This window comes from Spinacia oleracea, chromosome 6 (assembly GCF_020520425.1).
Source record: "Spinacia oleracea cultivar Varoflay chromosome 6, BTI_SOV_V1, whole genome shotgun sequence".
Lineage (NCBI taxonomy): Eukaryota > Viridiplantae > Streptophyta > Magnoliopsida > Caryophyllales > Amaranthaceae > Spinacia > Spinacia oleracea.
Window position 1 is genome coordinate 7,284,396 of NC_079492.1, and position 72,089 is coordinate 7,356,484.

At 38.6% G+C, this 72,089-nt stretch overlaps 1 protein-coding gene, 2 long non-coding RNA genes, 1 other non-coding gene and 1 pseudogene across 6 annotated transcripts; 1 reads left to right on the forward strand and 4 right to left on the reverse strand.

Moving 5' to 3' along the window:
- Positions 1-18,369: 18,369 nt before the first annotated feature.
- Positions 18,370-24,046, reverse strand: LOC110777162 (probable disease resistance protein At1g51480; annotated as a pseudogene).
- A 7-nt stretch (positions 24,047-24,053) lies between these two features.
- LOC130462667 (uncharacterized) lies at positions 24,054-40,380 on the reverse strand. Its single transcript, XR_008923301.1, has 4 exons — positions 39,139-40,380; positions 38,003-38,077; positions 36,748-36,822; positions 24,054-24,762 (listed from the first exon to the last, which is right to left on the reverse strand). It is a non-coding gene; the product is annotated as an uncharacterized lncRNA (long non-coding RNA).
- Positions 25,496-35,984, forward strand: LOC110777164 (uncharacterized). Of its 2 annotated transcripts, XR_008923299.1 has the most exons (4): positions 25,496-25,741; positions 26,085-26,204; positions 26,381-26,462; positions 35,718-35,984. It is a non-coding gene; the product is annotated as an uncharacterized lncRNA (long non-coding RNA). The 2 variants fall into 2 exon arrangements; XR_008923300.1 differs by lacking the exon at positions 25,496-25,741 and having other exon boundaries at positions 25,771-26,204.
- LOC130462666 (uncharacterized) lies at positions 26,470-32,007 on the reverse strand. 2 transcript variants are annotated; one of them, XM_056831408.1, is made up of 2 exons: positions 31,290-32,007; positions 26,470-28,314 (listed from the first exon to the last, which is right to left on the reverse strand). In XM_056831408.1, the coding sequence occupies exon 2, from the start codon at positions 27,870-27,872 to the stop codon at positions 27,033-27,035; it is 840 nt and encodes a 279-aa protein (XP_056687386.1). In that variant the 5' UTR covers positions 27,873-28,314; positions 31,290-32,007; the 3' UTR covers positions 26,470-27,032. The 2 variants fall into 2 exon arrangements, with proteins under 2 accessions (XP_056687386.1, XP_056687387.1); XM_056831409.1 differs by lacking the exon at positions 31,290-32,007 and having other exon boundaries at positions 26,470-27,811; positions 28,064-28,540.
- Positions 40,381-59,576: 19,196 nt separating the features above from the next.
- On the reverse strand, positions 59,577-59,683 carry LOC130464542 (small nucleolar RNA R71). The gene has a single exon (XR_008924942.1). It is a non-coding gene; the product is annotated as a small nucleolar RNA R71 (small nucleolar RNA).
- Positions 59,684-72,089: the final 12,406 nt, after the last annotated feature.

Below are 72,089 nucleotides of genomic sequence, written 5' to 3' on the forward strand. Positions count from 1 at the left end.
TCTCTGCGCGTGGCTGCTCACGTCCTCGGGACGTTTCTCCGATCAGCCGCCGTGGCATTCGGCGTGGTAGGTAAGACATTGCCTGATTGGGCTGACTTGCTGGCGGCTGTCTCCTCAGGTCCTCGCCTGTCAGCCTGGTCCAGACATTTGGGGGGCGCAAAGAAAGTGTTGGCCTATTGCTTGCCGGCCTCTCATGATTTGCAGCCACAGCAGTGGTGTAGATCAGCATACTCTTCTGTACCTCAGCATTAACTGTCTTTCCCACATCAGCTTGGAACTCAGCCAAAATAGCCCAAAGAGCACCCACAGAGACAGGCATATCAGGGTTCTCCTCTATTACCGTATCCACCCGAGGATCCAGGTGTCCTCCAGGAGGGGTGCGATTGGCCTGGTCGTCCTCCTCGCTGAGCACCTCTACCTCGGCAGCGTGACGAGGGGTGTGCCCGGCCGCAAATATACGCGCGGCATCTTCGGTGATTCTTGTGGCCGGCGTATGATGTTCAGTCGGCATTTCTCTTTCGAGGGGTGGCCTCTCTACTCGCGTAGGCCGCCCAGTATCGTTGTCCTGTCGTTGATCTTCCATGTTACCGTACCTCCCCACAGACGGCGCCAAATGTTGTGGGGTTTTTCCGGTGAGATACCTTGGAGGTTTTCCGGTAACTATTAAGGATTTAACAAGATTGTATTTTTATAGAGAGAGAAAGTAGAGAGAAGGCAGAGCAGCAATTGCTCTTGAATGTATTGATTGTGCCCCCTTTTTCTAGGGAAGTGGGAATATTTATAGTACTAGGTTTTTGTGGGAATGACCTAATATTCCCCTTGCATGATTGGTTGGGGAATGGGAGGAGGACACGTGTCCTTTCTCCTTACAATTCTCTGGTCCCTTTTGGCAATAGTGGGCTATTTGGGCCTATTGTGCTTAGTCATTCACTTGGGATACATACTAATTAAGCCCCTTTCCAGGTATAGGTTTTATACATACATTTATACACACTTAAATACATACATTGTAGATACCTAGATTAATACTCATGCTCCGGAGTAGACTTCGTATGATTTCTGCTTAGGGGGCGCAATACGTGCCATGTGTCACATCCTCATTGGTACACGAAGGCACGGTAATTTTGCCCACAACAGTGATTGGCGTGGGTGATCGACAGGAAGGACTATATTTTTTCCGTGGGGCTCCAAGGGTTCGTGTGCTAGCAGTGGAGTGTGTGGTCGACTTGTGGCACCAACGTATGGGGCATCCGTCGGAAAAAGTGTTGCAGTTACTTCCTCCTGTGAGTCATAAGATTAGGAATAATAAAAACATTTGTGATGTATGCCCACGGGCGAAACAATGTAGGGAGAGTTTTCCAAATAGTGATAGTCGTGCAAGTCGCCCATTCGACCTTGTTCATCTTGATTTATGGGGGCCTTACAAAACACCCTCGTCGAGTGGGGCGAAGTATTTTCTTACCATTGTGGATGATTATTCTAGGGGTGTGTGGATTTATTTATTGTGCAATAAAATGGAAGTTGAATCGTCGTTTCTTAATTTTGTTGCCATGATTAAATGTCAGTTTAATCGATCCCTGAGAGTTGTTCGCAGTGACAATGGTACTGAGTTTAATTGTTTGCAAGGTTATTTCTTTAAAAATGGGATTCTGTTTGAGTCGTCATGTGTTGGGACACCTCAACAGAATGGGAGAGTCGAGAGGTGTTAGGTTATGATACATATGATATTACATAAATCATGCGGAAACAACCATTAACCCAGGATTACATATTATTTACACATAATCATATAGCATAATTTAGATGCATACTCTTTGTTGCGTGCCCTCCCTAGCTGCGCCCGAACCGAACAAGAACAAGTCTTTAGGACTCCAAGTGTCGTCCCTCCGTAGATAGTCCACAGCACGTCCGGATCCGCCTTAAGATTGACCAACTAGAATCGCCCTTAAGGTACTAGAATTTTCGGCACTTTTGAGCAAGATGTGTGGCTGAATTTTTCTCTCAAAAACTCACTTTGAATACTTTTAAAACTCGTTATAAATTGTGAACCCAAGCCACATATTTACAGGGTTATGGAAAGGGAATTGGAATCCTATTCAGATACAAATTAATTAAACCTAGAATCCTACAAGAACTCTAATTTAATTAATTTATCAAATAGAATTAGGAATTTAATCATTAACCGAACTCTGCACGTTTTAGGAAACGTGCACGAACACAAACACTTACGCACACACACACGGCAGCCACGATGGGCCGCCCATGCGTGCGTGCGAGCAGCAGCCCACGCAGCGAGGCCTGCGCGAGCCACAAGCCCACGCAAGCACCCGCGCGCGCTGCCACGGCCTGCTGGGCCTGGCCTTGCGTTGGGCCTGGCGTGGATGTTTGTGTGGCGCGCTTGGCTTGCTGGGCGATGGCCTGCCTTCGTGCTGGGCCCTCGTCCGGCAGGCCTCGTCCGATGCTTATTCGTACGATACGCTTCCGATTAAATTTCCGATTCCGGAATTCATTTCCGATACGAACAATATTTAACATTTCCGATTCCGGAATTAATTTCCGTTTCGAACAAATATTTAATATTTCCGTTTCCGGAATTATTTTCCGATTCCGGTAATATTTCCGATTCTGACAATATTTCCGTTTCCGGCAATATTTCCGATTCTGGTAATATTTCCATTTCCGATAATATTTTCCGATACGTACCATGTTTCCGTTTCCGGCAACATCTACGACTTGGATAATATTTATATTTCCGATACGATCCATATTTCCGTTTCCGGCAATATCATCGTTTCCGGAGTATTCATTTCTTGCCTGTGACGATCTCAGCTCCCACTGAAACCAAGATCCGTCGATTCCGAATATCCATAGATAGAGTATTTAATGCCATTAAATACTTGATCCGTTTACGTACTATTTGTGTGACCCTACGGGTTCAGTCAAGAGTAAGCTGTGGATTAATATCATTAATTCCACTTGAACTGAAGCGGCCTCTAGCAAGGCATTCAGCTCACTTGATCTCACTGAATTATTAACTTGTTAATTAATACTGAACCGCATTTATTAGACTTAACATAGAATGCATACTTGGACCAAGGGCATTATTTCCTTCAGTCTCCCACTTGTCCTTAGGGACAAGTGTGCATTTCCTAATTCCTTTGTCGCTCGATGCTTGCTCTTGAACATAAGGTAAGAGTTGTCATCCTTATTATGTCCAGAGGTGTTCCTCGGTTTCAGAGTTCAACTGATCAAATAAACAGATAATCATAGCCTATGATTCATCCGAGCACGGCCATGCATTTCACAGTTTCTAGCTCTCCGAGTGGCCTTGTACAACTTTTAAGCATCTCATCCCGATTTATGGGAGGACAATACCAATCTTGCGATCTTGAGATTAGACTTCGTTTGATAGGTAATTACCTGAGCGTTGCCTTTATAGCCTCCTTTTACGGTGCGACGGTTGGTCAACGTCAAAGCAAACAGTTCTCAAACAAGTAATCTCAAATCACTCAGGTATTGAGGATTTAGCGTCTAATAATTTTATTGAAATTTACTTATGACAGATTTTCATCTCTTACAGTAAAGTTTCATAGGTCTTGTCCGATACTAGTCTTCCCAAAGTAAGTATCTATGCAAATGATTATGACATTGCCATGTCCACATAGTTCAAGAAACAGAACTACTAGTCATCTTGCATTCTAATCGTCTAACGTTTTCTATGCGTCCAATTTTATAGAAAACTCCGACTAGGGACCATTTTCAACCTTTGACATTCAAGTTCACTTGATAGACATTTCTTAGTCACAGGACTGGTCCTGACAGTCTATCTTGAATATATCGTCAAATTGAAGGGACTCATCATTTAATAAACCACAAATTAAATGGAAAAATGAATTCTTTTCATTTATTGTGAATGATTAACCAATAATGTTTTACAAAGATTTAAACTCTAAAACTTTAAAACATTAAACAGAGACATCAAAGCCATTCTCCAATATGCTTGATTCCCATAGCTGCAGTGTGCGAGTTGTGCTTCGCCTGCGGCAGAGGTTTAGTTAATGGATCTGATATGTTGTCATCAGTTCCAATTTTGCTTATCTCGACTTCTTTTCTTTCAACGAACTCTCGTAGAAGGTGAAATCTACGAAGTACATGCTTGACTCTCTGGTGGTGTCTAGGCTCTTTTGCCTGTGCAATAGCTCCGTTATTATCACAATACAGGGCTATTGGTCCTTTAATGGAGGGGACTACACCAAGTTCACCTATGAACTTCCTTAGCCATATAGCTTTCTTTGCTGCTTCATGTGCAGCAATGTACTCCGCTTCAGTTGTAGAATCCGCAATGGTGCTTTGCTTAGCACTTTTCAGCTTACTGCTCCTCCGTTGAGGCAGAAGACAAACCCAGACTGTGATCTGAAATCATCTTTGTCGGTTTGGAAACTTGCGTCCGTATAGCCTTTAACAATTAATTGATCATCTCCACCATAGACCAGGAAGTCATCTTTGTGCCTTTTCAGGTACTTCAGAATGTTCTTGGCAGCAGTCCAATGCGCCTCTCCTGGGTCTGACTGGTATCTGCTCATAGCACTGAGTGCGTACGCAACATCCGGGCGTGTACATATCATAGCATACATTATTGAACCAATCAATGATGCATATGGAATCCCATTCATTCGTCTACGCTCATCAAGTGTTTTTGGGCACTGAGTCTTGCTTAGAGTTATTCCATGAGACATGGGTAGGTAGCCTCGCTTGGAGTCTGCCATCTTGAACCTATCAAGCACCTTATTGATATAAGTGCTTTGACTAAGTCCAATCATCTTTTTAGATCTATCTCTGTAAATCTTGATGCCCAATATGTACTGTGCTTCTCCTAGATCCTTCATCGAAAAACATTTCCCAAGCCAAATCTTGACAGAGTTCAACATAGGAATGTCATTTCCGATAAGCAATATGTCGTCGACATATAATACTAGGAAAGCAATTTTGCTCCCACTGACCTTCTTGTATACACAAGATTCGTCTGCGTTCTTGATGAAACCAAAGTCACTGACTGCTTCATCAAAACGTATATTCCAGCTCCTGGATGCCTGCTTCAATCCGTAGATTGACTTCTTTAGCTTGCATACCTTTTTAGCATTCTTTGGATCCTCAAAACCTTCAGGCTGTGTCATAAACACAGTTTCTGTTAAAACGCCGTTTAAGAAAGCAGTTTTGACATCCATCTGCCATATTTCGTAATCGTAATATGCAGCGATTGCTAACATTATTCGAATAGACTTTAGCATTGCAACTGGTGAAAAGGTTTCATCGTAATCCACACCGTGGACTTGCCTGTAACCTTTTGCAACCAATCTAGCTTTGAAAACTTCAAGTTTCCCATCCTTGTCCTTTTTCACTTTGAAAACCCATTTGCTTCCAATGGCTTGATAGCCATCTGGCAAATCGACCAAATCCCATACTTGGTTTTCAGACATGGAGTCTAATTCAGAATGCATGGCTTCTTGCCATTGCTTGGAGCTAGGGCTCGTCATAGCTTGTTTGTAAGTCGCAGGTTCATCACTTTCAAGTAATAGAACTTCATAGCTCTCGTTCGTCAAAATACCTAAGTACCTTTCCGGTTGAGATCTATATCTTTGCGATCTACGCGGGGTAAAATTTCTAGATTGACCATGATTCTTACCAGATTCTTCTAAAGATCTCTGAGTTTCATCCTGAATGTCATCTTGAGCATTCTCTAGAGTTTGTTGTTCGACTCGAATTTCTTCGAGGTCTATTTTTCTCCCACTTGTCATTTTGGAAATGTGATCTTTCTCCAAAAAGACACCATCTCGAGCAACAAACACTTTGTTCTCAGATGTATTGTAGAAGTAATACCCCTTTGTTTCCTTTGGATAGCCCACAAGGATACATTTGTCAGATTTTAGATGAAGTTTGTCTGAAATTAATCGTTTGACGTATACTTCACATCCCCAAATCTTAAGAAAAGACACATTTGGAGGCTTTCCAAACCATAATTCGTATGGAGTCTTTTCGACAGCTTTAGACGGAGCTCTATTTATAGTGAGTGCAGCTGTATTAAGTGCATGTCCCCAAAATTCTAATGGAAGTTCGGCCTGACCCATCATTGACCTGACCATGTCTAGCAAGGTTCTGTTCCTCCGTTCCGACACACCGTTCCATTGTGGTGTTCCAGGAGGAGTCAACTCTGATAGAATTCCACATTCTTTCAGATGGTCATCAAATTCATAGCTCAGATATTCACCGCCTCTATCAGACCGCAGTGCTTTAATCTTCTTGCCTAATTGATTCTCTACTTCACTCTGAAATTCCTTGAATTTGTCAAAGGATTCAGACTTATGCTTCATTAGGTAGACATAACCATACCTATTGAAGTCATCAGTGAAAGTGATAAAGTAGCTGAAACCACCTCTAGCATTTGTACTCATTGGTCCACATACATCTGTATGGATTAAACCCAATAGTTCATTTGCTCTTTCTCCAACTTTAGAGAAAGGTTGCTTTGTCATTTTGCCAAGTAAACATGATTCGCATTTACCATAATCCTCTAAGTCAAATGGTTCTAGAATTCCTTCCTTTTGAAGTCTTTCTAAGCGTTTCAAGTTTATATGGCCTAATCGACAATGCCACAGATAGGTGAGATCTGAATCATCCTTTTTGGCCTTTTTGGTATTTATTTTATATACTTGTTTGTCGTGATCTAATAAATAAAGTCCATTGACTAATTTAGCAGATCCATAAAACATCTCTTTAAAATAAAACGAACAACTATTGTCTTTTATTAAAAAGGAAAATCCCTTAGCATCTAAGCAGGAAACTGAAATGATGTTTTTAGTAAGACTTGGAACATGGAAACATTCTTCTAGTTCCAAAACTAGCCCGGAGGGCAACGACAAATAGTAAGTTCCTACAGCTAATGCAGCAATCCGTGCTCCATTTCCCACTCGTAGGTCGACTTCACCCTTGCTTAACTTTCTACTTCTTCTTAGTCTCTGTGGATTGGAACATAAGTGTGAGCCACAACCTGTATCTAATACCCAAGAAGTTGAATTAGCAAGTATACAGTCTATAACGAAAATACCTGAAGATGGAACGACTGTTCCGTTCTTCTGATCTTCCTTTAGCTTCAAGCAATCTCTCTTCCAATGCCCCTTCTTCTTGCAGTAGAAGCATTCGGATTCAGAAGTGGGTTGACTGACCTTCCTCTTTGCAGATTTGGCGCCAGTTTGCTTAGTTGGGCTGGCCTTGCTGCCACCTTTCTTAGCATTCCTCTTCTTTCCAGATTTCTTGAACTTGCCCCCACGCACCATAAGCACATCCTGCTTATCACTTTTGAGCGTTTTTTCAGCGGTCTTCAGCATACCGTGAAGCTCAGTGAGCGTTTTGTCCAGACTATTCATACTGTAGTTCAGTTTGAACTGATCATACCCGCTATGAAGAGAATGGAGGATGGTGTCTATAGCCATTTCCTGAGAAAATTGCTGATCCAGCCGACTCATATTCTCAATGAGTCCAATCATTTTGAGAACATGTGGACTTACGGGCTCGCCTTTCTTAAGTTTGGTCTCAAGAATTTGCCTATGAGTCTCGAATCTTTCGACTCGAGCCAGATCTTGGAACATGTTCTTCAACTCACTGATGATTGTGAAAGCATCTGAGTTGATGAACGTTTTTTGCAGATCCGCACTCATGGTGGCGAGCATTAGACATTTCACATCCTTGTTGGCATCAATCCAACGATTGAGGGCTGCCTGAGTGACCCCGTCGCCTGCAGCTTCGGGCATCGCCTCATCTAGGACATACTCCTTTTCTTCCTGCATAAGAACTATTTGCAAGTTCCTTTGCCAGTCAAGGAAGTTTTTCCCGTTCAACTTCTCCTTTTCGAGAATTGATCGAATGTTGAATGAATTGTTGTTTGCCATATTAAAACTACAATTGAAAAGAATAAACAAATAAATAACCATTCACAGTTTCTCTTAATAAACTTAAATTCTAGCATTCATGCATAATTCAATGTTTATTAAGCATTTTATTCAAGTTATGTGTTCCGGCAGGTGTGAATAAAATGATTCCAAGATCCTAAAATCATTGAAGAACTAAGCACAGTTTGTCGACTTAATCCTAGAACATCTTAGGTAAGCAAAAGCCTTTTGCTAATAGTCTAGAAACTATTCTTGGTTGATAGGTACGTCTAAGAACTTATTAGGTAAACCTATCGATTTTGCCACGACATAAAAGGACTCCTTACTTATATCGTTGAGTTTCACCAAAACTAACATGTACTCACAATTATTTGTGTACCTTGCCCCTTTAGGACCAATAAGTAACACCTCGCTGAGCGAAAACTATTACTAGATTGATGTAAAGGATATCCAAGCAAGTGTATATTTTGGCATGGCACCTTTTAACTCAATTTTTAAGTTTGGAACTTAAGGCTCTTACTATGTTGGTTAGATTTTAAGTGAACTAAAATCCTTAATCATGCAACATAATCAAGCTTTTGATCTCATGCATTTTAAGACATATTTAAAAGCAATAAATAACTTAAAACATGCATAAGATATTTGTGATCTAGTATGGCCCGACTTCATCTTGAAGCTTTAACTTCAAAGTCCGTCTTGAAAATCTCCGTGGGAGGCATCATTTTCTTCAAATAGGATAAGCTATAACTAATTACAACTATTTGATGGTTCGCAGACCATATTTGAATTGAAAAATAACTTTGGTACTTTAGACCAATTACATTCAAATTAATGGTACGCAGACCATATTTTCTATCCTATTTGGGCCATACTAGTCACTTCATAACCTGCAAAACAGTACATATACAATATATACCATTCACCCATTCATTATCATGAATGGCCCACATAGCTGGTTAGTAAAACACATTATGCATCACGTAAACATTTGCAGCAATTAATCAAGGGCACCAATAATCTACCAATTATTCAGTCCTTATTAATTCTAATCAAGTTGTTTTAACCTTAAGGATTTGTAGACCTAATCAAGAGTTTATGACTAAAAAGCGCTCCCACTTAAACCAATAAATTCATATGCTTTACTAATTTTAAACATAAAAATGTATTTCTAGTCTAACCGGAAACATACAAATTTAATTAAGATTTAAAGCTCATATAAATTTATAATTGAATCCAAAAAGTTTAATTTAATTTCAGTCAAATTTAAATTAATTCATGATTTTAATTTTAGTAAAATAATTAGAATAAATAAAATTTATTATAATTACAATATTCAAAATTAAAATCCAAGAAAATAATTTAAATTATTTTAAAATTAATTAAAATTACGTGAACTGAAATTTTCAAATTAAACATTCAAAACGATCTAATCGTAACGCAAACACCCTACGCATTGCACGCCCATGGGCCGCACGCACACAGCCATTGCTGGCCATGTGCGCGCAGCCCATGCGCTCGTCGCATAGCTGCTGCATCTCCATCGCAAGCCATCGCACGCTGTGGTGCTTGCTGCGCGCGCGCCAGCGCTCGTCGCACGCGAGCCATCGCTCGCAGTGCGCGCTCGCCAGCGCTCGCTGTGCGCGCGAGCCATCGCTCGCTGGGCGCGCGACATCGCTCGCTGTGCGCGCGACATCGCTCGCTGGGCGCGCGACATCGCTCGCTGGGTGCGCGACATCGCTCGCTGTGCGCGTGAGCCATCGCTCGCTGTGCGCGAGAGCAACCCTGGGCGCAACGCTCGTGGCACGCGAGCTTGCGCTCGCTGCGCGCGAGGCTGCGCGCCCTTGCGCGAGGCAGTGCGCGTCGTGGCGCAGCTCGCTTGCTGCCCACACGCGACTGCCTTGGCTTGCCTTTCGCCCATGCCCATTCGTCCATTGCTCGTGGCCCACGACACAAGGCAGGGCTGCTGCCTTGTGCTCGTGCACTACGCCCTTGCTCATTGCATTCGTGCCGCACGGGCGACGAGCTCCCTTGCTCGTCGTCGCATGCTCGCATTATACAACACCCCTTAAGGGTAACACGAAGCGTCCATTGCTTTGTGCGTGCAAGTTATATGAACGAATCGCATAAAAAATTTAAAATTTATAAAATTAATGACAAATTAATAAATATTATTAATTTCATAATTTTAGGGCGAAAAATCGAAAATTTATTATTCAATTGATTTCCGATTTACATGGATTCAAGTCTAGGTCATAAAAATTTAAATCTTATCATAAATTTACAATTTTTATGGTGGTTTTTAATCATAGGTTTCTAATTAAATTACAATTAATTATGAAAATCAAATTAATTCTAAATTATTCTAATTTTCAACAAATTAATCATAATTACAAATTAGATTGCATAATTAACAAGACTAGGCATTCAAACTTGTTAAACATATGCAGTAGGTCAATCAAAAATTCAAGATTTATCAACAAGAATCGCAAATATTTAATTTAACATCTTAAATTTACGAAATTTTGCATTCGAAAAACTAAAACCTTCGAAAAGTCATAGTTAGGCTTTGAATTTGAGAATTCTGGGTTCGGCAGAAAAACACTATTTTTGTCAAAATTTTAGAATGCCTTTTACATGCGGAATTGACACAAAAATCACTCGATTTGGATGAGTAACGAAGAAACTGCCGAAAAACTGCGTACGTATAATTAAATAAACGCGATTTGCAATTAATTAACAATTACGAAAATTAATCACCCCTTTTAATTCTTGCAAATTTGTAATATTTAACCATGTTCATGCAATTTAGATTATGAAAATAATAAGGGGCTCGTGATACCACTGTTAGGTTATGATACATATGATATTACATAAATCATGCGGAAACAACCATTAACCCAGGATTACATATTATTTACACATAATCATATAGCATAATTTAGATGCATACTCTTTGTTGCGTTCCCTCCCTAGCTGCGCCCGAACCGAACAAGAACAAGTCTTTAGGACTCCAAGTGTCGTCCCTCCGTAGATAGTCCACAGTACGTCCGGATCCGCCTTAAGATTGACCAACTAGAATCGCCCTTAAGGTACTAGAATTTTCGGCACTTTTGAGCAAGATGTGTGGCTGAATTTTTCTCTCAAAAACTCACTTTGAATACTTTTAAAACTCGTTATAAATTGTGAACCCAGGCCACATATTTATAGGGTTATGGAAAGGGAATTGGAATCCTATTCAGATACAAATTAATTAAACCTAGAATCCTACAAGAACTCTAATTTAATTAATTTATCAAATAGAATTAGGAATTTAATCATTAACCGAACTCTGCACGTTTTAGGAAACGTGCACGAACACAAACACTTACGCACACACACACGGCAGCCACGATGGGCCGCCCATGCGTGCGTGCGAGCAGCAGCCCACGCAGCGAGGCCTGCGCGAGCCACAAGCCCACGCAAGCACCCGCGCGCGCTGCCACGGCCTGCTGGGCCTGGCCTTGCGCTGGGCCTGGCGTGGCTGTTTGTGTGGCGCGCTTGGCTTGCTGGGCGATGGCCTGCCTTCGTGCTGGGCCCTCGTCCGGCAGGCCTCGTCCGATGCTTATTCGTACGATACGCTTCCGATTAAATTTCCGATTCCGGAATTCATTTCCGATACGAACAATATTTAACATTTCCGATTCCGGAATTAATTTCCATTTCGAACAAATATTTAATATTTCCGTTTCCGGAATTATTTTCCGATTCCGGTAATATTTCCGATTCTGACAATATTTCCGTTTCCGGCAATATTTCCGATTCTGGTAATATTTCCATTTCCGATAATATTTTCCGATACGTACCATGTTTCCGTTTCCGGCAACATCAACGACTTGGATAATATTTATATTTCCGATACGATCCATATTTCCGTTTCCGGCAATATCATCGTTTCCGGAGTATTCATTTCTTGCCTGTGACGATCTCAGCTCCCACTGAAACCAAGATCCGTCGATTCCGAATATCCATAGATAGAGTATTTAATGCCATTAAATACTTGATCCGTTTACGTACTATTTGTGTGACCCTACGGGTTCAGTCAAGAGTAAGCTGTGGATTAATATCATTAATTCCACTTGAACTGAAGCGGCCTCTAGCTAGGCATTCAGCTCACTTGATCTCACTGAATTATTAACTTGTTAATTAATACTGAACCGCATTTATTAGACTTAACATAGAATGCATACTTGGACCAAGGGCATTATTTCCTTCAAGAGGAAGCACCAACATATTTTGAATGTTGGGAGAGCGTTACGGTTTCAAGGGAATCTTCCTATAAAATTTTGGGGGGAATGTATTCTGGCTGCTTGTCACTTGATCAATCGTACACCTACACCGGTCCTTGACAATAAAACCCCTTATGAGATGTTATTTGGAAAACCACCATCGTATGTGTCTATCCGGGTATTTGGGTGTCTGTGTTATGCGTATAATCTCCGGAGTAAAGGGGATAAGTTTGCGTCTCGTGGTCGCAAATGTGTGTTTCTGGGTTACCCGTTTGGCAGGAAGGGATGGCAACTGTACGACCTGGAGACACACGAGTTCTTTGTCTCAAGGGATGTAAAATTTCATGAACGGACGTTTCCATTCGCAGACACGTCGACTATGTTGCCTGCAATGCATGATGGTGGTGGGGTGCTTGACCAGTGGGGTTTGGATGAGAGTGGGACTGGATGTACTCAGGAGGTGTCGCCTGCAGGTGACAATGAGGAAGTGTCGTCACCTGCAGGTGCCACAGAGGAGGTGTCGTCGCCTGCGGGTGACACGGAGGAGGTCTTGTCGACTGTGAGGGAGGAAAAACATGATACACCTAGTCGAGGTGAATCAGACGTTGTCTCAGGTGTAGATGAGACGACGGGTAGTGATGAGAGTGAGACAAGGCAGTGTGTGGAGGATACGGAGTTAGGAAGGGGGAAGCGTGTGAAGTTTCCGTCGACAAAGCTGAAAGACTGTGTGATACATACAATACGGGAAAAATATAGTACTTCCGACAAAACACCTACGGCGTCACCACCCTCAGGTACTCCTTATCCTATCACATATTTTGTTAATTATGAGCGTTTTTCGTCAAAGCACAGGCATTATATAGCAGCATTGCAAGAAGGGCAAGTTCCTAAGAGTTTTAAACAAGCGATGCAACATGAGGGGTGGCGTCAGGCAATGGCTGCTGAAATCGACGCGTTGGAGGAACAGGGGACATGGACGTTGGAAAATTTGCCGGAAGGGAAGAAAGCACTGGGGAGTAAATGGGTGTATACTGAGAAGCGTGATGAGGATGGGAATTTCTTGAGACTGAAGGCTCGATTGGTATGTTTAGGGAATCATCAGGAGGAAGGGTTGGATTATAATGAGACATTTGCTCCCGTCGCGAAGATGGCGACAGTTCGAACTTTCCTAGCTGTCGCAGCAGTCAAACAGTGGGACGTGCATCAGATGGACGTCCACAATGCGTTCTTGCACGGTGACTTGGAGGAAGAGATCTATATGAAGATTCCTCCTGGATTCCAGAAGAATCACTTTGACAAAGTGTGTCGAATGAGAAAGTCGTTGTATGGGTTGAAACAAGCACCTAGATGTTGGTTCCAGAAGTTGTCGACGGCATTGACGCACTATGGATTTCGACAGTCGTTGTCCGATTATTCGCTCTTTACTCTGTCTAAAGGTACGTTGCAGCTGAGTGTGCTCATTTATGTGGACGACATGATTATCGCAGGCAATAACAAGTTTGCGCTTGAGAGTTTTAAGGCATACTTGAAGGAGTGTTTTAAAACGAAAGACCTCGGGGCTCTGAAGTACTTCCTTGGGTTAGAGGTGGCACGAAGTAGTCAAGGGTTCTATGTATGTCAGAGAAAATATGCCCTCGACATCATCTCAGAGGCCGGATTGTTGGGAGCAAAGCCTGTGGACTTTCCCATGGAACAGAATCATAGGTTGGCATTGGCAGACGGGCCAGACCTGTCGGACGGTGAGCAGTATAGGCGTCTGATCGGACGTCTGGTTTATTTGGCTGTCACGCGACCAGACGTTGCCTACTCTGTACATGTCCTATCTCAATTTATGCAAGCACCAAAGGAGGCACATTGGGAAGCAGCTTTGCGAGTAGTGAGATACTTGAAGAAGTGTCCGGGTCAAGGTATACTACTTCGGTCGGACAGTGCGTTGCAGTTGGAGGGGTGGTGCGACTCGGATTGGGAAGGGTGTCCAATGACGCGTCGGTCGGTGACTGGATGGTTTGTGTCACTTGGTATGTCGCCAGTTTCTTGGAAGACCAAGAAACAACATACTGTTTCTCGGTCGTCTGCTGAGGCAGAATATCGATCGATGGCAGCTCTGACGTGTGAGTTGAAGTGGTTGAAACAACTACTACGCGACTTGGGGGTGACACACGACCAAGGCATGAGGATGTATTGCGACAGTCAGTCTGCGTTGCATATTGCACAGAATCCGGTGTTCCATGAAAGGACAAAACACATCGAGTCCGATTGTCATTTCATTCGAGATGCAATCAAGGAAGGGATCATCAGTCCGTCGTACGTGTCGACGAAGGTTCAGTTAGCAGATATCTTCACCAAAGCGTTGGGGAAGGCGCAATTTGAGTTTTTTTTGAACAAGATGGGCATTCGAGATCTACATGCTCCATCTTGAGGGGGATGTTAAGATATGTTAAGATATTAAATATTATTCTGTGAATATTCTGTAGAGTCCTAACTATGGTATGTTACCTAATGTGTACCTAGGGTTTAGGTAACTGAGTTGTACTATATATACGTGTGTGATTAATGAGAATGATACGAGATTACACAATATTTGACACCTTCCCTTATTCAATTCCAAAAATGGCAACCCTTAAATTGTCCATGACTACACTTGCTTTTCTTATCATCTTCTTCTTCATCATCATCATCATCATCATCATCATCATCATCTTCCCTTTAGTATTCGGCGGCGAGCCACCAAGTTCTCCAGAATTCTCGGAGAATAATGGAGAAGATGAAGATGGTATCATGTTCTTCCTACAACTTCGGAGTAAGTTTGGTAAGATCATGTGGCCGTCTTCGGTTATCATGCTGTTTTTCGTGGCATATAAAATCTGGAAATGTTGCAACAACAACAACATTGAAGGTATGTTTCAATTTGTATGTACTAAAACTTTGTTATTTATAGCTAGTTTAACAATCTAAATCACAATTTCCAAAAATCTTGGAATATCAATGGATAGGATTGACTTTGCACCTTATAGGTTCAATCCTCCCCACACACATCCTCGCGCTACTGAAATCCTTACAGTTAACACCCGACATTTGTATAAGAGTAGTCATTGATATTCTGGGCCAAACCACCTATAGGGGTTTCTGGCTCAAATCCCCCTTCTATCTGTAATAGGAGAACGATGTATATATCATGTTATGCATAACAACATACTCCCTCTGCCTCTTATTACTCGCACTGTTTTGACTTTTTGCACCATTCACATAATTCACCTTGACCCTATTTTATTTCTAGTATATGAAAATAAATGTTAGTATATAATATATGGTTGGCTTCATCTTAATATATATTTTTCAAAATATTAATATTTTATAAGTTTTTATAATAGAAATTGGTGGTCAAAGTTGTACATTGGTAAACGTGCCAAGTCAAAATGGTGCGAGTATTAAGGGACGGAGGGAGTATATATATATGTAATTGATTATTCTTATTTGTATGAAAATTTTAAAATTTGAAGAAAGTTCTCACATCTTCTATTACATTTCAATCCACAGATTGTTGCACCTCCATGGAGACGCGCATAAATGGTACTAATGGTCAAATTGAGATGGTTGGAGTGAAGGTTACTTGCTGATCAAGTAATCATGATTTTTTTACTAGATTCACCGTGTATTATTTTTGGTGCAAATGAGCCATAAAGGCAATATAAGCTAGCTTCACCAGATCGATATATGGTTCACGGTTGTGACTAGCTTATGAGTGTGTGAGCCGCAATGGCCAATTGGTGGGATTCATTGTCGGCCTTGTGTAGTTGTGTTGAGATCAATCTATGATCTGTTACGTTGGTGTTTAGGGTAGTTGTAAGAGTTTGTAATAGGTTGTTTCATTGTAAGTGAAAATGTACCACGTACTGCGTTTCTTTCGTGAGGAGGGTCTCCTAATATATATTTTCCCTTTTCTTCTTTCCTTGAAAATACACTACGTACATATTGTACCATGAGGAATTTCAGTTGTTGTGTACCAAAATTATATTCTACGTATATGTTCCAATCTTATTGTGCGCTTTCATTTGATTTTGAATTTTTTTTTTTGTTAAATTTTCAATACTCGTTGATTTCTAGTTAATTTATCGGTTAAATATTCAATACTTGTTGATTCCTAGTTAAAAAAAAGTAAAAAAGTAAAAGTAAAAAAAAAAAAGCACGAATGTACTATACGGGGTGATTACTTTTTCAAAGCAAACACAATAATTTAGGAGTTGTACTTACTCTGAAGGAGCTAGTTGTATCCTAAATTAAGGGTCCCTTGAGCCCAATTAAGGGTACCAAGGCCCAAACTCATGGAGCCTAAATTTGGTCCACGACCTAAATCCTACAAGCCACTCTAAATACCCATTTATAGATATCCTTGGTATATGAAGTGCATCAAAAAAATGCATATATTTTTTTCCTGAAAAAATAATAGTTATGAACATAAATTGTACTATAAAACAGAAATATGTCAGTTTTCTTTCTCCATTTTCGTTTGCTTCCTCAAAGTTTCTCTTTTTATTTTCATTTTTTGTTTCCAAAAACCACCATTAAACATGTGGAAATCATTTTCTTTTCTCCATTTTATAGTAATAAACTAATAATCAATCACAAAACACTAAAATTCGATGAATAATGCAACAGATTTGAAAAAGGAACAAGCACGATGGTTTTTATTTTTCAGAATTCAAGCAAATTTGAGAAAGACACAATTGACGTTCGAAAGAAAATCATTACGTGGAACGTTTTGAATAAAAAACGCAAAAGAAAAAGGTGAGTGGAGTACTATTTATTCATATTTGTTAATTTTGTTAATATTTAACTAATTTAGAAATTTTCTTGTTGAATCTCCATTTTCTCTTTCCATATGTTTGCCAAATTTCTTCAATAAAATCAGATCTAGATATTTTATGTTCAGATATGGATTTTTTGAAATGTTCGTATTTGTATATGGTTATGTTCATTTTGTGAGACTCTGATTCTATTTATTATGAAAATTGAAAATTAAATACATGTAATTTATTTATTAAGTTCTGGAACTTGTACGTTGATGTTTATATTCTAAGAATAAAATGTTCTTTTTATTGCATGTAATATTAGAAAATTATGTTCACATCTACTATTATAAAGATCAAACTTATGATGGTTAACTTGATTAAGTTGTAGAATAAAAATGTTCATTTTCTGATAGTGTAATGTTCATTTTATAAAGTTTTATGTTCAATTATGGAAAAGTAAGAGGTATGATGTTCATAATGTGAATGTGTAGTGTATAACTATTTTCATTTTCTCTCTTCATTTTCAAAAACACATTTTCATATTCATTTTAGTAAATAATACATAAATTGTGTATATTCATTTTCAATAAGTATTATGTTCATTTATAAAATGATTTATTATGTTAATAGTGCTTGATTTATATGATAACAGTTCAAAAACATGTTAAAAATTCGTTTTGAGCATGTACATTTATAAAAGGTTGAATGTTCAAGTATAATCGCATTTATTATTCTATTTTTTTAATTCACATTGATTATTCTTGTATATTATCATTTAAACATTTTGCATGCTCACCATTTTCAAATCAGTAAATATTAATTTTAAATGAGTTATGATCATCATATCAAATTACTTACTATTTCCATTTTCAGCCTACAACAATGAGGGAATTGAAACCGTGAAAGTAAAATATTGTGTTCAAATCACACTTTATACACACATTCAAAAGTTAAGAACTCAAGACTACATTAAAAACAAGATTTAAGATTGAAGATATAGAAAAATAAGAGAAGGATTTGTACCAATATCTTGTACTTCAAGTACAATTTTACATAGTCAATGCCTAAAATGTTCATTTTTTTGGTACATGTTTTAATTGCACAATATACATTAATATATATTCAATGTACTAACATAGTAATACAATAATTATGTTCATTTAGAATTAATAAATACTCATTTCACAATTAGTAGATAAATGTTCTAAATTGATTGAATAAATGAAGATTCCCAAATAATTAGATAACGTTCATCTTCGAATGAGTAGATATATATTCATTTACAAATAAATAAATAGTAAATGTTCATTACCAAATAAATAAATACATGTTCATTACCAAATAAATAAATAAATGTTCATTTCAAAATTTCAATACCAGTATATTAATGTTCAACTTAAACAACACAAAACGACATCGTTTTGAATTGGGGTACAACCAACTCTGGCTGTACACGGATACAAACAAAAATTTGTGCAATCATTATTGTTACATAACCCAAAAATGTCTGATAATTGATAAATCTGGACAGAAGAGTAACTTATATCGTGTAAGGCATTTTACACGATTCAAAGGATGAACATGAATAGGAGGAAGATATTGAAGGTAAGCTGATAAACTCAACTCTCTAAACACGATCCTGACAAACTTCACCAGCTAATCACACAATTGTTAAAATGTCAGCTGCTGGTTTCCTGACTGATGCCAATAACTTCTGAGTTGCAATTGATTACAAAAACAATACCCCAATTCTTCTCTGTGCCTTGTTGAACAAATCCATGGGAATGGAGGAGGAATTTCATTTCCATTGTCCTGCATACATTTACAAGATAGAAGATAGATTCCTGTTATATATGTGTATCATGTGTTTTTCATTGGCAAGATAGGATAGTTCTATGCTATCTTTGTTTGCAAACTATAAGAGAATTTTTGTCCTGATTCTTGCTAAACAGTAAATAAGTTAAACCAAGGTGTTTCTTTCCTTTCCTACGAGATTCCCTCATCAGGTGATAACTTGTTTGAGTATAGTTAGAAGTTGGCTGTAATAATTCTGGGATCATCGTCCTGCATGAGAAAGTAACAAGATTAGACTTTGTTTTTAACAATCAATAACAATTTATGATAAGTTCAAACAAAGGCCAGTAATTAAGCTCAAATAAGGAATTTAGGTGCTTCTAATCCTCAACTTCCTTATGTAGTTCCATGAGAATATGTTTCTGCAATCTTATTCTAATGTCTTAGGAATAGCATACCTCACAAAAGAAACTGTGTCTGTAGGTATATTAGCTTCTTCACGAATATAACAAGAGCCAGCCAACATGGAGGAGTTTGCTCTAAGTTTAATCTTCTCTGAACTTACAACCAACGGCAACCTCTCAATCTTGTCACAATTCCACACCGAGAATCTGCGAAACTCAGGCCACTCAAGTGTGTATTGCTCAGGACATATGCTCTCCAACATTGGCAAGTCGATCAAGATCAATTCCCGTATTTTCAGAAGACGACAAGAGATGTCTGTGCGTGGATCAGAACTTACAGAATGAAGGCTTTATTATCATCGAGAGTGACCAACAATTCCTTACATGAATCTTTTCAAGGCTCTGAAGACAATGCAGCATCTCAAATGAGAAAAGATAGGTCAAGCTGCTACAATCAAACAGATTCAGGACTTTCAAGTTCTGAAAGTCAATTCCTGTTTTCTCTAACGTGTTGTTTGGACCGATGCTGCTGCTGCCACTGCCACTGCATCCGCTCAAGTATAGCTCCAACGTTCCTTCTGGGAGTTGTTGATCAATAGGGTAGCCATCAATATAGTTATCTAGCAGACCTTCCCAAATCCAGTTTTCTATCAATTGTTCTACATCAATTGGGAAGCCTTTCGGATACAAGGCACAATATAGAAAGTGATAGAGTATATAAAACTAATCATTGGGCTTCAACCATCAGCTTAAGCTTTTGGTTGAGTTGGTCCTCTGACATGGTATCAGAGCCTACGTGACGCAAAGGTCACGGGTTCGAATCTCATCCACCCCTCCTTTCAAAGTGGAATATTTCGCGATAGGTATGAGGAGGCCTATGCTGCATCCACACTTCAAGCCCAAAGGGCTTTCATGTGAGGGGGCGTGATAGAGTATATAAAACTAATCATTGGGCTTCAACCATCAGCTTAAGCTTTTGGTTGAGTTGGTCCTCTGACAATGTTGGAACTTATACTGTAGTATAAGTTGTTAGTTTGTTTCCTTAGTTTAGGAAGTTTGTTACTAGATACTAACTTGTACATATGTTAGTATAAATACCTAAGCTTGTATTATTCTCAAAAATAACACAATTAATAAAATGTAGTCTTTAGTTTTTCTCTCAAAGCTCACGAGCTTCCAAGGCTCAACAATGGCTTCTTGCTTTCTTCTTCCTTTCTTCTTCCTATTTCCTCAATTCTAACATGGTATCAGAGCGGGAACGATCCCGGCTCTTCAATTCCGCATAATATTTTTGTTCAAATCAACTCATCAATTTCTTTTTCCCCAAAAATTTTCTGCTCCGAAATTTTGCTCGAATTGGGTCTTAATTCGACGAATTAGGGCTTTAATTCGCCCTAATATCTTCTAAAATCGCTCACAAATCTTCTTTAGAACCTTGAATCAAACAATTTTATGATTCTTGAGTTTTCCCCAAATTTTAGGGTTCTAGAATCTTACTACTGGAATTAATCGCAAGCGTTTCGTCAATTATTCCTCGCCGGCGATAACCAGAGGAAGATGAATAGTTACTGCCGCCTCCACTGCCACCCGTAACACCATTTTTTCACAATCAAAGGCGCGAAATCATCATCAAGATCTTCGCTGCCATTGAGGAAACTCTTGGAGAATTCAAGGTAGTGGATTACGATTCTTGAGTTCGTACGTTGTTTGGAGCGTTCTTGGTTTGATTTCTTGATCTCCTTGCTTACCTTCTTTAATTGCGAGTTGAATAAAGTTTCACATTATTTGAGTGATTCTCTGTTTAATTGGTTGATTTCTTGGCTTCTACTGCTTCCCCTGCCAATGATGTTGCTTAGTTTTGTCCTTCACCTGAAAACTCTCTCTCTCCTCAACCAAACTCCCAAAGAAAACCAACTTCAATTTCATCTCCCAAAACTGGGTTTCTAAACCTTCTGCAAATTAATTGATATGTTTTGTTAGTCCGGGTAACATATGCTTGAGCTGAGGTTTAAGAAATGTCAACTGCATCAGTTTATTTCCAATTGGTTTTGAATGTTCATTGGCTTCCAATTGGATGTTGTTCTAAGATGTTATTGTAGTTTGAAGTTCTGGTTCATGTCCGATTTGGGTAGTTCTTGACTGGACATTGAATTGAAGTGTGAGTGTATTGTTGGATGATGGTGGAGTATTGGTTTTAGGGATAGCAGAAGTAGAAGTTCATGCTGGAGAATTCAAAGAAGCGTTTATTGTAGGTAGTACTTTCATTGGAGGATTCTTTGTGACTTATGTCAAATTGTCCTCCAAGATGAAATCATACGAGTATGGGTGTTGTATGTGATTTGAAATGGTGGTTCTTATGTCAGTCCTGCAGATAACAGAGGTGGTTGTTGAATGTTGGCTTGATTTATTGCCAATAACATTGAATTTTTTTTGGTGTTGAAGTTTGTTTGTGACCCAACAGAGGTTGAGGTTTTTTTTTGTGATGACCCAACAGAGGTTGAGGTTCATTTTGTGACCCATAGAGGTCCTTTCTCATTGATCCGTAAAGATCAATTTCATGATCCATTGTGATCTTTCTTTTGATGAGACCCATTGTGGCTCATTCTATCCGACCCATGGAGGTCATTTTCAGACCCACGGTGGTCCTCTTTCCGACCCATAGTGGTCAGTTTCGACCCAAAGTGGTCAATTCTCAAAAGACCCAAAGGGTCATTCTCAAATTGTTTATTTTTTGATCAATTTCTATCTTCAGCTTTATTTTTCATAGCTGCATTTCTCATTCTTTTCCTCTCAAACACATTATCCTTCATTCTTCACATTGGAGTTACGGTGTATGTGTGTGATTGGTTAATGATCAATGGTGTATTTTGGAGCAGGAAGCTGATTCATGGTGGTTAGTTCAACCAAATTATTCTGATTGGTAGTTCCATTTGTATGAAGTATTCTGGTGGTGTTCTCATCAGTCAAGTTGTTGGTCATGGTCAGGAAACAACCATGGATTCACATAACAGTTTTCAGATGCTAAGTGTTGAAGAAACACAAAGGTGCAGTGTTTAAAACTTCAGATACCTCCCGTTGACAGTATTCCAGATGTTGTGGCTGCAGTTCTCATCGCCAAGAGGAGCAACCGAGAAACAACTGCTTCATTTCATGATTTCAAACTGAAAATGTTTAACACCATTTTCAGTTTGAGGGGGGGTGTTGGAACTTATACTGTAGTATAAGTTGTTAGTTTGTTTCCTTAGTTTAGGAAGTTTGTTACTAGATACTAACTTGTACATATGTTAGTATAAATACCTAAGCTTGTATTATTCTCAAAAATAACACAATTAATAAAATGTAGTCTTTAGTTTTTCTCTCAAAGCTCACGAGCTTCCAAGGCTCAACAATGGCTTCTTGCTTTCTTCTTCCTTTCTTCTTCCTATTTCCTCAATTCTAACAGAAAGCATTGTTGATGTGTAGTACTTTTTAACCTCTTGTAGCTGCATTCCAATCTCTTAAGGGATATTTCATTTGAAGATGCTTAACATTTCCTTGAGTGCAGAAGTAATATCACTCGAGCTTTGGCAATGTAGTCCTCTCATACGATCTGCCAACATGGTGATTTCCAATGGCAATCCCCCACAACCTTGTACAGCTTTTTGCAACAGTTCCTGTGCCTCGCTTTCTAAACTAGGAAGGGGACGGCCAAGCCCTATTGCGAAAAGTTCCCATCCATCAGAAAGAGGTTTTATTTCAAAATATTCATCTTTTCGTATCCTACTACATGTAAGTCGTGACCTGGAAGTCAATATAAGCTTACAAACTACTCCTGCCTCGGCTTCTTCCTCTGGAATTCCAATATCTCGGAGGGTGAAATTCTTTTTCATTCGAACAAACTCATCACGTATCTTTATAGCTCTATCTTTATCATCATCAGTATCAATAAGCTCAATGTCTAATTTTTTCATGATCTTCTCTTGGAGACCCTTGAGTTCAATTCCGTAGTCAGCATCCACCCACATAACATAACCAAAGGTTTCTTGGTCATCGAGTAAAGCTTTGTTGCAAACAGCATGTGCAACAGCTGTCTTGCCTACACCTGCAATTCCATGGACGCAAACTATTCTGACTTCATTCCTTTGGCTTATGCACTCCCATATCTCTTGTATATCATCAACTCTCGCTCTCTGTACAATGTCACTATGAGGGCACAGCTTTCCTTTCACCACGAGCTTATATCTTTCTATCAGCTTATCTACCTTTTCAGTTTCTCCTTGAACCAATTTTCTAGCAGCACGCCGGCGACAACAGTTAGGCAAGCAGCCACTTATACAAGTAGCTTCTATGCTGCTTTTTAGGTGTGTAATGTTTGTTTCCAACTCAGTCAGGGTGTTTTCTGCTTCTCGCTTCCATTCTAATGCTTCATTATTCGGAACTGCAATCCCTTCTGCTTGTCTCTCTAATGTAGCTAGCTTCTCTTTGGCTATTTTCACCTTCTCCTCCAGCTGGTTCAATTTCTCTCGTTGTGCTTCATAAGTGTATAGAGCATATGCTAAAAGGAAAAAATAAATACATAAAACCAATTGTTTTAACGCCTTGTTTTTAAAGCTAAAATAAAATATCTCGTAATATAGTAACATTCCGAACATACTAAAGGAGGAAACTAACTTTTTAAATGATTTATATTCATGTTTTTGAAGGAAAACCCGTTTTTTAAGGTGTTGGGACAATTGGGTTGGGCCGGAGACCGGAAAATAATATTTCTCGACTAGGAGACCGGATCCAGATCGGTTTTTGAACACCACTACCCGTAAGGAGCATGCCTCATTGCTGTGACGAGCACTTCTTAAAATACATGTGTAAATACAGGTTTCACTTCTTACTTATTTTTTTCTTTTTTTGTTCTAACCTAATTAAGGTTTCATTAACACAGAGTAAAAAAAAAAAGAACATACTTGCACAACATGGATCTGGCATTTCCCCCCCTTTTTGCTATGGATCTGACGTTTTGAACTGTTAGTCTGTTACCCGTCAAATTCACCCCAGTATTCTTGATCACAAAAGCCAGTTGATTTGGATACAATCTTATGTGCCTATTATTATTATAAAAAAAGAGTAAATGATCATCAGCTCAACACATATGTATTACTTACAAAACATTTGATGCAACCGGAGTATAGTTGACCAAACTAATTATAGGTGTTGTGAACATATGCATGCCTATATAAAGTTTTATCAAAAACCAATAAACAATTTGAGTAGCAGGACGTAAAACTTACAAAATAGTTATATTCACTCCTTTTCGATCTCCTACGTGGTGGGACAATTCAAACGTGGACAAAGTGGGGTTCAATAGAAGTGTAACAATGTATGAAGAATTTTACGGGTTTCAAGAGAAAATACAAAAAGAAGAAATTACACTAAAGTTGGTAATTAAATGCAACTAATTAAGATCGAAAAACATACCCGAAGAAGCTGGATAATGAACCTCCATAAACAGAGATGAGAAGAGCTCAGTTGCTGATAATGGTGCTAATTAAACAATCACAGATGTTTATTCGTAGTAGACATATATCCAAAACACCTATAATTAAACAATTCAGTAGGTAGTCTATAGAAGTCTTCCCCTCTCCTATTTTTTTATGGTTAGATAGCACATATATTACTGCATGACAACTAACACGTACTCGTATTAGAATTCAAAGCAATAATCCAACAATTATGGAGTACATATATATTTTATTACAAAAGAAATAGAAGGAAACTTCCTAACTCCTAAGACTAAGCTATCAAGATCCCAGGATAATGAGATCAGGAACATGGCTCATGGAATTTACTTTATCATCCTCGAAACCGTTATCTGAACTTATGTTAATTGTAAATTAAACATGGGTATCATGAATTTATCTTATCTAACATATTTTTTACTAAGTAAATTTGAATTTTATTTAAGACTATTTAATTAAGTCGAAGAGAATATGGTTTAAGTAGTGAGGTATTAATGTTCTTAGTGCTGAATTCTATATGTTGTTTTAACTTCAATTGTCTTGCTACTCAAATCCGGTTTATTAGTGAGGACATAAAAGTGTAACTCGGATATGCAGATATATTTTTGTGATTCGGTTTCGATTCTATTAAAAAACACAATAAACAAAACATAAAGCATCCTTAGTTCCTTACCTACCCTCATTTGTTAACCTGTCACTATCTATCTTCATAGAAGTCAATACCTAATTTGCATATAAAAGTATATATTTCGTCCGTCATGCTCATTTTTTTGGAAGGAGGGTGAAATTCTCTTCTTAATCTACTAAGATATTATATTTTTTATATAGTAATACAACTGATTTGCAAATAAATCTCTTAAGGGTTAATGTGTTGAATATGTTGATCGTCATTGACTATCACCTTTAAGCGGCTGAAATATCATAAACACAATAAAGTGTATGCTTGAGATTAGAGGGCGAACTATCTTATTTGAATAGTTTGAATTCTGAAATCTTGTGAGTTTCTTTGTTGTAATTTGGAATTTATAAGGACTCACAGCAACATATCGTGTGAAGGTAACACTATCTGACTTTTATTGTTCACTAGCAGTGTAGAGTTCTATATCTTGCAAGAAGTCTAGAGATTTATGTATTTAGCTATAGAGATTTATTGTTGGGTAGTTGATGTTGCTGTTCTTGATAGTCATGGATTGCAAAGTGCGGAGTATATATTTTGTGTTTTAGAAAAAAAAAGTTTGGTCTGGAATTGAACTCCTTTCATCCAACCTAAACTACACCACTACATTCTTTGTCAGCTCTTTGGTGTTAATTTTAGGCATGTACATCAACAATTTTAGGAAATATTTTTTAAAAATAAAATGGAAGTGTGTCATTTGATTTGTTATTAATTAATTTGCAGGACTATGGTGCAATTTTCATCAAAGGCCAGGAACACTAAGAATGATAAGACTGCATCAGTGTTTTCCAAGAAAGGAGAGAAATTAAAGGAATTAATCAAGACTGCTTGTCAGTGTGGAAGGTACGTAAACAAGTTAAATATCAGGAAATTGTGTCCTGTTTTCTTTTTTGGAGGGGGGAGTAAAACGTGAGGCTTCCGTACTTGGCTCAGCATATCTTCATGAAGTTCTTTTTTTATAAATCCTTCCTGCCTTATTGTACGTTTTGAAATGCATTATGATTTTCCTTACAATGCAGGGATACTGCCAAATATCATCCATTCATGAAAACAAATTTGGGGTTGCCACTCGCTTAAATACCTGACAAAAATATATCTTTGGTAAGTCTACCTATGGGCTTCTTTACTGCACTTTTCATTCTACTCATGTATGATGAGTTAAATGCGTAGTTACTTCATCATCTTATTATGTATGGATCTTTGAGGTTTTTGGCAACAATTTTCTCTATGTAAAGTTTCCTGTATGTTTTTTTTGTTAGAATCCTCAGAATAGAAGACAAACACACTGTCTAGGGTAATAATTGATCTTTCAAAAATTGAATTGAATTTAAAATACAATAAAGAAAAAGAAATGCTCCTGAGAATAGTAGAAGACTTTTACATTCACGCTAAAACTACATTAATCTACTGGTAATAATGACCTTAAAAACATTTTCATTTAAACAAAGAAGATATACTAAACATGATAACCAAAACAAAAAAGTCAGTTCTAAAGAAGCAACTTAAGACACTTATGTTAACTAACCCTTTGTGGACATGTCCTAATTTTATGGCCAAGTTCTTTGCAGTTAGAGCAACGTTGTTGACCACTTTTAACAACTCTACATAGATATGTTTTCTTCTTAATTTCCCCGTAAGCCTTCTTTCTCTTGTTCGACAGCCTCCCATGTTTCACTCTTGCGTCACTTGGTAAGATTGGGCTTCATCAACTTTCTTCCATAGTGCTTGTCCGTTAACGGGCTCCATACAGGATGAATATGCAGCTTCATAACATTCTTTACTGTACCAAAATGCCACATAGTTCTCTGGAGTCTCATTTTTAGCACATAATGCAGCAATTGCATGCTCACACGGGATCCCATTCAAATCCCAATATCTGCATGCACATTTCCTCTGATCTAGGCGAACTGTATATGATAAATTGCTGTTATGAGTATGTTGCACCTCATATGCATCAGTGTTTGCCTCGATCGGCCTCCAATTTCTGATAGCTTGTCTGAAATCATTTAACTTCGATCTGATTCTAGGGCTAACAATTCCCATGCATTTACCAGCTTGTGTTTTCTTGTCCACCATCCTTGACATAACTTGTCTTCTTATTTCTTCAAGCATTGTCAGAATTGGTTTCTCCCTAGCTTCAAGGATCCATGAGTTGAATGTTTTTGCCATGTTGTTGCAAGTGACATCTGTACTTGCCCAAGTCTTATAAAAGAATCTGCAAAATTTATTCACATTCCTTGCACACATTTCTTCATAAGCTTTAGGACTTTGCTGCTTTAGGTCTTTCATAGCATCTTTGAAGTCAACTTTAGTATTTGCCTTCACTGCCTTCCAATATAGCTTATGTAAAGGTGCCCCTTTTATAATCTTGGTCCAGTTCGTGAATATGTGTCTAGCGCATAGTCTATGCTCAGCCTTAGGGAGAAGTTGAGGAATGACAGGCACTAATCCTTGTGAAATAATTTTAAACAAGTTAGGCGTAAAATATGAATTATGTCTACATTTTTTCATGTAACATCACTCTATAATCAGCATTGGAACATGATGTATGAAGTATGAGAACTAACAATAGCTATTTTACAACTAACAACAGCTATTTTATGTATTTTTCGTATAAAAAAAGCTCATTTATTATTATTATTATTATTATTAAATTGTATACAATAGAATAATAGAATTAAAGACCCAAATTTATAAAATACCTTTTGTTGATCAGATAATAATGTCCATCCTTTCCCATCTAGCATTTCAAGATCGTCTATAAGATGTTTAAGGAACCAAGACCAACTCTCTTTGGATTCAGACTCTACAATTGCCCATGCTACTGGAAACATTTGATTATTGGCATCCCTTGCCGTGGCACTAAGTAGTTCACCCTTACAATATCCTTTAAGGAAAGCTCCATCTAGGCCAAGCACCCTTCTACACCCATGGAGGAATCCTTGTCTCAAAGCTGCAAAATTGATATAGAACATATGAAATTGAGGAATTGGGCGTGAAATGTGTGGTTTCAATACTAGGAACACATTAGTACCCACATTAGAAGTTTTCAACTCATGCATATAACTTCTAAGAGATTCATATTGCTTTTCCACAACTGTAGCACATGCAGACAAAGCATATTTTTTTGCTCTAGCAGCTTGCCACCTATTAATCTTGACACCATATGTGTCTTCTACATCCTTGTTTGTGATGACATCTGCACGATGGTCCGTGACGTCTAGACCGAAACCTGTCGCGTATTCGAAAACGAGGCCAAACGATTAGAGTTGAATATTATAAATATTAGTACCTATTTTCGATGTCATCAAGTGTTGGTGTCGTTGTTGTCACGATATGCATCATCTAGGTTGAATTCGACCACTGCAACGCATCACTTCTAGCGATGACACCTGCTGATGTCGACACCTGATCTGGCGACGACATGTACCCTGACGTCATACCATATTCCATCGACCAACGAGCCTGGCGACGACACCTGACCTGCTGACGACACTTGACCCGTCGACGACGCCTGACTGTCGACGACACCTGATCCGTCGGCGACACCTGACCCGTCGGCGACGCCTGACCCGTCGACGACGCCTGACCCGTCGACGACGCCTGACCCGTCGACGACGCCTGACCCGTCGACGACACCTAACCTGTCGCTGACACCTGACCCGCCGACGACACCTGACCCGCGACGACACCTGACCCGTCGACGACACCTGTCATGTCGACGACATGTGCCCTGACGCAGCTCCATTTCATGGTGGCGACACAGTATGACAACAATCCCTCGCCTGGCGGTAACTTTATTGGTGAGCCCCAGTGGGTCGAATATTGTGTTTGAGAGGATATTTGTGGATATGTGTTTGAAGATAAATCTAGCCATCTCCCCACAGACGGCGCCAAACTGTTTATGCCAAATTTCGTATGGACGACCTTTGGTTGGGACATAGACGACTAGATTAAATATAGCAAATGAATGACAGGAAATAAAGGGCAGAAAATAAAGAGAGATGAGACAAGAGATGGTGACGCGGAAAACCCGAAAGGGATAAAAACCGCGGGTGGCAATGAGTCCACCAATCTACTATGTTGCGGGCGTAAAAAGCCTAGTTGAGTACAAATACAATGTTCATTTGCGTGTATCTATAAATGTAGCTGATAATAACCCATAAGTAAAAGGTCGTATAGGATCGTAGGTAGATTGGGATAATACCGCTCGTAATACGATAGAAGCTAGGTATTCCGAGGCATGAAGTATATATCAGGAAGAAAGTATTTGGTTAGTACGTATTTTCCATCCAAGGGACTTAGGCAGTGATGATTAGGAGAATGGTGGGAATAAAATATAGTAGCTAATGTATGGAAAGTGATGGTGGAATGCTTATGTGGAGGTAATAGAAACAAGCTCCTTCTTGTTAATTGTCAGAGCTACGGGAGAAGTAGCATTAGGGGAATAGTGTGATGATAATGCCCTGTCCTCCCTAGGGAGGTATCCGGTTGGTCTTTATATAAGACTTTAGGTGCGGTATTTGTTGAGAGAGAGTTGTGCTAGTAGTGCTCCTTGAATCGCTCAACTGACTCCTTGATCTCCTCCAACCGTTTGCTTTATCTTTGCTAACCTCTTTGACCTTGTCCAACAAGTCTTCCATGACTCAGCTACAACTGCTCCTTAAACACAGGAACCGACCACGAAACGCGCGGTACGAAACGACCCATAACAGTAGCCCCCATTTTTCTAATTGTAGCGAGCCGAAAGTTAGAAAAATAATCTCCAAAGCCTATCACCGCGTTCATTTGTTGTCGATGCTAATCTGTCATTGTCTTCGTCCTGTCCGTCGTCTTCCATACTTAATCATGATCAATGGCGTCGCCACTTGGAGTCATCCATGGTTTCTGACACTTGATGTCGTCATGCGTATATTGGCGTCTTCATGTCGACGTTGGTGTCATCAACTTTGATGTAAACCTGACATCTTGTGAAAGGATCGTTTTGCTTAACGAACATAAGACAACAAAATGTAATTCTTAAGAAGCCTGCTCGGAAACACGTTAAGATGTAACTTTAGTTAGGTATCTGGCGTCATGGCCAGCTTCGTGTCTTCGTCCGTCATCTAATGCTTACGAGCGTCATGGCCAACTGTTGTATCTTGGTTTGTACTCTGATGTTAACAGGCGTCATGGCCAACTGTCGTATCTTAGTCTGTCGTCTGATGTTAACATGTGTCATGGCCAACTGTTGTATCTTGATTTGTACTCTGGTGTTAACAGGCGTCATGGCCGACTATTGTATCTTAGTCTGTCGTCTGGTATTTACGAGCGCCATGGACGAATGTTGTATCTTAGTTGGCCGTTTGATGTTTACAGGCGTGCCTCTATTGTCGCTGTTGTGTGACATCCATTGTATGCAGGAGATATAATCCTCTTCGTTTGTTCGTAGTCATGCGAAGAATTTGGAGAGGGAAGTCGCGTCGAGTGGGCATAAGGTCGAATTATTTTAGTCGGAAGTAATGTCGTGTGAGGGTAGGTGGCAGGCGATTAAGTTGAGGTTACAGGTGAATGAAGTGGATGGTTCGAAGCAGCCATATGACGAATGTCAGGAAGAGTCGAAGGCTTGCAAGGTTTTCTATAACACGAGGACAAGGGATAAGATGTTTTGATGGTGTAGTCTATGGCATAAGACTTTAGCCTATGGGATTCTTAGAACAGCAATTTAAGTAGGTTTTGAGCATTCTGGGCTTGCTTTGTTTTTGGTCAGTGTTGAGGGGGAAAGACGTGTGTTTTTCTATTTTGTATTTGGCGATTGGTTAGGCGTTTGGACAAGCGTCGGGGGTGCATACATGTCGGTAGCTTTTACGCTGTCTCTGTTGTTCGCTGCGGAATAGATGTCACCTGTGAGGTACTCAAAGAACGAAGTTATGTGCGCATAAATAGTACCTGGGTCGTCTGTAGTATTCGCGCTTAGAAGCGACATGTCATCGTTGGGATCCAATTAGTTTAAGGGTCGTGACCATGGAGACGTTGTCGCTTGTAGTTGATAGCGTCGTTCGTTGATGTCGTCTTCTGATGATGTCGTTCGTTGCTGTTGTCGTTGGTGATATCGTCAACAAGTGATCTGTAGAGAATAGAAAAGGTAGAGGTGGACGTTCGCTTGATGCGATGTTAGCGTTGATTTTCAAATAAATAAGATGAAACATAAATATAATATAATTGCGTTTGGAAAGATATATTCAATGCGACAGATAACAAAAACTGAAATTGAACTTTAATCGTAGTGTCTTGAAAAATGTAATAAATTAATTAACGCACGAAGTAAGTGTTAGATATTACTTAATATGGGCTCGTGTAACGAAATTACGTCGTGTCGCTGACTGTCCCTTGATGACGATTCTACAATCAGCAGCATTGTCCTGATGTCGTGACACCTCTCGTCGACGATCTTGTTTTCGTTCCTGAGATCATTGTCATCGCTTGTACCACCGTCGTCACATCTGGCGTCGTCCCGTCACGTTGAATGAGGTCGACACATCGCTGGTCTTGACACTGTCCATTCTAACGTTGGTCGACTTATTGGTTGATCCTTTCTTGTTAATCGGTTGACGTCCTATCACTTGTCGTCTTTGGGAAACCCAATGACTTCTCTTTATCCGCCTATTTCGACATGTGATAGTGGTTGAGCCCCCAATGTTTGTACATTTGTCTTAGCGTCGTACCTGTTACCAAAATCTCACGACAAGATCACCATGAAAATAAATTGTATCACATCGTTAGTTAAATTTCAAAGTTGTAACAAGTATATTAAATTGAACTGGAGTATGTATTATCTTGCCCCCCTGTGGCGGCTTTAGGAAGATATCATGACTGAAGTCGGCCACAGATATGATGACGTTTGTATATATTTGACGTCGTACATGCGTGCCAGCATGATGCAACCTCTAAACGTCCTGTCAAGTCAAATTACCTCGAAACAATTTGATAAAATGATTTAGTCATTAGAGAAATCGAGATATTCATGGTGCGATGCAATAGTTTATTAGTTAACTTGATGAATGTTGAATACGAGACATATTAATACAAGAGAACAACAATGAATGAATTGAAATGAGAAACTGTGTGAAAAATAGTTTAGAAGTTACTCATGTGTCATCATGGTCATTGATGATGATTATTCGACATTCCGATTTCCTTAGCTTTCTCAGTAGAGGCTGGTGGCGTCGTGTCATCGGTCATTGCCATCTCGTGGCGTCGGGGCGTACCGTCATGATCAAGGTAATTTGTTGTCATACATACATGTTTAACGACAAGAAACTTCTTGTCGTCATGGGGGTAACCGGAATGGTCGTGTCCTGCTGTCGTGACTTGCTGCCGTGGCGTCATGTTGTGCCGTCGTGACCTCATGTCGTGTCGTGACCTCGTGTAACACTATCACCAAAGAAATTAAAAATGTTAGATATTTATTTCTATGTGTCATACTTGATGCCAAATGATTTCTTATCTTCTTGTGTGGCTGATCGCGTCCTGCTGTCGTGACATGTTGTTGTAACAACGCGTTATGATGTGCTGATGAAGAACTTGGTGATGAGGACATGGGAAAAGGACACGTCGTTGCGTTTATGATGTCAAGTGGTTTGATGTTGGTGTGGGGTGAAAATATGATGACATGGAAAGTGTGATGGCGAAAGGTTAATTTTTCGAGAGGTGATTGTGTTGTAGGCTTGGCAATGTTGATGTGGGAAGTCACTTTGAGGTGTTATGTTTTTTGGGTCCGGTTGTGTGAATAGTCATTTGATGTTGAGCCCCCGATGTCATGTACCTGGTATATTCTCACGGCCTTCTAACGTTGGTCGCCTGCTTTACTCACGACCTTGCCAAGTGACACGTCAGTACCTGTAGAGAAGACAATGCTTGGCGACACGACATGATCAAACGACAAGTGGTGACGACGTTAGTACAAAAAGTGGGATAACAACGTATAGCATATATTTCAAAGTGCTTTTGGAAATTAAAACAAGCAAAGTATACTATCTAAAAAGCAAATCAAGTAAAGTATACTATATGAAAATTAAATGAGATAGAGTATACTATATGCTCCCCTGTGGCGACTTCAGGACAACTACAAATTCTCCAATTTGATACTTGGACTGAAGTTAGCCACAAAATCTAGTATTGCCGACAATTTGTTGTTGAATCTCCATTTGTCGCCTTCGTTTTTGGAGACGTCGTCGACTGATGTGGAGGTGACGTCGGACGAAACTATGTTGACGTCATGTCATTGGTGGATGACGTCACGTGTTCGCATCTGTTTTAGTGACAACAAGGACTAGAAATAATATTAGTTTAAATTAAAATCACTGGGGTTGAGTTTTATACCATACTTCTCGCGACGTCAAGTGATCAAATCGTCTCGAGATCTTATCAAGGTACGAGACAACTCATATTGTATCTTGTTTGTGATGACATCTGCACGATGGTCCGTGACGTCTAGACCGAAACCTGTCACGTATTCGAAAACGAGGCCAAACGATTAGAGTTGAATATTATAAATATTAGTACCTATTTTCGATGTCATCAAGTGTTGGTGTCGTTGTTGTCACGATATGCATCATCTAGGTTGAATTCGACCACTGCAACGCATCACTTCTAGCGATGACACCTGCTGATGTCGACACCTGATCTGGCGACGACATGTACCCTGACGTCATACCATATTCCATCGACCAACGAGCCTGGCGACGACACCTGACCTGCTGACGACACTTGACCCGTCGACGACGCCTGACTGTCGACGACACCTGATCCGTCGGCGACACCTGACCCGTCGGCGACGCCTGACCCGTCGACGACGCCTGACCCGTCGACGACGCCTGACCCGTCGACGACACCTAACCTGTCGCTGACACCTGACCCGCCGACGACACCTGACCCGCGACGACACCTGACCCGTCGACGACACCTGTCATGTCGACGACATGTGCCCTGACGCAGCTCCATTTCATGGTGGCGACACAGTATGACAACAATCCCTCGCCTGGCGGTAACTTTATTGGTGAGCCCCAGTGGGTCGAATATTGTGTTTGAGAGGATATTTGTGGATATGTGTTTGAAGATAAATCTAGCCATCTCCCCACAGACGGCGCCAAACTGTTTATGCCAAATTTCGTATGGACGACCTTTGGTTGGGACATAGACGACTAGATTAAATATAGCAAATGAATGACAGGAAATAAAGGGCAGAAAATAAAGAGAGATGAGACAAGAGATGGTGACGCGGAAAACCCGAAAGGGATAAAAACCGCGGGTGGCAATGAGTCCACCAATCTACTATGTTGCGGGCGTAAAAAGCCTAGTTGAGTACAAATACAATGTTCATTTGCGTGTATCTATAAATGTAGCTGATAATAACCCATAAGTAAAAGGTCGTATAGGATCGTAGGTAGATTGGGATAATACCGCTCGTAATACGATAGAAGCTAGGTATTCCGAGGCATGAAGTATATATCAGGAAGAAAGTATTTGGTTAGTACGTATTTTCCATCCAAGGGACTTAGGCAGTGATGATTAGGAGAATGGTGGGAATAAAATATAGTAGCTAATGTATGGAAAGTGATGGTGGAATGCTTATGTGGAGGTAATAGAAACAAGCTCCTTCTTGTTAATTGTCAGAGCTACGGGAGAAGTAGCATTAGGGGAATAGTGTGATGATAATGCCCTGTCCTCCCTAGGGAGGTATCCGGTTGGTCTTTATATAAGACTTTAGGTGCGGTATTTGTTGAGAGAGTTGTGCTAGTAGTGCTCCTTGAATCGCTCAACTGACTCCTTGATCTCCTCCAACCGTTTGCTTTATCTTTGCTAACCTCTTTGACCTTGTCCAACAAGTCTTCCATGACTCAGCTACAACTGCTCCTTAAACACAGGAACCGACCACGAAACGCGCGGTACGAAACGACCCATAACAAGAGTAACCCAACCACTCAATCAATATTTTTGCTCTCTTAAAATTGAATGTACATATGTCTATTTCCCCTTCTACGTATGAACCACCATCGTATACTACATCACCCCTTCCATCAATTATTGTTCCTCCATGAAAACATTTGAGATTAACAACATTCGGAGGTTCTGCACCATCAAATAAAAAAGGATCTTTATGAACGTACAGTAGTAACAAATGAACACAAATTGGTGACAAAGTTAATATACTTATTATTGGCAGATTTATGTGTGTCAAAGTCTGCTAGTCGTGGGATTCTCTATCCGTCGTTCAAATCCATTAATATTTACTTTTACGTGTACTAATTATAATAAGTTTTGTAATTAGGTTTATTCAATCATATAACATGATGATTTTATGATTTTATTTTGCAGATGATAATTAGGGTTGAATATAAAATCAAGATTTACATTATAACGAGGAAGGAAGCAAATTACCTGATGCAGAAGACATGGAAGATAACAGTTGTGGAGAGCTTTGAACGTGGTGGCCTTTGCCTGTAGTGCTCTCGTTTATTCTGATTTATTTTCCCACTGTAGATTTAAGGGTTTGTAATTATTGATTTTTGTATATTAAGTATTTATTTGGTATTTGGGTTGTATACAAATTGTATAATGTTAATTTCTGGTTTTCCGGCGAAATTATAAAGATTATACCGGTTTTCAGGGGCTGGGAAATATCATTTAGGGGTTTATTGCACTAAGATAAAAGGTATGGGCCTGATTTTCTACAATTGAAAATAAAGGGGTTAAATTGCACACAAGACCTAAGTTATGGGGTTTATTTGCCACAAAGGCCCATTACAAATTCCCAGAAACCTCGATTTTTTCAGTTTGTTCAATCATAAGCAAATATGCACTACGTTTTGCAAATGTGTTTGGAAGCGACCTTATTGTCTATTGACTGAAAATGAAGAGAAACTGCTTAAGGTGACAGGGCCCAGGGGCAGAAGCACTTGAACTAGACATATATGAACATGAAGCAAAGTTGGCATAAAGTTCCTCAAATCATTCAATAGGATGTCAACTAGACACTTTCTCCCTTTCTTAATAGATGCATCGCTTTGACTTATTATATTACTTATATACAACTTTGACCGTAAATATTTTTAATTATATATATGTAAAAGTTATAAAAAGCGGTAAAAGTATGTGAATAGAGTAAAAGTCAAAGTGACGCATCTATTGAGAAACGGAGGGAGTGTCTCTTTAGAACACTGATAGAATTTTCCCCATCTGTAAATTGGAAGAAAAACTTTCATTTCAAAGCTTTTTAACAGATGTGTAGGCTAAAACAGTCTTGAAAGCACCAAAGAAGGCAGAGCTAAGAAGCTTCAACTTTCAATTCTTGGCTTCTTACTTAAAAACATGAGCTATATGGAAATAGCAAGTTAGCATCACAAACCTGTAAACAAATCTGTAAAAATCTCGACGGAACTTCAACATTTGATTGCACAATAAAAGAACTCTTCCCATGCGTCTACAAAAAAAAACATAATATCAAGACAGTATAAAGCAGCAGGTGACAAACACATTTCAGAATAAATAGATGAAAAGTAAATATCCAAATTGAGTTTTTTGTTTCATATGATCTTGTTTACTTTACAAGTTCACATAAGATCCTAAACTATGCCTACAGAAAACTTCTAGGGTACAGCAAAGTTACATGTTAAGATGTATCTTCGGGTGACATATATACAGCTCAAGAATTAGTTTTAAATATCCACCAAGCTAAGTGATATTTTGATTGTCACTGAGGTTACATCTTACAATAGATGGGTGCTGTTAGTCATTGAATAGTTACCTTGACTCAATCACGAGGTAACTTTTCAGTTCTCTTATACAGTACACCTACCTTTTCCTAGTATTCGACTATTTGCTCGTTCTATATTGCAATCAGGGATGGTTATGGCTTGGAAGTGAGCAAATAGTTCCGGCCTTTATCTCTTATAACTAAAAGTAGTATTCAAAGATTGCATGAAACTTACCTTACCAGTTGCTAGTATAAACAAGGTGAGGAGTCATAACACCAGTGAACTGAAGGATCAGGGGAAAGGGGGGGGGGGGGGGGGGGAGGGGGTTACTGTTGGTGCGGTTAAACAGCTCTCTAGCAATATCATTCAGTCTCTCAACTCCGACAAGCATTCAATAATCTTAAAAAGGTCTGTCTCTCAACTCCATCGAGCACTTAAGTATTTTCTACGTTGATATCACATCACACATGAAAGTAGGATATACCTAGATATGAATACACAATGACATAATTTTGAATGAAACTTGGAGCAATTTTCTTTTCAACCATTTCATTAACGATCCCTCTGTTCCTTGGGCATTCACCCTTGAGCTAATCACAAAAATCATGCAAGCTTCAGTTATGAAGGCAAAGTGCATTCAAACTGAGACAAAACCTATTTTAATCCCACAAGGAATCTAACGTGCAAGCATGTCATGTCAGTGAACAAAATAAGCTACAACTTTCTTCCAGAGTTTCAGATTCACAGACACGTCAGTGACGTCACACAATAAGCCAGACATCATTATACATGTAATCCACTCACTAGGATAAAAGTACAGATAGAAGTACAGATAACTGAAGCACTCCTTTATAGAAGTACAGATAACATTTAGGAAAATCCATACAGAAGTTCATAGCATCTTACGCTCTTATTGCATCTAGATGTGAATTATTCTCGTCTTCACTGCTGTCAATGTCATCTTCGTCCAAAACGACAGTCCTGTAACCACAATAACAACTCTCAGACCATGACAGAGAAAGGGCATAAGGGACTTAAGCATACATTGATCCATTGCTTCACAACAGCAATTTGACTTCAATAAACAAGAAACAACAGATTAATAGCTATTCTTGGACAAATATTTTTCAAATGACCTGAAATGTTACAATGAAATATATACATATCAATAGATTATAGAGAGGGTCTAATTTGGGCTCGGTAATCACTTTTATAAAGATTATTAGTTTCAACACCAGGATGGTCCAGGAAATAGGTAATGCATGCAAAAACCAACTAATTGTGACCAAACAATCCAAGCAGAGGGACTAGGATAAGTCTTCTCCCCCATTAACTTTTGCAAAAAACTGAAGTCGTATAAAGATGGTGCCTCCTTTTCTTTTTCTCACTGTTGTATACGAGACTGCAAATAGAGAATAAGAATGCAGTAACTAGAACGTGTACAATAGGAATAGGAAACAAGCAAAGGAACTAAACTAGAGTAAATGCATTAGGTAATGGAAAAGGTATCTAGTCTTGGCATCCATGAGTCCGAAATTGGATAGCATATCTTTTGTTCAACCTAGGAACTTAGAGCCCTACTCTTTAAGACACGAGTTTAATAATTCATGACTGTTTATACAATCAAGATGTGATGCCCATTCATGCTACTAGCGATAGGCCAAGTCGAAGACATATCACAAGTCAAAATTTGAAGTGCAGGCTTGGAATTCAGTTCTGTACTTCTACTTCTAGCAAACCATAGAAAAGGGACTCAAAGAGAAACACATGTTTATTTAAAAGGACACCGAGCAACCATTGAGTGGCTTGAGCCAATGAATGACATTAGAGAAACTAATGATATTAGAGAAATCCTTAGCATGATGCCATGATGAATAATAAAGAACTTATAAATGCCAATAAAATAAGGTCACTAAAACACCAATGGCCTCACAGTCATTAAAGAAAATACAAGTAACCAAGACACAGCCTTTTTTTTTTTTACTAGGAACATACGAAGTATAAAAAAGAGCATACACACACTGAAGTTACATTGTTTATACCTCCCACAGTAGTCCCACTCTCACAATCTTTTTCCCATGAAAACCCGGCTCCCCAAGAAAGGAAAGCCCTTCTATGCAGCGAAATCTCTATCGTTGTGAAGAAAATGCATGGTTTTAGTGTCGGGATTCCAAGCAACCAGCTTCCCTTCTCGACACCAAAACCATGATTTTTCACTTCAGAACCTTCAGTAAATTCGCCCCTCCGCTATCAACATTGGGAATCTTACTCCTTACTCCAAGAATCAACAACACCATACTCCTTCTGAATCCAAATCTCAAACTGGTCTCCATCCATCTCATCAAGGTTCATTGACAGCAAACCCATGACCTCAAGAATCTCGAGAACAAGGGGGCAAACCTCAAGCAATGCTAAAGGAAATTCCATCTTCCTAAAACCTCCCTTCCTCAACATCAAACAACAACAAACAATTGATCTTAAGCGCCGAATCCGCTTGTTCCTATTGAATCCAACCCAATGGACACACACACACCATTGCATAGAATATTGAGCCTAGACCACATCTCCTCAGCAATGCAACTTATGCAAGTACCGACATCATCAGCAGAAACCCATTTCCAAACCCCCTGATTTAACACTATAAACCTCAGATTTTGGAGGAAATTCATCCAACCCAGAACCAAGCTGAATGAATGAAACCCTAAACACACTCAAAACCTGAGTTTTGCAATCAATACCCAAATCCATAAACATGCATACAAGGCCCCACAACATTATCTGGATTTTGGTAACCTAACATGCTTCTTAATCAAAGGATTCCACAAGATACAATTATGGGTATTACCAAAGTGATCATCAGCAACAACACCATGAACACACCCCACAACACGAAAATTAAGATCCAATTTGGTTTTAAAATGGAGGAGACGACCCTTGTTAAAATTCCCAGAAATTTCTTCCAGAATTGTTGAAAAGATGGTAGAATTCTTCGCCATTTCCAGTAGAGCCTGTAGAGGGAGCTTTGGTGAAGTTTCTAAGAAGGAATGTGGAATGGGTTTGCTGAAATTGTGTGTGTGAAGTGATTGAATTGAGAAGAGAGAATGAGAGAGTACCAAGTTTTGCAGACGCAAATGCATTTGACCAACTCTTTTGCAGACGCAAATGCATTTGACCAACTCTTTTGCAGAGATTCTCTTCAGAACTTCTGACCATAACTCTTGCCAGATTTTCGATATTTTTGACGATATTGATGAATCTCCCATTTTCCTGAAGACTAGTCAAAAGCAGTGTTGGTTAGATGCACAATTATAATTTTTACTACTCGTATTACTCCCTCTGTCCCTTAATACTTGCACCATTTTGACTGGACACGCATGTCGATGCACAACTTTGACCACTAATATCTTTAACTACGTATTATAAAAACTTATAAAAAATTTAATATTTTGAAAATATATATTAAGATGAAGGCAACACTATATTATATACTAACATTTTTTTTTATATACTAGAAATAAAATAAGGTCAAGGTGAATTATGTGAATAGTGCAAAAAGTCAAAACGGTGCGAGTATTAAGGGACAGAGGGAGTAATTAATTAAGGTTTTTTATATAACATAAAAGACATGCATACCAATGCACAATTTAGATCGTCGATATCTTAAATTCTCTTCAAGCAAAAATTATAAAAAGTTGATATTTTGAAAATACTGAAACGAATCTCACAAGATCTCACATGACTATGTTTTATTTGACATATAAATCACCAACAATAATAAAAGTGGAATATGTGAATAGTGTAAAAACACCAAACAATACGAGTATTTATAAATAGAGGAAGTATCTATTATCTCCGTTTATTTTTAGATGCATCACTATAAGTTTTACAGTATTTATGTACTAACTTTGACTTAGATATTTTACTAACGTATAAAAATCAAATGTTATTATGTAAAATGGTATTTGATTAGTCACTATGCCTATACTAATTATAACAACTTTTTATAATTTTTAGAAATAGAAAATGAAAGATAATTAATGGTCATAATGATACAATGGTAAGTGTGACGGTCTAAGTGATACATTTAAAAAGAAAGAGAGGGAGTAGTATTTATAGGAGGACATCAAAATCTACAGTTACATAATTGAAGTTTATAGCAAGCTAAATTTATGAGTGCACGCTTCAATGACATGTGTGGGTATTATAATTATTTGAATATTATTTTGAGCAAATTGTACATACCATATATGAAGTTTATGGATTTGTCACTGTATGCATAGTCGAATATTTCAAACTAATCAAAATTGGAAGTTCATTTAATTTTGTTGGTTAGGCAACATACTAGAAATAATACCTCAAAACTAACATAAGAACTTCCTACATTATATTGATAGTTAATTAATTACAAACCACGAACTTTCCTGGTTGAACTCTTATCTAAAACGGAGTAAACTACTACCAATCTATCATACTTCCTCAGTTTCCTAAATATAGAACCATTTAGATTTTTACACTATTCATGATAGACATTTGGTCATTTTTTGTGATTAGTGCGTATGAAAAATTATAGTCATGTGCGGTCTTATTGGCTTAGTATCAAATATATATTTTTTAAATATCAACTTTTAAAAATGTTCTTACACTTAATTCGAGACATCAAGAGTCAAAGTCATGTGTTGAAAAGTGTAAAGTCAACCATCATGCAATGGTTAAGAAACGGAGAAAATACTTAACCTTTCTCTTAATCAATGCTTGACAATCATGCAAATTAAAAAAAAATATTAGCTAAAAGAGCTTGTAATAAACAAAGGGGTGGAGGGGTGAAATTGAAAAAAAAATTACAATATAAGAAGATATTGCAAGTATGGCAATTTTGTAATTAATAAACTAAATAAAGGGCATAATGGGCAAAAAAATGATGCAAAACTCATTTTGGAGTTTCGTCTTTTTTAGAGAAGAAAGAAAAGAGGAAAAACCCAGAAAAAATAAGTGCGGCAGAGTAACTTTTGTACAGTTTTGCGGAGAAATCAGACGGAGGACCCGTTTGTTAATGGGGTTTTTTGGGTTGGTTTTCATTGGCGGCTTTTGGATTTTTCACGCGGTCAACCAGTCAACATATGTACGGAGTATTTGGTAATCCGTCCTTTTTTATTCTTTATGTTTTCTTTTTTATGTTCAAAACATTCTTTACATTTTATTTTATATTACTCCGTATTAAATAAATGTCTTAATATTCTATAAAATTTGAGATCCTACTACATGTATACCTAGTGTACAAGACATCTTATACACCATGCTTTTCTATTGGTTGAAATGACATATTTATTGTCTTTCATTCTCATTTTTTAGGGGGCTTGATGATGTGTCAACAAATTAATGGTGATGTACAAGAGAATCTTGTACGCTAGGTGTATATATAGACTTCTTCCAAAATTTAAACCAATTAAATTTATTGATCATTTAATCTCTCACACTTTTTTATTGGGATATTAAATTTTTTGCATTTTTCAATATCAGAATTTTGATAAAAGTGAAAACATTATATGTAATTTACCATGTTTAAATAAAAAAAATAGAGGAACCTCAATGCACATTAATAACTCGTTAAAACACGTACAAAATAGCAAATGTAAAGAATAAAAAGAGACGAATTGAGTTTTTTTTTCCTTGGATAAAAAATCACATTTTCTGCTAAAACTCAAAAGCTAGTAAAAGTAGTTTTTTTTCAAATTGGTTGTTAGCTTTTCAATTTACTACTTTCTCCGTCCCTTTTTATACTTTACGTTTGGTGCTTGTTGATCGAGTAATCATGATTTTGTACTAAGGTATATTTTATTTTTTTGGGTGCAAAATGAACCATAAGGGCAATATATACATGTTAGCTTCACCTGATCAATATGGTTCACAGTTGTGACTAGCTTGTGAGTGTGTGCACTGCAATAGCCAACGGTTGGGATTCATTGTCAGCCTTGTGTTGAGATCAATCTATGATCTGTTACTTTGGTGTTTAGTAGACCTGTTCAACGGGCCGGGTCAAAGTTAAACGGGACGGGTCGGGCCTACTATGTATTTTTTAACGGGTCGGGCCGGGATGGGCCTAAAAAGGCTGGGCTGGATCCGGGCTACAAATAGGAAAAAAAACAAACAATGTGTATGAATGAAATAATGCCCTTGGTCCAAGTATGCATTCAATGCTAAGTCTGTAACACCCCGACAATTCTCCTTTTTAGAAAATAACCCTTTTTATAAATATAACTATGGAGAATTACCAAAGTATTATCGCCCGTGTGAAAACGTAACGGCTTATTCAGAATTTTGCAGCGGAAAACATAAAACTAACTTTAGGTTTATAAATAATCGATTATAGATTTAATCTCAAAACCAATCAACGAAAAGAAGGAAATGTAAATAGTACGACAAGTTTAAAGTCCAAATTAACAAAACCAAAATCACATAGCAAGACAAACTAAATACAAGCTCTCTAATCCCGATCATAATGATGCATCATCTTCAAACCTGTAGATGGACAATGCTTATTGATCCTTAGAGACTGCTCACCAAAATGGGTCATCACAGGATCAATAAGGCATAGCCATGATCAAACACACAAACAAAGCACGTAATCAGCAAAGCTGAGTACTACATACTAAATCAATAATAACCATAACATGATTCTATTAAACGAACAATCCTAACATGATACTAACAAACATAAGTAAGGGAAGACAAAACATGTTAATTTGACGACCACACTTGACTAGACTAGGCTAGACTGGACTAGACTTTTATAACAATAATATTATTTTAAATTGAAATAGTCAATGGACCGAGTTGTCTAGCTAGAAGCTTCACTAAAGAAGACGAGGTACGGGCGCGACTCCGTAAACTCAGTGACCTGCGATATCGAGGAACTTTTGAATAAAAATAGAACACGGTGATCAATCCGGTCCCAGAAAAGGCCATGGGCTACCACCATGAACCCCAACTCATGTTTGTCCGTCACTTCAGACGTGCACAGTCTAAAGCTATTGCTACTCAGTTTCACTTTACATGATTTACAGATTAAAACTCTATTGTGACTCAACGATCATATAAGGCATACAATCAGCAATTATTCACAACTGTTTTTATCTTGGAATTAAGTAAGTGATCACAAAGGTATCAATCAAGACTCATTCCAATTAAATCCAACCTTTCCTTTAGTACTGATCAACCCCTCTATATGGGTATAAGGTTTCAACTTACTAAACAAGGTCCTCGGCCCTCATAAAGTAGTGAAAAGCTAAAAGGGAACAACGATCAATCGATCTGAATCAATATAGGTATAAAAATAATCTAGTGTTCCCAACCAACATGTTCGCATCAATCATCATATTAACATGTTATAATTCTCATAACGAAATATATGTATTCACGACTATAATAAAGCATTCTAAATACATCCTAAACATGTTTAGAACCTTCCCCAATATCAAAACTTGAATATTTGATTTCCTAGCATCAAATTATTGAATTAGTGATTGAAATTCGTTGAAAACTTTTCGCAAACATCGTACTTTAATTTTTCAGCAATATAAACTTATTTAAAAACTTCACCAAGGCCAATCTACGTTCTTTAGAACATCGAAACAATAAATTTAATCATCCACAATCGTCCTACCATGATTTACAACCATTAAAGCCTTGAAATTTATACTTTATAATCAAAAATTAATATTTCCATGTATTTATATAATCCGAAAATTAATTATATTATTTAAACATAATATAAAATTCTGAAATTCTAATTAAATCATAAACTCATAAATTCAATTTAATTAAAATATAACTTAAATTAATAACATTTAAATTAGAAAATTTAATTCAATTTCTTAGAGTTCAGGAAATAACCAAGAAAGAGGGAGAGAGAGAGGCTGGCCGGCGGACAGGGCACGGCGGCGGCAGGGCGGTGGCTTGCGGCGAGAGAAGACGTGGCTGGCGCAACAATGGTGTTGTTCGAACAAGGGCCATGATTAAGAAGGAGGGAAAACAACCAACAGAAAAAGAATGAAAAAGAAAAACTTAAATCGAACGAGAAAGAAAGAAGGGAGGGAGGACTACCGTGCGGTGGCTGGCGGGTTGCGCTGGCGGCGGTAGGGCTGGCGGCGAGGAAAGAATCATGGAGTTCTGTTGCTGCGCGAAAATCAACAAGGGGAGGGGGATTACTGGTAAGGAAGGCCGAAAATAAAAGAGGAGCTTGAGAGAAAGAGAGGACGACGGAGAAAGAGAGGAGGAAGCTTACCGGCGGCGCGGTGGCCGGGCAGCGGCGGGGGCAGCAACGTGGAGAGAAGGAGAGAGAGATGAGTTTTGAGGGTTTTTTTGGTTCACGTGAACTGTTGAAGGAAGAGATGGGTTTGGTAGTTTGTGTTTTGTGTTTTACGTGGAAAGGAGTATGGATTATGGGTTTATGATATTGGGCTTTACCCAATTGGACTAGACTTAGGAATTTAGTTCCAGGATTCGAATCCAAAACCGAATAAGATCATTTTCTAAATTAAATCAGTTTTCGTAATTCGATTTCTTTTCAACTTAAAATTCTAAAAATTTTTTGATTTCGTAAATCGTTAAATATATTCAAAATATAATAAATAAAATAAACGTTAATTATATATTTATTTCTAAAATTCGTAAATTCTAATTTAAATATAATAATCTATACGTTAAAATATATAAATAATGTATATTACAAAGTCTAATAAATGCGATTCAATATTAATTATGCAAGTTAATAATTCAGTCAGATCAAGTGAACTGTATGCCTAGCTAGAGGCCGCTTCAGTTCAAGTGGAATTAATAATATTAATCCACAGCTTACTCTTGACTGAACCTGTAGGGTCACACAAATAGTACGTGAACGGAGTATTTAAGTGAATTAAATACTCCATTTATGGATATTCGGAATTGACGGATCTCAGTTCCAATGGGAGCTGAAATCGTCAAAAGGCAAATTATGAATACTCCGGAAACGATGATATTGCTGAAAACGTAAATATGGATCGTATCGGAAAGATAAATATTATCCAAGTCGTAGATGTTGCCGGAAACGGAAACATAGTACGTATCGAAAAATATTACCGGAAATGGAAATATTGCCGGAATCGGAAATATTGCCGGAAACGGAAATATTGCCGGAAACGGAAATATTGCCGGAATCGGAAATATTATCGGAATCAGAAATAAATTCCGGAATCGGAAATATATAATATTTGTTAGAAACGGAAATTAATTCCGGAATCGGAAATATTAAATATTGTTCGAATCGGAAATGAATTCCGGAATCGGAAAACGAATCGGAAGCGCGACGTACGAAATAAACATCGGACGAGCTTGCTAGACGCAAGGGCCCAACACGAAGCTAGGCCCGCGCAAGCGAGCAGCAACAGCAGCGCAGCCCGCCAAGCAATTCAAGCAGGCCCAGCCGAGCACGAAGCAAGGCCAGGCCCAGCGAGCAAGGCAAGGCCAGCAGCTGGTAGCGTCCTTGCAATGGGCCGCGTGCCAGTGCTGCTAGGCTGAGCCGCGTGCGCACATCACGACCCTTTGTGGGGTGTGTGTGTGTGTGTTGTGTTCGTGCATGCTACGAATCCTTAGACGCTTAGGATTTGTCCGGTTAGTTGTTTTCCTAAATCCACTAGAGTTAGTCGTTTAATTAAACACTAAAATACAAATGATTAATTTAAGTAGAATTCTAATTGAATTAGTAAATTCAATCCTAGTGGATATCTAAGTCCGATATTTCCTCCCTATAAGTAGGTGATACATAATCACAATTTATAACACATCAATCACAAGTATTCATATAGTTTTAAGATTAAACTAAGCTTAATAATTTGCCAAATAATTAAATTCGAATGACATAAAACCTTGGACTATATTTTAGTTAATTGAATCTAAGGCGGATCCGAACGTGCTGTGAACTATCTACTGAGGGACGACATTTGGAGTCTTAGCTTGTTCTTGTTCGGTTCGGGAGCAGCTAGGGAAGGCACGTAGCACATGTATGTATCCTAGATTATGCTAATTGACTACTATGTAGCAATTAATTTGGATTCCTGGCTTTATGGTTTTTCCGCATGAAATATATGTTTTATATTTGTCATAACCTAACAGTGGTATCACGAGCCTCTAATTAATTCCATAATCAATTATAGTTAACATGGTTAAATTTTATAAATTTGCAATGAATTAAAGGGGTGATTAATTTCGTTGATCGTAATTAATTGCAAATTCGTGCGATTATTTAATTATATGTTCGCAGGATTTTCGGCAGTTTAGTCAATAATGGTCGGAATCGTATAATTTTATAGTGAATTTCGCATGTAAACGACGTTTTAAAATTTTGACTAAAATCAAAGATTTGATGCCGAACCCAGAATTCCCAAATTCGAAGCATAACTATGACTTTTCGGAGGTTTTAGTTTTTAGAACGCAAAATTTATAATTTTTATGATGTTAAATTAAATATTTGCGAATCTTGTATGTAAATCTTGAATCTATGATTGACCTACTGTATATGTTTAACAATTTTAAAGCCTAATCTTGTTAATTATACAACCTAATTTGTAATTGTAATTAATTTGTTGAAATTCGAATAATTTAGTATTTGATTTGATTTTCATAATTCATTAGCAATTTAATTAGGAACCTATGATTAAAAACCACCATAAAATTTGTTAAAATTGAATAGTTTAAAATTTTTATGACCTAGATTTGAATCTATGAAAATAAATATAATCGGAAATTAATTTGAATAATAAATTTTCGATTTTTCGCCTAAATTTATGAAATTAATATGAGTTATGAATTTGTCAATAAATTTAAATAATAAAAGTTTTAATTTTTATGAAATTCATTCACGAATCTTGCACGCACGAAGCAATGGACGCTAAGTGTTACCCTTAAGGGGTGTTGTATAGTGCGGGCATGCGACGACGAGCAAGGGAGCTCGTCGCCCATGCGGTACGATGCAACGAGCAAGGCAAGGCACATGCGCGCGGGGGGCAGCCCTGTTGTGCGCTATGTGCTATGTGCACGTGGGCGGAGAGGCGAGAAGCAAGGCAACGAGCAGACGAGGCCGCGCGCGCGGGCAGCGAGAGCTGGCTCGACCAGCGAGCGTTGCCCCGCACCAGCGAGCGCTGTCCCACTCAGCGAGCTCGTAGGCGTGGCTTGCTCGGGTTGCTGCGTTTACGCGTGGCTGCTCGTGTCTTGCGGTACGACCGATGCGAGTGGCAGCCCATGGGGCACTGCTGCTACGAGGCCTCGACGAGGCATGGGCGCAAGCCTATGGCCTTGTCTTGGCCCGATTGGGTCGTTTTTAATTTTTCGGTTGAAAACGATTTTAATTAAATTTAAGTTCGTAATTTAATTTTTTCACAGAATTTAATTTTGAATAATTTAATTATTATAAATTTATTTATACTAATTATTTTACTAAAATTAAACCTTGATAAAATTTAAATTAATTAATTTAATCAATTGAAAATAAAATAAAGGATTTAAATAATATTTTATATGAGCTTTAAATTTTAATTAAATTTGTAAGTTTCCGGTTGGACTATGAAATACAATTTTATGTTTAAAATTCGTAAAGCATGTAAGTTTCTTGGTTTTAGTGGGAACGTTTTAGTCATAAACTCTTGAGTAGGTCTACATTCCTTTAAGGTTAAAACAACTCGATTAGAATTAATAAGGATTGAATAATTTGTAGATTATTGGAAGCCTTGATTAATTGCTGCAAATATTTATGTGATGCATAATATGTTCTACTAACTTGCTATGTGGGCCATTCATTGATAAATGAATGGGTGAATGGTATATTGTAAATGTACTATTTTGCAGGTTATGGAAAGTGACTAGTATATGGCCCAAATATGATAGAAAATATGGTCTGTGTATCATTAATTTGAATGTAAAATTGGTCTAATGCACCAAAGTTTTTAATTAAATATGGTCTGCGCACCATCAAATAGTTGTAATTAGTTTCAATTATAGCATATCCTATTGAAGAAAATGGCGCCTCCCATGGTGAAATTCAAGACGGAGTTTCCAATCCATTTTCAAGACGGAGTTTGAAGTTGAAGCTTCAAGATGAAGTCGGCCCATACTAGATCACATTTATATCATATGCATGATTTAAGTTATTTATTGCTTTAAATATGTCTTAATTATGCATGAGATTGTGGCTTGATTATGTTGCATGATTAAGGATTTTAGCTCACTTAAAATCTAACCAACATAGTAAGAGCCTTAAGTTCCAAACTTTAAAAATTGAGTAAAAAGGTGCAATGCCAAAATAACACTTACTTGGATAACCTTTACATCAATCTTGGTAATAGTTTTCCGCCATAGCGAGGTGTTACTTATTGATCCTAAAGGGGTAAGGTACACAAATAATTGTGAGTACATGTAAGTTTTGGTGAAACTCAACGATATAAGTAAGGAGTCCTTTTATGTCGTGGCAAATGAGATAGGTTTACCTAATAAGTTCTTAGACGTACCTATCAACCAAGAGTAGTTTCTAGACTATTAGCAAAGGATTTACTGACCTAAAATATTTTAGAATTGAGTCTAAATACATAATGTGCTCAATTCTTCGATGATTTTAGGATCTTGGATTCATTTTATTCACACCTGCCGGAACAATAAATTCGAATAAAATGCCAATGACTTGTTTAAAATTGCATGCTTGCTTTAATTTCAAGTTATTACTCATGATAAATGTTTAGACTTTGCATGCTTCAATGTATGTTTTAATTATTGTTTATAATTAAATATCTTGCACTGCAGTAAATCAATTTAGAAAGGTAACCGTAAATTTCCTCGATTGGTAGTGAATCCAACAACGATTCACGGAAATGAGAGAAAGTGAGCAATTTAAAACGTACGTTTCTTTTAGCGACTTTTATGGTTGTTTTCGATTATCAAAGTCGAACGGCAAACCGATTGGTGCTCGTGAATTCAAAATACAATGTAGTTTTGAGATCATAAAGCATTGAGTTTAAACGCTCAGCTTTACCAATGGTTAACAACCTAATATCTTTGTCCATTTAATTCTCGAATGAGTCTAGTCCCTAGACATTCGAATAGATCGATGCTTAGAGAACTTTAGAAGCTTCTGGTAAGATCATCTAGTTGAAGCAAAATATTCAACATAAATAAAATGGTAAGAACTCTGTTGGAATGACATTGGACATGTCTAACAAAGTATAAAAGTCAACACTAGAGAAATCGATTCTTATGACTATAAGAAAGGGTACAAGAAATAGGAAAATAAGAAACAAGTGAAAGGAAGTTACAATTCCATTTCTACCTATAAGTTTATGTTTAAAGAGAAGTGACCTTGAAAATCAAACTTCCTTGGTATCATATACCGCTTGAGGTTATTACTTCGGTAATAACTCAAACAATGGAAGCTAGGCTACACTAATGACCTACAAGTGGGAATTGAAGCATGGCATTGCTACATTAGTTGTAGGGTCATGTAGTTTGTTTTAAGTCCTTTCAAGGTTGGAACTTAATGGATATTTTGTTCCATAATCAGCATACCTAAATTTCTGTTTTCAAACACAGAAAGACTCACATTCAAGAAAAACAAAAACAATGTTTGTTTGTTTATTTGAATGAAATGGTCATTTACGGGTTGAGTCAATATGCTTGATTAAAACAAACAACTCTTTAACAATAAAACTTTACTAGTTTCAAATCAAATCTCTTGATTTGAGTTCCACTAATCTTTGGCATTGTTACTTAGACCATATCAACAAGTTAACGTTCTAAAGCTCTATTTTGATGGACTTTTGAAAGTTGATTGATTTCTATATCATTCAAGGCAAGCTAGTCTTACTTTTTGAAAGTAACAAAAGATATGAACTATTGTTAGAACTCCTAGACAATAGAGTTCAAAGCTAAAGAAAGATTTTATAACTTTATTATTTCACATGGTTTTGAGTGAATATGGATTTATTTACTCAAAGTGATATAAGATTTAAATCTGTTTGGCTAGTTCAAAGATTCATAAGAAAAGTATAAAATCAACACTTGGCAAGAAATCATAAAGATCTAGGTTAGGTCATGACGATGATTACTTTAAGACCAAAAATGATCATCAATGATTGTGTGTTGTAATTTCACGATCTAGGTCCATAAGATATGACATATCTACGTTGGAATGATCGAAGTCAATTAGTACTTGATTCGATCAATGATGAATCATAAAGACTTTTCCTATAATTTCTAAAACAAAATGCTCAACTACCACCAAACTAAACCAAATTCGTCAAAGATATTGAAAAGTAATTTCAGAATATCTTTTCATGATATATATCTAAAGTGTTGCTAAACTCAGTGGGAGCTTAGTGTTTTTTATTCGACAAACTAAGGCCCAAGTATAGATATATGTTTCATTGTGATTTATTCAAATGAGACAAAAGGGTATTGTTTCTACCACGAATTTTGAGAACATAATGTTTGTTTGCTCGAAATAATGTCCTTTTGGAGATTCGTTTCCAAAATGACATGTGGGAGAAAATGGACCTCGAAAGTCTTCGAGGCGAACAACAAACATAAACGGAAATTCCGGAGGCTTTTCGAAGTTCTTCAGAAAAGCTTCGAAAAGCCGAACACTTATTCCTAAAGGACTTTAGAAGTGGCTTTAAAGAATAGACATATCTTAGAAGACTTTACAAGTGCTTCAAGGAGAACATAATATTCAAAGGACTTTCAAGTGTCTGTTGATATTTTATTGTTTGATGTTCTATACCCAAGTAAGGCATAGAGTTCAAGTCACTTAAACCATGAGATTCTTCTATTAGATAGTGAAGAAACATGGAGTTCAGATCACTGAAGCTATGAGATTCTTTTATTAGATAGTGAAGAAACCTACAACTTGCAGTTAAACTATTATCATGTAGATTAATGAGTTTGTGAATTGTAAGAAAGCTATGATGAAACCTAGATTCCCTAAAATGGTTAGAGGCCATATATAGCCTCAAATGTTTTAGATGGTTAAAGGCCATAAAACACAACCAATGTTTTGATAACAAAATTGAAATTTTGTTGATTTTTGCAAGAATAGGTTAACACCTATTGGTTGCAAATTGGTTTTAAGGATAAAAACCATCAAACATGGAATTGTGTTCACACACAAAGCTAGATTAGTTGCTAAAGGTTACAAGCAAATTCATGGCGTGGATTGTGTTGAAACCTCATGCATAATCGTAATGCTGAAGTCTATAAATCAAGCAATGATTGCATATTGGTACATATGGAAATTGGATGACAAAACGAATTTCTCAATCAAATGTTGGAAGAAACTATGTACATGGCATGTCATTGGATTTGTGGATCCAAATAAATACTTGAAAAGGAAAGCTAGCTTATGAAATCTAAGTACAGATTTAAGCAAGCAATTGGGAATTGGAACTGTATTTTAGTGAAGCTAATAAATATTTTAGTTTCATAAAATATACATTATTCTTATAGATGTATAAGAAGTTTAGTGGGAGTACATAAAACTTAATTGGTCCTATGTGTATCACACACATATCTCTCTATTGTGAAATAACATTCAAATGCCAATGACTTAGATTTGAAATTATTCATCAATGATGGACCAAGGCGAAACTTAGTATATACTGGGTATTAAGATCTATTTACAAAGATCTTATGATATAGTTTTAGATTAAGTAATGGCATTTACTAAATCAAACACAAAAGACTTCATTGGAGATATTCGACCCATGTGAATAAATCTAAGTAATGAATGTTTGAAATATGTATAAGCATTTACTAAGTTAAACATCAAAGAGTCTAAATGAGATTCTTAACCTATATTATATGTCAAAGAATTTAGCTGGATTCAGTATCTACTGAAACTGAATGAGCTAAAGTTACATGAATAGAATTCAATTGGGAATTATTCTGCAAAAGGATTTATCATGTATGATATAATATAAGGATCGCCAAAAATGTATCGTATGGCTAGGCATGACGAACATATACCAATCTCTATTGATCTAAGTGAAGATCAACTAGATTGAGATCAAGAAAAACTTATGGTACTTGAAAAGGTGCATAAGATTAGTTCTTGATTCAAGGAAATGAAGATATGCTAAATAATTGATGCTACACGCATAAACACTGGCAAAGGATCAAGCAAGATCCCTTTGGAGTTAACCATTGGCAAGGACAAGCTTTAGATCATCGTGTTTTGAAATGGCAACATGGATTGAAGACCATCAGTTGTTGCGTGGGAGTTAAACATTAATATCTATGTTCTGAGATACATATGGAAATTCTTCCACATATCTGTGAACTTCTTGGATAAGTAAATCCAAAGAAAGCATCACTAGCAACCTATACAGTTGAAGTAAAAGTACTTATTGCCTAAGAAGCAATAAAACAGGGTTGTTTATGTTAAAGAGTTCTTCATCGAACTTGGGTAGATCACATGTCTGCTGACTTGATGGTTCTTCATTGCAAAATGCGACTAGATGACAAAATAAACATACTCAAAAGATCTTATCATCCTATCTCGAAAGACATTCTATGAAAGGGATATTAAGATTGGCAAAGCATGATAACTAAACCTATGCAACGAATGAGAAACAACACTCACATTGTGGCACTGGAAATCAAGCATAGCTTTGAATTCCATTAATTGTTTTAAAGATGGGTTAGAGGCCCATGGTTGTAAAACATTGGGTTGAACATTTATCATATATGAAATGTATTTTCATATTCCATTTAATGTTGGTTTAGTATTAAATGATGAGTCCTTTCAATTTAACAATATATTCAAGATAGACGGTCAGGACTAGTCCTGTGACTAAGAAATGTCTATAAAGTGAACTTGAATGTCAAAAGTTGAAAATGGTCCCTGGTCGGAAGTTTTCTATAAAGGTGGACGCATAGAAAACGCTAGAAGACTAGAATGCAAGATGACTAGTAGTTCTGTTTCTTGAACTATGTGGACATGGAAATGTCGCAATCATTTGCATAGATACTTCCTTTGAGAAGACTAGTATCAGACAGACCTATGAAACTTTACCGTAAGAGATGAAAATCTGTCATAAGTAAATTTCATTAAAAGTACTCTGTATTAGACACTAATCCTCAATACCTGAGTGATTTGAGATTACTTAGCTTGTTTGAGAACTGGTTACTTTGACGTTGTCAACCGTCGCACTGTAAAAGGAGGCCATAACGGAAACGCTCGGGTAATCACCTATCAAACGAAGTCTAACCTCAAGATCGCAAGATTAGGATTGTCCTCCCATAAATCGGGATGAGATGCTGAAAGTTGTACAAGGCCACTCGGAGAGCTAGAAACTGTGAAATGCATGGTCGTGCTCAGATGAATCATAGGTTATGATTATCTGTTTATTTGATCAGTTGAACTCTGAAACCGAGAAATACCTCTGGACATAATAAGGATGACTACTCTTACCTTATGTTGATGAGAAAGCATCAAGCGACAAAGGAATTAGGCAATGCACACTTGTCCCTAAGGACAAGTGGGAGACTGAAGGAAATAATGCCCTTGGTCCAAGTATGAATTCAATGCTAAGTCTAATAAATGCGGTTCAGTATTAATTATGCAAGTTAATAATTCAGTGAGATCAAGTGAACTGTATGCCTAGCTAGAGGTCGCTTCAGTTCAAGTGGAATTAATAATATTAATCCACAACTTACTCTTGACTGAACCCGTAGGGTCACACAAATAGTACGTGAACGGATCAAGTATTTAAGTGAATTAAATACTCCATTTATAGATATTCGGAATCGACGGATCTCGGTTCCAGTGGGAGCTGAAATCATCAAAAGGCAAATTATGAAAACTCCGGAAACGATGATATTGCCGGAAACGGAAATATGGATCGTATCGGAAATATAAATATTATCCAAGTCGTAGATGTTGCCGGAAACGGAAACATGGTACGTATCGAAAAATATTATCGGAAATGGAAATATTGCCGGAAACGGAAATATTGCCGGAATCGGAAATATTATCGGAATCGAAAGTAAATTCCGGAATCGGAAATATTAAATATTTGTTCGAAACAGAAATTAATTCCGGAATCGGAAATATTAAATATTGTTCGAATCGGAAATGAATTCCGGAATCGAAAAACGAATGGGAAGCGCGACGTACGAAATAAACATCGGACGAGCTTGCTAGACGCAAGGGCCCATCACGAAGCCAGGCCCGTGCCTAGCAAAGCCCGCGCAAGCGAGCAGCAACAGCAGCACAGCCCGCTAAGCAAGCAGGCCCAGCCGAGCACGAAGCAAGGCCAGGCCCAGCGAGCAAGGCAAGGCCAGCAGCTGGCAGCGCCCTTGCAATGGGCCGCGTGCCAGTGTTGCTGGTCCGAGCTGCGCGTGCACAGCACGCCCCTTCGTGGGCTGTGCGTAGGGATGGCAATGGGTAGGGTCTGGGTAGGGTCTAGTAATACCCGGACCCGGACCCTAACTTTTTGACATATACCCATACCCTACCCTTACCCTATAGGGTCTAAGACCCTTACCCGGACCCTATGGGTCCGACAAGGTATGGGTAGGGTCTAGGGTCTTATGCGGGTCCGCGTTAAATTATAACTTTTATTTCCTTTTTTGTATGCAATTATATGTAATATGCAAAAATAATACAAGAACAACGATTAATAAGACATTTTAAAACAAATAAATAGCTAGTCTTCAAAAATTATCCTTGTCTTTCCTTAAACACAATACATTTTAAAGTACGAAGCTCATAAGTTACAAAATCTCACATTCTTAACTACACAACATTAATGTTAATAAATAGTCAGTACTTTAGTAGTAGTTATCGTCCATATCATCATCTACTTCATCATCAAGATCCTACAAAAAAAGTGAAGTACATAAAAATAACAAAATTTAAGCGGGTCTAAATATAGGGTATGGGTCTTAAGGGTCCGCGGGTAGGGTATGGGTAGCGTACGGGTCTGAAAAATTAAGATCCTTACCCTACCCTAAAAAAACAGCATATGCCCATACCCTACCCTTACCCTATAGGGTCTAAAAAATAAAGACCCATACCCTAATTTTAGGGTAGGGTCCGACAGGGTCCGGGTAGGGTCCTGGACCCGCTGCCATCCCTAGCTGTGCGTGTGTATGTTGTGTTCTTGCTGAAGGAAATAATGCCCTTGGTCCAAATCTGCATTTAACGGTAAGTCTAATAAATGCGGTTCAGTATTAATTATACAAGTTAATAATTCAGTGAGATCAAGTGAACTGTATGCCTAGTTAGAGGCCGCTTCAGTTCAAGTGGATTAATGATATTAATCCACAGCTTACTCTTGACTGAACCCGTAGGGTCACACAAATAGTACATAAACGGATCAAGTATTTAATGGCATTAAATACTCCATCTATGAATATTCGGAATCGACGGATCTTGGTTTCGGTGGGAGCTGAGATCGTCAAAGTCAAATAAATGAATACTCCGGAAACGATGATATTGCCGGAAACGGAAATATGGATTGTATCGGAAATATAAATATTATCCAAGTCGTAGATGTTGCCGGAAACGGAAACATGGTACGTATCGGAAAATATTATCGGAATCGGAAATATTATCGGAAACGGAAATATTAAATATTCGTTCGAAACGGAAATTAATTCCGAAATCGGAAATGTTAAATATTGTTCGTATCGGATATGAATTCCGGAATCGGGAAATTAATCGGAAGCGCGTCGTACGAATTAGCATCGGACGAGCTTGCTAGACGAAGGCCCAGCACGAAGCCAGGCCCGCGTCCAGCAAGCCCGCGCACCACACAAATAGCCAAGGCCACGCCAGGCCCAGCGCAAGGCCAGGCCCACAGGCCGTGGCTGCGAGCAGGGTGAGCAGTGGGCTGCGTAGCTCGCGTGGGCTGAGCGGCTGCGTGGGCTGTGTGCAGGCATGACCTGCGCGCATGCGGGTCATGCTCGTGTAGTGTTTGTGCTTCCGTACGAAACCTAAATCGTGTAGGATTCGTTTAATGATTAAATTCCTATTCCTAATGGATAAATTAATTAATAGACTTTTAATTAGATTCTAGTTAATTAATTCGTTTCCTAGTAGGATTCGATTACTTTTCCCATAGCCTATAAATATGTGATTAATGCTCACAATTTATAACGAGTTTTAAGTATTCAAAAGAGGGAATTTTTAAGCAAAAATTCAGTCATCTATTTACCTCATATTGCCGAAAATAATAGTACCTTAAGGGCGATTCTGGTTAGTCAAGCTTAAGGCGGATCCGGACGTGCTGTGGACTTTCTACGGAGGGACAACACTTGGAGTCCTAAAGACTTGTTCTTGTTCGGTTCGGGCGCAGCAAGGGAGGGCACGCTACAAAGAGTATGTGATATGTGTGTTTTATATAGTGTTTTACCCCCATCCCTTAGTACTTTTATGTGTCAAATGATCTCTTAAGAGCCATTTTTAGTACTAATATGTGTTATTGAGTGTGCCTTGAGTTTCAGGTTTGATTATGAGAAATTGGTCTTTTAAGACCCGTTTCATGTTGATTTAGGCCACTACACGAGCCCGAGGAAGTTTGCGACCTTTATCGTCGACTTTCGGGAGCCTTAGATGCTTATGCTTGAGCCCCGGGAGTTAGACTCGGTGATATGGGCGAAGGATTTTGAGGATTGCAAATCTCCTTGTGAGCTGAGGGCGAAACGCGACCATAAGGCGAAAGGAAGAAAGAAAACAAGTCATCCATACGCGCCCGATCGGGCGCACTTCGCCCGGTCCGGATCGGGAGCCCATCTGGAGTTGTTCTAAGCCTATTGCAAACCGCCCGATCGGGCCGACTGTCGAGCACTTCGCCCGATCGAGCGAAGCGTCGCTCGATCGGGCGACGCCAACCTCCAGCAGTTTTCGCGCATTTACTTTTCCGTTTTTTGGCTTTATTTTGGCAAACTATATAAACAAGCCTTAGTTAATTCTAGAGGTACCTTTATTTCTAGCATTGAACCTTAGTTTTATTTCCCTTAGCCTAGTTTTCTCTCTAATTTATGCAAAAACACTTAGTTTAATTCTCAATAAAAATTGGCTTTCAATTTCCTTTGTTCTTCAAATAGGTATTGTTTCTTATTTTAATTAATTGTATTGCTTTAATAATGCTTTCAATTATGATTATCACTTTGTTTATTGTCAACATGCTTGAGTAGTCTAATTTCTAGGGTTGGGGATCCATGAATAATATGAAGGGATGATTGAATAATTATGATTGTTGGCATTGTAATTGATTCCTATTGATTGGTTTATTTCACTATGCAATTAGATTTGCGCAGGTTTAATTGTAATAGTCATGCAATATCAAGTTAAGATTCGAGAGATGCAATTTGATGTTTAGGCTTGTGTCAATAGGTGGAATTAGGATTAATACGTAGCGAAAGCCCGTTAATTCTAAGTCTATGATTAGTATCGATTCGAGAGAGCATGCTAGTCTAATTAATTACTTTGTTGATTATCGTGATTGTTTATCGTCCTGGATTGTTATTTGTTGGTGAACCTATTCCCTGGATTCTTTAATATATTGATTCTTAATTGTTTGATTATCGCCGTTGTCTTAGCAAACCATCAACCAAACTCTTGTTCCCAATAGTCTAGATTAACTGATTAATAGTAGAAAGAACGCCTGTTTCCATGTGGATTCGATCCTGACTTCCCTTGCTACCTAGCTAGTGGACTTAGGTTATTTTTGATTAGGTAATACGACTTAAGCCTGTCAAATTTTGGCGCCGTTGCCGGGGAAACGGTTTTATTTTCTGTTATTAATTGTTATTTCTAGATTATTGTTTGTTACTTTACTTCTCAAGGAACCCCCGTTCCTTAAGATCGGATCTCACGACTGTTTTCATTTTTTGCTTGTTTATGCCCAGGACTGTCCATACCAGCGATCTGACTTCGTTCGATCCTGAACCTGAACGGACCTTTCGTTGACGGTGTAGATTCGTTGAACAGTTGAGAGACTATTCTGACTCTGAATCCGACTATCTGATTAGCAATTTATTTCATACAGATTCAGAGATGGGTGACCAAGCACCGCCACCGCCACCCCCACCTGTGCCAAGGCTTACAGACTATTCTAAACCAAGTCTTTCTATGCTTCCCAAGGCCATCATGCCTTCTATTGCGGTCGAGAATATCAAGATCGAACCCCAGCTGATAAACATGATCGAGAGACACCAATTCGGTGGGGAAAAGGGTGAAGATCCTAATCTCCATATCCAGTCTTTTATTCAGTATTGTGCCACCATTAAGCAGAAGAATTTAACACTGGAACAGACTATGGAGATACTCTTTCCATTTTCATTGAGTGGGAAGGGAAAGCTATGGATTAACAGTCTCAACCGCGCAGCTATGAAAATCACCAATTGGGATTCCTTGGCCCTTGCATTCTATGTTAAATATTTCCCACCTGAGAAGACAGCTCGTCTGAGGGGTCAGATATTAGGTATCTCTCAACAAGCAGATGAGAGTTTGTTCGAGGTTTGGGAGAGATTCAAGGACTTGCAAAGAGAGTGCCCGCACCATGGTTTGGATGACTGGTTCCTGATTCAGCAGTTCTATAATGGTCTGGGTAATGAGTCTAGGTGTATTCTGGATTCGGCTGCCAATGGGAGATTTATGCAACTGGAGGTGCCTAGAGCTTTAGAGGTGATTGAGGAGATGGCCATCCATAGTTCCCAATATGGGAATCCTAGAGGTTTTGCCGACCGGGGTGTTAAGCATGAGATGAATTCTATTGAACAACTTACTGCTCAGCTAACTGCCCTACATCACAAGCTAGATAATATGCAAAACGCACCTTCCCAATCTACCCAACATGCTAGTGTCGCCGCAATGAGTGCTCAGTTTGCCAATGTCTGTAATAGTTGTGGGATGCAAGGTCATTATGCATCGGAATGTAGGAGCTCTATTGAACAATGCAATGCATTCCAGTCTTACAAGCAGAACAATCCGTACTCCAACTCTTACAACGAGGGGTATAAAAATAACCCCCTGCATGCTATCATATAGGAGTACTAATGTCCAGAATCCCCATCAGATCCAACACCCTCCACCGCCACAACAACCCTACCAACCACCACCACAGCAGTCATACCAACCGCGGAGTAATTACAACCCGCAGTCTAGTGGACCACCTGGGTTTCCTCCACAACCTCAACCCACACAGCCTGATCCCATGCTTGTAGATATGAGGAATATGATGTTGGAATTGCAGAAGTGTCTGAACGAAAAGGATGCCAAAATTGATGCTCTCACTGCTCATAACAAGATTATGGATAATCGGTTGGCACAAATGGCTACTACTCTTGCAGAGAGACCCAAAGGTCAACTCCCTTCACAGCCCGTGACCAGAGAGTCTGTAAATGCTGTCACTTTGCGGAGTGGATATGAGTATGATGGCCCACCTATGACTATTGAAGAAGAGGTTGAAGTATCTGTCAGTGGTGCTGTGCCAAGAGAAATTGAGAAGGTGGTCAAGGAGAAGGAAGCTAGCACAAGGGTTGAGAAGAAAGTTGAGATACAAGTTCCACCTATCAAACTTCCCTTCCCTCACCGTCAGCTAAAGAACAAGCTAGATAAGAAGTTTGGTAAGTTCTTAGAAGTGGTAAAGAATCTGCAGGTAACGGCCCCTTTCACTGAATTAATTACTCAAGTACCTGCATATGCTAAATACATGAAAGACATCTTGACTAGGAAGAGAGCATTTAGTGAGGTGGAGACTGTTGCATTTACTGAAGAGTGCAATGCCTTACTACAAAATAAGTCTCCACCCAAGTTGAAGGACCCCGGGAGTTTCTCTATCCCGTGTAATATTGGCAACCTTTTTATTGACAAAGCCTTATGTGATTTAGGTGCCAGTGTTAGTGTCATGCCCCTGTCTGTCTGCACGAAATTGAACATGGGTGATTTAAAGGTTACCAACATAACTCTGCAAATGGCTGATAGATCTGTAAAGTGTTAGGTTATGATACATATGACATTACATAGATCATGCGGAAACAACCATTAACCCAGGACAACATATTATTTACACATAATCATATAGCATAATTTAGATGCATACTCTTTGTTGCGTGCCCTCCCTAGCTGCGCCCGAACCGAACAAGAACAAGTCTTTAGGACTCCAAGTGTCGTCCCTCCGTAGATAGTCCACAGCACGTCCGGATCCGCCTTAAGATTGACCAACTAGAATCGCCCTTAAGGTACTAGAAAATTTCGGCACTTTTATGAGCAAGATGTGTGTTTTAATTTTCTCTCAAAAAACTCACTTTTGAATACTTTGAAACTTGTTATAAATTGTGAGCCCTAGCCTCATATTTATAGGGGTATGGAAAGGGAATCGAAATCCTATTCAGATACAAATTAATTAAACCTAGAATCCTACAAGAACTCTAATTGAATTAATTTATCAAATAGAATTAGGAATTTAATCATTAACCGAACTCTGCATGTTTTAGGAAACGTGCACGAACACAAACACTTGCACACACACGCACGGCAGCCACGATGGGCCCCATGCGTGCGCGCGAGCAGCAGCCCACGCAGCGCCCGCGCGTGCTGTGCGCGCTGTGCGCGCTGCGCAGCCTGCTGGGCCTGGCCTTGCGCTGGGCCTGGCGTGGCTGTTTGTGCGGCGCGCTTGGCTTGCTGGGCGATGGCCTGGCTTCGTGCTGGGCCTCGTCCGGCAGGCCTCGTCCGATGCTTATTCGTACGATGCGCTTCCGATTAAATTTTCCGATTCCGGAATTCATTTCCGGTACGAACAATATTTAATATTTCCGATTCCGGAATTAATTTCCGTTTCGAACAAATATTTAATATTTCCGTTTCCGGAATTATTTTCCGATTCCGGTAATATTTCCGATTCTGACAATATTTCCGTTTCCGGCAATATTTCCGATTCTGGCAATATTTCCATTTCCGATAATATTTTCCGATACGTACCATGTTTCCGTTTCCGGCAACATCTACGACTTGGATAATATTTATATTTCCGATACGATCCATATTTCCGTTTCCGGCAATATCATCGTTTCCGGAGTATTCATTTCTTGCCTGTGACGATCTTAGCTCCCACTGAAACCAAGATCCGTCGGTTCCGAATATTCATAGATGGAGTATTTAATGCCATTAAATACTTGATCCGTTTACGTACTATTTGTGTGACCCTACGGGTTCAGTGAAGAGTAAGCTGTGGATTAATATCATTAATTCCACTTGAACTGAAGCGGCCTCTAGCTAGGCATTCAGCTCACTTGATCTCACTGAATTATTAACTTGTTAATTAATACTGAACCGCATTTATTAGACTTAACATAGAATGCATACTTGGACCAAGGGCATTATTTCCTTCAGTCTCCCACTTGTCCTTAGGGACAAGTGTGCATTTCCTAATTCCTTTGTCGCTCGATGCTTGCTCTTGAACATAAGGTAAGAGTTGTCATCCTTATTACGTCCAGAGGTGTTCCTCGGTTTCAGAGTTCAACTGATCAAATAAACAGATAATCATAGCCTATGATTCATCCGAGCACGGCCATGCATTTCACAGTTTCTAGCTCTCCGAGTGGCCTTGTAAAACTTTTAAGCATCTCATCCCGATTTATGGGAGGACAATCCCAATCTTGCGATCTTGAGATTAGACTTCGTTTGATAGGTGATTACCTGAGCGTTGCCTTTATAGCCTCCTTTTACGGTGCGACGGTTGGTCAACGTCAAAGCAACCAGTTCTCAAACAAGTAATCTCAAATCACTCAGGTATTGAGGATTTAGTGTCTAATAATTTAATGAAATTTACTCATGACAGATTTTCATCTCTTACAGTAAAGTTTCATAGGTCTTGTCCGATACTAGTCTTCCCAAAGTAAGTATCTATGCAAATGATTATGACATTGCCATGTCCACATAGTTCAAGAAACAGAACTACTAGTCATCTTGCATTCTAATCGTCTAACGTCTTCTATGCGTCCAATTTTATAGAAAACTCCGATTAGGGACCATTTTCAACCTTTGACATTCAAGTTCACTTGATAGACATTTCTTAGTCACAGGACTGGTCCTGACAGTCTATCTTGAATATATCGTCAAATTGAAGGGACTCATCATTTAATAAACCACAAATTAAATGGAAAAATGAATTCATTTCATTTATTGTGAATGATTAACCAATAATGTTTTACAAAGATTTAAACTCTAAAACTTTAAAACATTAAACAGAGACATCAAAGCCATTCTCCAATATGCTTGATTCCCATAGCTGCAGTGTGCGAGTTGTGCTTCGCCTGCGGCAGAGGTTTAGTTAATGGATCTGATATGTTGTCATCAGTTCCAATTTTGCTTATCTCGACTTCTTTTCTTTCAACGAACTCTCGTAGAAGGTGAAATCTACGAAGTACATGCTTGACTCTCTGGTGGTGTCTAGGCTCTTTTGCCTGTGCAATAGCTCCGTTATTATCACAATACAGGGCTATTGGTCCTTTAATGGAGGGGACTACACCAAGTTCTCCTATGAACTTCCTTAGCCATATAGCTTCCTTTGCTGCTTCATGTGCAGCAATGTACTCCGCTTCAGTTGTAGAATCCGCAATGGTGCTTTGCTTAGCACTTTTCCAGCTTACTGCTCCTCCGTTGAGGCAGAAGACAAACCCAGACTGTGATCTAAAATCATCTTTGTCGGTTTGGAAACTTGCGTCCGTATAGCCTTTAACAATTAATTCATCATCTCCACCATAGACCAGGAAGTCATCTTTGTGCCTTTTCAGGTACTTCAGAATATTCTTGGCAGCAGTCCAATGCGCCTCTCCTGGGTCTGACTGGTATCTGCTCGTAGCACTGAGTGCGTACGCAACATCCGGGCGTGTACATATCATAGCATACATTATTGAACCAATCAATGATGCATATGGAATCCCATTCATTCGTCTACGCTCATCAAGTGTTTTTGGGCACTGAGTCTTGCTTAGAGTCATTCCATGAGACATGGGTAGGTAGCCTCGCTTGGAGTCCGCCATCTTGAACCTATCAAGCACCTTATTGATATAAGTGCTTTGACTAAGTACAATCATCCTTTTAGATCTATCTCTGTAAATCTTGATGCCCAATATGTACTGTGCTTCTCCTAGATCCTTCATCGAAAAACATTTCCCAAGCCAAATCTTGACAGAGTTCAACATAGGAATGTCATTTCCGATAAGCAATATGTCGTCGACATATAATACTAGGAAAGCAATTTTGCTCCCACTGACCTTCTTGTATACACAAGATTCGTCCGCGTTCTTGATGAAACCAAAGTCACTGACTGCTTCATCAAAACGTATATTCCAGCTCCTGGATGCCTGCTTCAATCCGTAGATTGACTTCTTTAGCTTGCATACCTTTTTAGCATTCTTTGGATCCTCAAAACCTTCAGGCTGTGTCATAAACACAGTTTCTGTTAAAACGCCGTTTAAGAAAGCAGTTTTGACATCCATCTGCCATATTTCGTAATCGTAATATGCAGCGATTGCTAACATTATTCGAATAGACTTTAGCATTGCAACTGGTGAAAAGGTTTCATCGTAATCCACATCGTGGACTTGCCTGTAACCTTTTGCGACCAATCTAGCTTTGAAAACTTCAAGTTTCCCATCCTTGTCCTTTTTCAGTTTGAAAACCCATTTGCTTCCAATGGCTTGGTAGCCATCTGGCAAATCGACCAAATCCCATACTTGGTTTTCAGACATGGAGTCTAATTCAGATTGCATGGCTTCTTGCCACTGCTTGGAGCTAGGGCTCGTCATAGCTTGCTTGTAAGTCGCAGGTTCATCACTTTCAAGTAATAGAACGTCATAGCTCTCGTTCGTCAAAATACCTAAGTACCTTTCCGGTTGAGATCTATATCTTTGCGATCTACACGGGGTAATATTTCTAGATTGACCATGATTCTCACCAGATTCTCACCAGATTCTTCTAAAGATCTCTGAGTTTCATCCTGAATGTCATCTTGAGCATTCTCTAGAGTTTGTTGTTCGACTCGAATTTCTTCGAGGTCTACTTTTCTCCCACTTGTCATTTTGGAAATGTGATCCTTCTCCAAAAAGACACCATCTCGAGCAACAAACACTTTGTTCTCAGATGTATTGTAGAAGTAATACCCCTTTGTTTCCTTTGGATAGCCCACAAGGATACATTTGTCAGATTTTGGATGAAGTTTGTCTGAAATTAATCGTTTGACGTATACTTCACATCCCCAAATCTTAAGAAAAGACACATTTGGAGGCTTTCCAAACCATAATTCGTATGGAGTCTTTTCGACAGCTTTAGACGGAGCTCTATTTATAGTGAGTGCAGCTGTATTTAGTGCATGTCCCCAAAATTCTAATGGAAGTTCGGCCTGACCCATCATTGACCTGACCATGTCTAGCAAGGTTCTGTTCCTCCGTTCCGACACACCGTTCCATTGTGGTGTTCCAGGAGGAGTCAACTCTGATAGAATTCCATATTCTTTCAGATGGTCATCAAATTTATAGCTCAGATATTCACCGCCTCTATCAGACCGCAGTGCCTTAATCTTCTTGCCTAATTGATTCTCTACTTCACTCTGAAATTCCTTGAATTTGTCAAAGGATTCAGACTTATGCTTCATTAGGTAGACATAACCATACCTACTGAAGTCATCAGTGAAAGTGATAAAGTAGCTGAAACCACCTCTAGCATTTGTACTCATTGGTCCACATACATCTGTATGGATTAAACCCAATAGTTCATTTGCTCTTTCTCCAACTTTAGAGAAAGGTTGCTTTGTCATTTTGCCAAGTAAACATGATTCGCATTTACCATAATCCTCTAAGTTAAATGGTTCTAGAATTCCTTCCTTTTGAAGTCTTTCTAAGCGTTTCAAGTTTATATGGCCTAATCGACAATGCCACAGATAGGTGAGATCTGAATCATCCTTTTTGGCCTTTTTGGTATTTATGTTATATACTTGTTTGTCGTGATCTAATAAATAAAGTCCATTGACTAATCTAGCAGATCCATAAAACATCTCTTTAAAATAAAACGAACAACTATTGTCTTTTATTAAAAAGGAAAATCCCTTAGCATCTAAGCAAGAAACTGAAATGATGTTTTTAGTAAGACTTGGAACATGGAAACATTCTTCCAGTTCCAAAACTAGCCCGAAGGGCAACGACAAATAGTAAGTTCCTACAGCTAATGCAGCAATCCGTGCTCCATTTCCCACTCGTAGGTCGACTTCACCCTTGCTTAACTTTCTACTTCTTCTTAGTCCCTGTGGATTGGAACATAAGTGTGAGCCACAACCTGTATCTAATACCCAAGAAGTTGAATTAGCAAGTATACAGTCTATAACGAAAATACCTGAAGATGGAACGACTGTTCCGTTCTTCTGATCTTCCTTTAGCTTTGGACATTCTCTTTTGTAATGGCCTATTCCATCACAATAAAGACAGCTTGATGTGGACTTGTCCTGCTTTGATTTAGCATTGCCCTTGGACTTTCCACCTTTCTTGAATGGTCTCTTTCTAGCCTTGAGTAAATCTTTGGCTTTACAGTCCAGTACTATTTCAGCCTTTCTGACAAGGTGAATAAATTCTGCAACTGTTTCTTCTCTTGGTTCACTTAGGTATAGTTGCTTGAAGCGACCAAACCCACTGTGTAGTGAATTGAGCAAGACAGAGACTGCCATCCTTTCGCTTATTGGTGTTCCTAGTAGACTTAGGCGATCAAAATATGAACACATAAGATCCACATGGAACCTCAGTGGGACGCCTACCCTCTGTTTAGTGCGAAGGAGCTGAACATGTGTTTCTTGGACCTCCATCCTACAACACCTGTTGGGAGAACTAACCTTTAGACCAGACATTGATTCAATCAACTCATGGACGTTCAGGTCCCTGTCCTCCGTACTTCCACGACAGATATCCCTCAGATTCTTGATGAGCGTAAAAGGTTCATAGGCTACAAACCTTTTAGCCCAATCATCAGGGATATTGTTCAGCATGAGACTCATAACCTTTTTGAGATCCGCATCCCAGGCGTAAAATCTCTCAGGGGTCATGTCTCTGGCATAGTAGCTTGGCATGGGATGTGACAGTACATACTCAAGTCCATTGAGTTTGACTATTTCAACTAGCTTAGCTTCCCATTCAAGAAAATTTGTCAGGTTCAGCTTGACCATAAGCTCAGAACCCATGATGATGTTTTGATTGTTGTTTGCCATATTAAAACTACAATTGAAAAGAATAAACAAACAAATAACCATTCACAGTTTCTCTTAATAAACTTAAATTCTAGCATACATGCATAATTCAATGTTTATTAAGCATTTTATTCAAGTTATGTGTTCCGGCAGGTGTGAATAAAATGATTCCAAGATCCTAAAATCATTGAAGAACTAAGCACAGTTTGTCGACTTAATCCTAGAACATCTTAGGTAAGCAAAAGCCTTTTGCTAATAGTCTAGAAACTACTCTTGGTTGATAGGTACGTCTAAGAACTTATTAGGTAAACCTATCGATTTTGCCACGACATAAAAGGACTCCTTACTTATATCGTTGAGTTTCACCAAAACTAACATGTACTCACAATTATTTGTGTACCTTGCCCCTTTAGGACCAATAAGTAACACCTCGCTGAGCGAAAACTATTACTAGATTGATGTAAAGGATATCCAAGCAAGTGTATATTTTGGCATGACACCTTTTAACTCAATTTTTAAGTTTGGAACTTAAGGCTCTTACTATGTTGGTTAGATTTTAAGTGAACTAAAATCCTTAATCATGCAACATAATCAAGCTTTTGATCTCATGCATTTTAAGACATATTTAAAACAATAAATAACTTAAAGCATGCATAAGATAAATGTGATCTAGTATGGCCCGACTTCATCTTGAAGCTTTGACTTCAAAGTCCGTCTTGAAAATCTCCGTGGGAGGCACCATTTTCTTCAAATAGGATAAGCTATAACTAATTACAACTATTTGATGGTTCGCAGACCATATTTCAATTGAAAAATAACTTTGGTACTTTAGACCAATTACATTCAAATTAATGGTACGCAGACCATATTTTCTATCCTATATGGGCCATACTAGTCACTTCATAACCTGCAAAACAGTACATATACAATATATACCATTCACCCATTCATTATCATGAATGGCCCACATAGCTGGTTAGTAAAACACATTATGCATCACGTAAACATTTGCAGCAATTAATCAAGGGCACCAATAATCTACCAATTATTCAGTCCTTATTAATTCTAATCAAGTTGTTTTAACCTTAAGGATTTGTAGACCTAATCAAGAGTTTATGACTAAAATACGCTCCCACTTAAACCAATAAATTCATATGCTTTACTAATTTTAAACATAAAAATGTATTTCTAGTCTAACCGGAAACATACAAATTTAATTAAAATTTAAAGCTCATATAAATTTATAATTGAATCCATAAAGTTTAATTTAATTTCAGTCGTTATTTAAATTAATTCATGATTTTAATTTTAGTAAAATAATTAGAATAAATAACAATATTCAAAATTAAAATCCAAGAAAATAATTTAAATTATTAATTTTAAAATTAATTAAAATTACGTAAACTGAAAAATTTCAAATTAAACATTCAAAACGATCTAATCGTAACGCAAACACCCTACACATTGCACGCCCATGGGCCGCACGCACACAGCCATTGCTGGCCATGTGCGCGCAGCCCATGCGCTCATCGCATAGCTGCTGCATCCCCATCGCAAGCCTCCGCACGCATTGGTGCTCGCTGCGCGCGCCAGCGCTCATCGCACGCGAGCTATCGCTCGCAGTGCGCGCGCGACATCGCTCGCTGGGCGCGCGAGCCATCGCTCGCTGGGCGCGCGACATCGCTCGCTGGGCGGGCGACATCGCTCGCTGTGCGCGCGAGCAATGCTGGGCGCAGCGCTCGTGGCACGCGAGCTTGCGCTCGCTGCGCGCGAGGCTGCGCGCTCTTGTGCGAGGCAGCGCGCGTTGTGGCGCAGCTCGCTTGCTGCCCACACGCGACTGCCTTGGCTCGCCCTTCGCCCATGCCCATTCGTCCATTGCTCGTGGCACACGACACAAGGCAGGGCTGCTGCCTTGTGCTCGTGCACTACGCCCTTGCTCATTGCATTCGTGCCGCACGGGCGACGAGCTCCCTTGCTCGTCGTCGCATGCCCGCATTATACAACACCCCTTAAGGGTAACACGAAGCGTCCATTGCTTCGTGCGTGCAAGTTTTATGAACGAATCGCATAAAAATTTAAAATTTATATTTAAAATTAATGACAAATTAATAAATAATATTAATTTCATAATTTTAGGGCGAAAAATCGAAAATTTATTATCCAATTGATTTCCGATTGTTATGGATTCAAGTCTAGGTCATAAAATTTAAAATTTATCATAAATTTACAATTTTTATGGTGGTTTTTAATCATAGGTTTCTAATTAAATTACAATTAATTATGAAAATCAAATTAATTCTAAATTATTCTAATTTTCAACAAATTAATCATAATTACAAATTAGATTGCATAATTAACAAGACTAGGCATTCAAACTTGTTAAACATATGTAGTAGGTCAATCAAAAATTCAAGATTTATCAACAAGAATCGCAAATATTTAATTTAACATCTTAAATTTATGAAATTTTGCATTCGAAAAACTAAAACCTTCGAAAAGTCATAGTTAGGCTTCGAATTTGAGAATTCTGGGTTCGGCAGAAAAACACTATTTTTGTCAAAATTTTAGAATGCCTTTTACATGCGGAATTGACACAAAAATCACTCAATTCGGATGAGTAACGAAGAAACTGCCGAAAAACTGCGTACGTATAATTAAATAAACGCAATTTGCAATTAATTAACAATTACGAAAATTAATCACCCCTTTTAATTCTTGCAAATTTGTAATATTTAACCATGTTCATGCAATTTAGATTATGAAAATAATAAGGGGCTCGTGATACCACTGTTAGGTTATGATACATATGACATTACATAGATCATGCGGAAACAACCATTAACCCAGGACAACATATTATTTACACATAATCATATAGCATAATTTAGATGCATACTCTTTGTTGCGTGCCCTCCCTAGCTGCGCCCGAACCGAACAAGAACAAGTCTTTAGGACTCGAAGTGTCGTCCCTCCGTAGATAGTCCACAGCACGTCCGGATCCGCCTTAAGATTGACCAACTAGAATCGCCCTTAAGGTACTAGAAAATTTCGGCACTTTTATGAGCAAGATGTGTGTTTTAATTTTCTCTCAAAAAACTCACTTTTGAATACTTTGAAACTTGTTATAAATTGTGAGCCCTAGCCTCATATTTATAGGGGTATGGAAAGGGAATCGAAATCCTATTCAGATACAAATTAATTAAACCTAGAATCCTACAAGAACTCTAATTTAATTAATTTATCAAATAGAATTAGGAATTTAATCATTAACCGAACTCTGCATGTTTTAGGAAACGTGCACGAACACAAACACTTGCACACACACGCACGGCAGCCACGATGGGCCCCATGCGTGCGCGCGAGCAGCAGCCCACGCAGCGCCCGCGCGCGCTGCGCGCTGCGCGTGCTGTGCGCGCTGTGCGCGCTGCGCAGCCTGCTGGGCCTGGCCTTGCGCTGGGCCTGGCGTGGCTGTTTGTGCGGCGCGCTTGGCTTGCTGGGCGATGGCCTGGCTTCGTGCTGGGCCTCGTCCGGCAGGCCTCGTCCGATGCTTATTCGTACGATGCGCTTCCGATTAAATTTTCCGATTCCGGAATTCATTTCCGATACGAACAATATTTAATATTTCCGATTCCGGAATTAATTTCCGTTTCGAACAAATATTTAATATTTCCGTTTCCGGAATTATTTTCCGATTCCGGTAATATTTCCAATTCTGACAATATTTCCGTTTCCGACAATATTTCCGATTCTGGCAATATTTCCATTTCCGATAATATTTTCCGATACGTACCATGTTTCCGTTTCCGGCAACATCTACGACTTGGATAATATTTATATTTCCGATACGATCCATATTTTCGTTTCCGGCAATATCATCGTTTCCGGAGTATTCATTTCTTGCCTGTGACGATCTTAGCTCCCACTGAAACCAAGATCCGTCGGTTCCGAATATTCATAGATGGAGTATTTAATGCCATTAAATACTTGATCCGTTTACGTACTATTTGTGTGACCCTACGGGTTCAGTCAAGAGTAAGCTGTGGATTAATATCATTAATTCCACTTGAACTGAAGCGGCCTCTAGCTAGGCATTCAGCTCACTTGATCTCACTGAATTATTAACTTGTTAATTAATACTGAACCGCATTTATTAGACTTAACATAGAATGCATACTTGGACCAAGTGCATTATTTCCTTCATAAAGTACCCCCTAGGTATTCTAGAAGATGTGCCTTTTAGAGTAGGTAAAGTTTTTATTCCTGTTGATTTTGTTGTGTTAGACATGGAAGAGGACAGGCAAATTCCTATTATTTTAGGTCGACCTTTCTTACACACTGCGGGGGAAATCATAGATGTCAAGAATGGCAAGCTGACTTTAAATGTGGGGGATGACAAGGTTACTTTCAATTTAACCCATGTTTCTAAGAGTCCTATGGTAGAGGAATCATGTTGTGGAGTCAACGTTTCTAATGATTATTTCAATAATGAATTGACTCATACTTGTTAGGTTATGATACATATGACAATTCATAAATCATGCGGAAAAACCATAAAGCCAGGAAAGCATATTATTTACACATAATCATTTAGCATAGTTTAGATGCATACACTTTGTTGCGTGCCTTCCCTAGCTGCGCCCGAACCGAACAAGAACAAGTCTTTAGGACTCCAAGTGTTGTCCCTCCGTAGATAGTCCACAGCACGTCCGGATCCGCCTTAAGCTTGACCAACTAGGATCGCC

Excerpts from the sequence above, each read along its gene's own strand:
- LOC130462666 (XM_056831408.1), bottom strand. The coding sequence starts at position 27,872 with ATGAAAAAATGTAGACATAATTCATATTTTACGCCTAACTTGTTTAAA.